We start from the raw sequence: 69482 nt of genomic DNA, 5'->3' as shown, positions 1-69482 counted from the left end.
GTACTCCAAAGCCGTGTTTGCCAAACTTGGGTCTCCAGCTGTTTTGGGACTGCAACTCTCATCATCTCTATCTACCAGGAGTAGTGGTCAGGGATGATGGGAGCTGTAGTCCAAAAACAACTGGAGACCCAAGTTTGTGAACCCCTGGTCTAAATCATGGTTTAGGTATTCAAAGTTCAATGGAGGCTTAACCATGGTTGAGGAAAACAATTCATGGTTATGTATTACGTTAAGCATTATGTATTATGCTAAGTATTGTGTCTGCATGACGCTAAAGTAAACCTATAGATGCCTGGAGCCAGATTCTTTGTCTTCAGGGGATGAGGACCAGGACCCTGAAGCAGAAGTGGAAGGACACATGCAGGAGACCAACCCCAGAAGTGCTTCCACTGGTGGAGCTTGTGATACAAGTGCCCCCTCTGGCCTGAGGATCCTGTGTTGCTATCCTCAGACTCCATCACAGAGGCTGAAACCAGAGTCTCCCCTGCTCTGCCAGAATAGAAGACTAATGGACTGAGCTCAGATGCTGGAACTGAAAAGTGATGTTCAGCAGAGAGTGAAGATGCACTTGCTTCCACTCTATAAGGTCCGGTCTCAATGTGATGCTTGCTGAAGCAGCCTCAGAGTTCTGCTCTCCTATAGCACAGCCTAAGCCCTGCCTGGAACTGCACCAGACATTGCTTTCCCTGAGATCAGTACCTGACCAAAAGCAATAGCCTGCTAATGGATTGAATGACTTTAACATCAAAGTGTGTAACATGTAGCCCAACCACACTACCGTAAGATTGGGTCATCCAGCCCAAACCTCCAGTGGTGGTGGCCTGTCCTCTATGTGTGATGGATCTTATTGGGTTCCAATTGGTCCTTCTTCCCCCCCCCCACTCTGAACAATAATGATTGTTCCATCTCCTGCTGTGACACCGCATCTTGTTGATAAGTTTTCTCTCACATCCATTCAGATTCAGGTGCCTCCTGTGGCATCCTCAGTCTCTGACTATAGCAACCACTAGGGTGATTTGTTACTATGTATGAAGGATGGTCCATGGGGTCACGAAGAGCAGGACACGACTGAACGACTGAACAACAACAATGAAGAAGAGTTTGGATTTGATATCCCGCTTTTCACTACCCGAAGGAGTCTCAAAGCGGCTAACATTCTCCTTTCCCTTCCTCCCCCACAACAAACACTCTGTGAGGTGAGTGGGGCTGAGAGACTTCAAAGAAGTATGACTAGCCCAAGGTCACCCATCAGCTGCATGTGGAGGAGTGGAGACACGAACCCGGTTCCCCAGATTACGAGTCTACCGCTCTTAACCACTACACCACACTGGCTCTCAGGATGCAGACAGGGCCCTTTTCTCTGTGCATCAGGTAATCTGGACCCCAACTAAATACAGTGGTACCTCGGTTTACGAACTTAATCCGTTCCAGAAGTCCGTTCTTAAACCAAATCTGTTCTTAAACCGAGGCACGCTTTCCCTAATGAGGCCTCCTGCCACCAGTGCCCTTCCACCATTTGTACACTGAGGTAAAATTCACTACTTCCGGTTTTGCAGAGTTCATAAACCGAATAGTGTGTTAACAGGGCTGTTCGTAAACCAAGGTACCACTGTATGCTTGTTCTTCCTCCTTACCAACTGCTGGGGAAGGGTCAGACCCCATCTCTTGGCCCACCCAGCACGCCGTTTCCTGAGCCCCTCATATCCATCTGTTGTTCTAGCTGCAGCTACACTTGCCACCAGTCGACCCGGCTTCAGCCAGCTTTGTCGGTTCTAGTTCCATAATCTCTAGAGGAAATATTCCCTGCCACCAGCAGAAACTTGGCCGTTCTTTGTCTTCTGCCTTGCATGTGGTTCTTGAGAGTAAGGGCGGGGGCCCCGGGGGGGGGGCTGGCAATAGCTATGCTAACAAGAGGGGCATTGACATGGCCCGAGATAAACAGCTGGCTCCCCGCCCTCTCCGCAACAACGGCCTTTCTGTTCCATATTGATCGCTAATTTCCAGAGCCGTACAATAGTAAAAGGGAATCTGACGTAAAGGCAGGGATGGAATCCCAGGCTGTTCTTTTTTTTTTCCAGGCCTAGATGCCACACGTTTTTGGCCGTGTGGGTTTAGGAAATCCTTGGTCACTGCGAAGACAAGGGCCTCCTTGCAAGGGCGCTGTCAGAGTTCCCGATGCATCAGCCTCCTTCTGTGCTTTTGCCTTGTTATACAATCCACCCCCGGCTGGCTGGGCCAGAACATGGGTCCCTTTGTTGGGTGGCAGTGTGCGTCTGTGTGCGCGTGCACACTGCGGCGCAAAGGCTGTTAAGTAAGATTCCGTGCCCTCCGCATCATATCTGTGCTTGGGGGAAATGCATGTGAAAATTCAAGGCGCAGGCTCCCCCGCGACAAATGACTTAGCACAAAGCTCTGCCGTATCCCTGTGTGAAGTAACTTCAGCTTGACGTCCAACACGCCTTGTCCAAAAAGTATTCCTTAGCAACTTTTCTGTATCCTGAGTGAAAGCACCCTTATTAAAACAACAACAACAGCAGCACCACAGGTGATCTAAAACATGCAACTGCAAAATACAAACACAACATCCAAATGCAATTGTGTGTAGTTTTGTCATAGACTGCAAACAATGGAAACTAATCTACCAGACATCCTAGCCATCATTAAAAACAGTTAAAAGTCATTTCCTTAATTAAGAATGTATTTGAGAACAGAGATAAGACAGAGTAAGGGGTTGTAAACATTCATATTAAATATCATTTAAGCAAAGGGGTTTGTCAGGAAGTCGGTCCAGAGGATGGGGAATATATGTGAAGATTAAACAGGGGAAACCCTGTCCTTTCCCCCCCCCCTTCTGTCCCTTTTTTTCTTTCTTTCTTTTTTTGTTGTTGGTTTTGTTTTTGTTTTTGTTTTTTTGTTTTTTGTTTTTTTGTTTTGTTTTGTTATGTTTTTCCCCCCTTCTTTTTTCTTTTTCTTTTTCTGCTAATAAAGATGGGTACGGGATATTGTACAATAATCGGTTATAGTACGAAAGTAAGACATAGACAACTTCAATATTACTGTAAATAACTTTATTAGTACTGATAGATTTTCTGTTTATATTTGTTGTTGGATGCATTTGAAATTCTGTGGAAATTTTGATTTATGCAAATAACAATTATCTAAAAAAAAAAACAGTTAAAAGTCATATAACGAACGACTCTGGCTATTGCAGAGAAAATTGCTCAAGAAAGGAAGGCCTGGAACATTTCCGTGTTGTTTGGTAGGATTTTCTTTCTTATGTGTCAAGTTCAGATATGCAAAACTCTCTTCCCATGCCAAATCGCAAAAATTGGCTCTCATGATGTGCTTTGCTGTTTTAATTTTCTTTGAAACAGATTACCTGCTCTGTATTATCTTGAATTTACAACTTTTGCACAGCTCCCACATTTTGCGATTGCGTTTGTACTTTTGACTCTACGTTAGCAACAGAAAAAACCTTGCAAAAAAAACACAAGAGCGTGAGAAGTCTTGCGGCTCCTTAAAGACTAACAGATTGATTGTGGCATCTGCTTTTGAGAGCTAGAGGACACTCCATCAGCTACATTAAGTGTTTTCCTTATTTATATTTCATTTAACTTAAAAAGATTCAAAAGAGTGTCCTGGGAAGTTTACAACAATAACTCCTGTTATTCTCAGCTGGCAGGCATATTGATATATAGGCACAGAAAAATAAAATAGGGCAAAATGACCATGAAATGCAATAAAGCATTGTCTGTGACAAATGCACAATTCATAATAAAGCAGGGGTGGCGAACCTGCTTCCTTCCCGATGTTGTTGGACTACAACTCCCATAATCCCTGACCGTTGGTGATGCTGACTGGAGCTGATGGGAGTTGGGAGTCCAACTATACTGGTGGGCCACTTTTGGATCGTGCAAGGCAATTCTCTGATTTTTCTTTCCTTTTTGCTACAACAGCCTAACAGTTATTCCTCTTTCCCTTTGCAGCAGAAAATGGCGCTGGGTAATGGTACAAGTTCATCTCTAAACCTCGGTTTATTACCCCTTTCAAAACTCCCAAGTTACTTGAACTCCTTAACTTCCTCAGCTCATAGATATGCCTTCATAAAGGCAAGATTCAATACCTTCCCATCCAATGTGTTGGGAAATAGATTTTCCAACGGACAGATATCGCTCTTATGTGACTGTAATTGCAGAGCCCCAGAATCGTTGCATCACATAATCCTCGGATGTGCTTTTCACTCATCGGCCAGGAATATGTTTCTTGCTCCGTATCTAAAGGGAATTGCAGATGATTCGAACGAAGCCAAGCTGAGATACCTGCTGAATGATGAAGACCCTTTAAGATCACTTTCGGTTGCTAGATTTCTGATCAGCGCCCTATCCCTAAAGAAGAAAAACAGACTTCCGTGCGGCTCGGATAACCCTTTTAAATTATGATCCACGATGCAACTAGGGGCGATACCATATTGATGTCCTGTATATATTTCTGAACAGAGGGAATGTTTTATCTCGCAAATTCACTGTATTGTACTGTACTGCATCTTCCCAAGTTTTGGGGTGTTTTAAAGCTGGAATATAAATCAAAAGTGTATTTATATGTTGTCTTGAGAAATTGCTGTATGATGGGCCAATGGCCGTAATCTATCTATCTATCTATCTATCTATCTATCTATCTATCCTCTTTCCCTTTATTTAGGATCTTCTATTATGTTCTCTATTGCGAGACATATAAGCATTCTGCTTCTGGGCACCTCATATTCACTCCGTGACATCTGCAGTTGATTATAAACTGCTCCTGGGCGCAAGCAATACAGCGCTTGCAACCCCCCATCAGCAAATCTGCCAGGTCAAGATGTTCCATGGAAAATCTCATTATATTTATAGAGTGGTGTGTGGCCTTCAAGATCCTTCCAGGATGGGTACGTGGGAGCCAGATGTTTGGAGAACAGGGGTACTTCATGCAGATCCAGAAGAAGAAGAAAAAAGATCTCAGAAAGAAAGGAAGGAAACCTGCTGCCAGCAATCATCAGGACTGTGGGAGTAGGAGATTACTTGCAAGCACAGCTCAGGGATAAAACAATCCAGTCCCGACAGGCTTGAACCATAAAAGTGACATGGGTTCTTTGATGCCTTAAGACTCTGTCTTGGCTATTAAGTTGCTCGCACTGGGTAGAAAAACAGAAAGACAAGCTAGGAGAAAAAGCAGTCTCAACAGTATGTTGGGAGATTGTAACTTATATCATGATAAAGATCTTTTCCTCAATAATAACGTCATGCATTATATACATGTTGTCACAAAGACTGGTGGGGACGTTTATCCTGTTTTAACAATACTTTCAAATTAGGGTTTCTTTTGTATCTGCAGAGGAGGGAACTTAACATCTTACCCAAGAGCTGAATTTGAAAAACTTGACTATAAACTCTGAGAGTATATCCATCATGTTTTATTAAATATTGACTGTAAAGGAACTAAATTTTATATCAAAAATGGGAGAGAGTTATGCGACATTCTGTTCCAGGCATGTGGTATATTTGAGGGGGGGGGGAGAGCCTCTATTTTTCATTCATTTGAACATTAGTTTTTTTAAAAGCCCACTTTGTATATTGTATATTTTCACAGGGGAAATTGCAAAGATGTATAAAATAGATATGAGATGTTGTTAAGTTTTGCTACAAATGCAGGGCTGACTTTTGCATATGTGGTCGCTCTGAAATAAAGCTTTTGTAAAATGAAAGCAGAGACCACATTAGATATATAAAACATTCAACTGCCACCCAATGCAGCAACACATGCTATTAGATAATAGCAGCCTCGTGCCCAGGGCCGGCGCGTCCATTAAGGCGAACTAGGCAATTGCCTAGGGCGCCAAAATGGAGGGGGCGCTGGCCAGGCTTGGGCGGGGGTGGGTGGGTGGGACGGGCTAGCAGCAGCTTCTCCGCTGTAGCGGAGAAACTGCTGCTTGCCTCTCCACCACCCCCACCTCCCGCTAAAGCAGGCTTTGGCGGGGGGCAGGCAGCGGGGGGCGCCAGAAGGTGGTCTGCCTAGGGCGCAAGAAACCCTAGCACCGGTCCTGCTAGTGCCTAGCACTGCTGTGGAATTCCATGAAGCCAAAACAAAATCAGTAGTTTTGAAAGGTTCAGTCTGCCTTCTTGATTCAAAGTAGCATCCAATTGTATCCAAACGTAGATGGCAGCGCGCTCCTTTATCTCCGAAACGGTTGTGCAAAATCTGGTAACAATATCTAAAGAGGTATCCAAATACATTCCAACAAACAACCTTGCAAAATGTATAGTAGATATTAAGTTTTCAATTATAACGAGAAGTAACAATGGGTGGAATTCAGTGGAGCACCAAGGAGATTGTTCTATCCGGCAATGGAATGCTTGTCTGACCCCTTTCCCCCTCCTGTGCTGTGTTCAGGGCGGATCTTCTGACCATCAGAGTGGATTCGGGGGGTGGGGCTTGGAGGGAAGACAAGGGGCGAGAGGGAAACCCCAGTTGAATCTGTTTCATTTCTTGCAAAATGTTATTCCTAAGAAACTGCCGGAATAGGCATTGAACCATTCGTGTAAGATCTGTTATGGTTTGGGTTTGCATTTTTTAAGCTGATACAAAAATTATATGTCCTATTTATTTATATCTTGTTGAAAGTATTACAATGAGTTGAAAGTTAATAGGGGGAGCATTAAAAAAAATAAAGCAGAAGAAAACAACAATAAATACATATACTGTACATGTAAATGGATATACTTATTGTTTCCTTCAAAAATACATTGAATCACGCATCACTATGGTTTTGATACTTTCCATTTGTCTATGCATAATCTTCGTCTAAAAGCAATCCGCTCATGGGTTGCAAGAGATGACGTGTTGTCAATCTATTGATCAAAGGAGACCATATTTTTATCCTTCCAACGTATCAGTATTAACGTTTTTGCCGGCGCAAGGGCAAGGAGAATCCATTTATACTGACGGATTGTCAAGCCCCATATATTAGGTACCAGTATATAGTTTAAGATGACGTTGTCACCTGAAATTCTGAACTCTTTCCCCGCAAAGGTATGTTCCTGAACATGCCCACAAGCTGAAGGCAGCAATGCCTCTGAACACCAGTTGCGAGAAACCACAAGAGGGGAGAAATCTCTTGTGTTCAAATCCTGCTTGCGGGCTTTTCACAGGCATCTGGTTGGTCAGTGTGAGAACAGGGATGCTGGTGGTTTCTTCCAGTAGGTACTTAGTGATTCCCCACTGCTTCCTGCAGCTAGCCCCATTCTAGAGGCTACCTCCCTTGCTTAGTTCTTCGCTCCATCACCAACAACTCTTGCTTAGTGTGCCTTAGTAGCAGTGTTCCAAAGGAAACAACTCTATCTGTCTAAATATTTATTTATCTATATATTGAGAGGGCATGGGGCTGCATGGCCTGAAGACTCTCTGTAGAAGACTCTGCTGAAGGTGCCCTGCACTTCTGAATGTGCCACAACACAACTGGCAGGCACATTGATGCCCGTGAACTGGTGACAACATGTACCCAATCATGGGGAATGCTAGCGAGTCAGGAAAAAATCCTTTCAGCAAGGCAGTCCGAAAAGGCAGAAATACAGCAACTAGAGACGTACCTCAAGGGACAAGGGCCAGAAAACAGGCACTGTTCCTGGTAAACAGAGACAGTTGGTACCTACGCAACCAGTCCACCTGAATGAAGCCATGGCACATAAAGACCTCTTTCTGCAAGATGCTCTTTGAGGCAGGTGATTGGATCAACCTCATTTGCATGATGTTGATCAAATCTCCTTGTAATCCCAGCCTTTTTGGCGATGGTCTAGAAGCAGCTGGGAGTAGCAGTTTTCACTAGGACAGCATGTGCAGGGAAAGGGCACGTCTTCCTCTTCTTACACTCTGGAGAAACAAGCCTCTGAGACTGTCTCTGCCTCTCCTACAGCTGCAGCTTATATTAATTTATAAGCAAGTCAAGGCTAAATTTATCGACAGGAGTGATGATGACATTGATGAGTAACCTTGGGAGAGGAGCCTCAGTTGGCTTCTTTGCTTCCAGGGTAGCTGCAAGTGAAATTCACGCAGCCTCCTGGTTCTGACCTTAGCCTTTGGCAGCAGATGGAGCGAGGACCAAAAACTGTATCTTCCATACATGACTTTTGATGGACTAGATCTCACCTAGATGCAGAGCTTAACTCTGCAGAAGCTGGTGAAAAGCTTAGAGACAGCAGATCCAGCATCAATACCCAAACTAAGCAGGTTCTGACCAGAGAATCCCCTGGAGGAGAGACTATTAGGAAGCACACTGTATGTATATTTTTCTGTCTTTTTTCTGGTTTCTCTAAATGGCAGAGAAACTAGTGTTATAAGAATTTAAGGTCTCAAATATATAAATTAAATGTACAAAGCAAACACGTACATAAATATATAAACCACATGTCTAAAACAGTTACAGGTGGGTAGCCGTGTTGGTCTGCCATAGTCGAAACAAAATAGAAAATTCTTTCCAGTAGCACCTTAGAGACCAACTGAGTTTGTTCTTGGTGAGCTTTTGTGTGCATGCACACTTCTTCAGATACACTGATACAGAAGTCACCAGATCCTTAAATAATGTCTGAAACAGTACAGGAAGACAGTCCTGAAACCATTTTGACTCTCCCAAACTGACCAAATGTTTCTCTGCAAGGAGGGAGGAAATGAAAAACACCTCCCCATTGTCTCTGTGCTCACAAATCCTGCTTTAATAGCACATTTAAGATATGAATAGGGTGAGCATGTGACCTGGATTCAGGAATTAAGTAGTTATTTTAACAAAAGAGTGGCCAAAACCCAGATAATGCAATCAGGCAACCTGGCAGACAGGTGATAAACAACACACTCAGGATTCTACAAAATAAAAAATAAAGAAATTCCTTCCAGTAGCACCTTAGAGACCAACTAAGTTTGTTCTTGGTATGAGCTTTCGTGTGCATGCACACTTCTTCAGATACACTCAGAAGTGTGCATGCACACGAAAGCTCATACCAAGAACAAACTTAGTTGGTCTCTAAGGTGCTACTGGAAGGAATTTTTTTATTTTATTTTGTTTTGACTATGGCAGACCAACACGGCTACCTACCTGTACTCAGGATTCTGTTTTAGACCACCCCCTGTGATGAATTTCTGCTGGAGACCACCTCTTTCTGTGACGTATTTATGATGTATTGGGGTGGATCCTGGGCTACACCCCTTCTGTGATGTATGTATGATGTTTCTGGGGGTGGTCTTGAGTTTGAGGGTGGGCAATTTCAAAAGTCTATATAAGGGCTGACACACCTTTGTTCTGGGTCCTCCTCCTCTCTCCTGCATGTGGGGGGAGAGCACCCTGTTGCAACAGTTTTAATAACGATCAGGCTTACTAGCTGCTTTGCTTCTCAATATACTATGGTTGGCCTATGTTATTTTCTCCTACCGATAGGGAACCCACTTAAGGACTCTATACAGCTCTTGGATAGCCCATAAGGGAAAATAGGGCAGTTTTTGTTTACAACACTAGGAAGCTCCTCTAGACGGTTGGAAAATCTTGGTTTACAGATATTGTCACTCTGCAGTACTTCTGATGATGATGTCCTGAAAACAAGGTTTAAGAAGACTCTATGTGGGAGATCTATAACTATGATATTTTGTTTTCGTTTCACTTCAGGGTAGCCATATGGAGCTGCTAATTTGGACAGGGGCTGTGTTGCAATGGGAAGGGTATTTCACGGTCTCCTCCTTTCGCTTTGTTGTTCAATGTGAATCTCCAAACTCTCAAATCTACAATTACCCATTCAAAGGAGGAGGGGGCAGAACACACCCATTCTTTTTCCTTGGTGGATTGAACAGCAGCTGGGGAAGGGATGCAACTGAGATTGAATAAATGATAAAGGAGGGAAATATTAAAACACTTTCTTCCTCCGCTGCTGCTTTGCTAGTCAAACTAGCAAACTCACACACCTCGTTGGGAGTTTAAGGAAACACAACCGCAAGAAATTCTGATTCATGGGTCTGTCGTGCCACTTTTAGTTGAGCTCTTAGGTTCTTGTGGAGGAAATCTCAGAAAGATGCTCCGTTAATCAGAACAGACTAAGAATCATCAGTGAAATATGGACACAACTCAGCCTGTTAAGCAATTTCAAGGGATGCGGGCATCAGTTAAGGGCTTAACTTTTGTGGGACCACAACAAAGAGGGAGAGGCTCAAAATGTCTGAGTTATTCACTTAGGGACGGACTTGTTTGAAATGGCTTAACACAGCCAAGCCCTCTACCCAGAGAACCCTGGGAACTGAAGTTCAGAGACTAGGATTGCCCACTTATCAAGAAAAGGGAGAGGGGGAACCTGGCCTAGACTGCTCATGCTTGCCAGGAGGAACCTGAGGAAAGAGGCTCTATGGTGGAAACTAACCCCCCTAGCAATCATTCAGTGCTCACCAAAGGATGACAAAAATGAGCCCAGCCCCTGCTCCTCCTCCTGCATAAATCACTCGCAGGAGTTTACTGCTGCTGCGGTACTCAAATGACCCGGAGACTTGTCTGACCTCACACTCAGGTTTAAAAATATGCCTTAATTGCAACAGCCCCAGACACTTAGCTCAGTTGGGCCATATATCAGGGTTAGACATCTCCTAAGTCAGAAGTAACATTGATTTCAGGATGGACGCCTTTGCCGATGAGAGGCAAGAAGGATGGGGGTGAATGGCTATTTCCTATGGCAGCCACCCAATTGGGGACACCTTAGTCAATTCATTGGATGAGCTGTAGCTGATAGAATCTATTGATTATAATTGCACATATTTGCACGTGGGCGAAAACCATAGTTCTGAAGCAAAACACACACATCCTTTTTTGGCGGATGTGCACATGTCATAGCCAGGCATCATTTTTAAAAGAGGCATTGCTTCCTCTGAGAGAGGGGATATGCCTTTTTTAAGATGTTGCCTGCAATTTTGTGTTTGTCTTAAGTGAAATACATTTTCAGAGGGAAATCTGCTGCCTAGTTAATTGGGAACGTATATTGGTGAGGAGGAAACCTGAGTTTGCTATTTGTCACAAGTGAAAAGCGTAACACATACCTTTCTTAAGAGTTGGACTGAGAAACATAAAGGAGAATATGTCTGCAGTACTGAGTTACATGTCCCACTTGTCATTCCCTCTGATAGAAAACTTGGGTGCTGAGTGCTGACAGCACTGGAGCCAAAATGGAGCCACTGAGAACCAAGGAGTTTTCAGCATGTTCCAAGGTGCCCCAGGATTTGTAGAAGCATTTAAAAAAAAAAGAAAAGCCCAATCCCAAAAGCAGCTCGATGCCGACTGAGCACACCCTCTAGCCATTGAATATTAAATGTCAGCTGACAAGTAGAAATTGAAGGGGGTTGGAAATGGAGTATTTGAGAATAGGGCATGGCTGGCTGATGGGCACCCTGGGCAGCAACATCCCATGGAAGAGGGATGTTGAACACACTTCAACATCTTCTTGCAGATCCCACTTGTCACTCCCACTAGTTGTAAATAACGAACAGTCAGGTGATGACTTTCAATGGAGATGGATAGGGTCACTGAGAAACAAGAGGAACGTATCAACATGCTTGGGGAGTAAACTCAAGGTTATAAAAAAAAAATTAAAGTGAGTGGGCCAACCCCTCCAGAAACGGCCCAATGATGCCTGAACATGCTAAGTTGCCATGGAATCTTAAAACTGTAGAGTTGGAAGACACCCCAAGGATCATCTAATCCACCCCCCCCCCCACCGTGATGCAGGAATCACAGCTAAAGCATCCCAAATGTCCATCCAATTTTTGCTTAAAAACCTCCAATGAAGGAAAGTCCGCCACCTTCTGAGGTAGCTTGTTGCACTGCCAAACAGCTCTTACCATCCTGGTGTTTAGGTGGAATCTCTTCTCTTGAAATTTGAACCCATTGGTTCAGGTCCTACCCTCTGGAGTAGCCAAAAACAAGCTTGCTCCATCTTCCATGTGACAGCCCTTCAGATATTTGAAGATGGCTATCAAATTACCTTTCTGTCTTCTCCTCTTCGGGATAAATATACCTAACTCCCTTCAACTGTTCCTCATAAGGCTCGGTTTCCAGACCCTTGATCATTGAGGTCACCCTCCTCTGCACATGTTCCAGCTCATCAATACCCTTTCTTAAACTGCTATTCCCAGGAACAGGCACAGTACTCCACGTGGAAGAATAGAGAAGAATAGAAGGAAGAACAGAGTCGTATTGTTACTTGCCTTGATCTGCTCATCATACTGTAGTTCTGTTGATGCTGCCTGGAATTGCATTAGCATTTTTTGCCGCTGACTGTATAACACTGTTAAGCTTATAGTCTAAAGAGACCCCTAGATCCTTTTCACAAGCTGGCAAGCTGTGTCCCCCATCCTATATTTGCACATCTGGTTATTCCTGCCGAAGTGCAGAACCTTACATTTGCCCCTATTGAAATGCATTTTGTTAGTTTTGTCCCAGTTCTCCCATCTGTTAAGCAATTCTTGAAACCTGATGCTATCTTCCGGTTTGGTGCCATCTGCCAATTTGATTAGCAGCCCCTCTATTCCTTCATCCAAATTTTTGATAGAGGTGTTGAACAACACTGAGCTCAGCACCCCACTTGCCACTTTTTTCCAGGAGGACAAGGAAACATGGGTGAGCATTCTTTGCTACTAATCCACCAAACAGCAACAATGCCTAGCCCACATTTTACCCACTTCTCTGCAAGAATATCATGGGGGACTTTGTTGAAAGCCTTACTGAAGTCAAGATACATTACATCTAGAACATTCCCCTGATCCACCAAACTTGTAAGTCTATATTAAAAAATATATATGGCACTTTTTTAAGAAACCCATGCTGGCTCTTCATAATCACAGCATCCTTTTCTAAGCGCTCACAGACCAACTGTTTAATACCTTGCCTGGTATCGATGTCAAGCTAACCTCTTTGTAGTTGCCTGGGACCTCATTTCCCCCCTTTTTGTAGATGGGGACAATTGCTCGCCTCCATTCTGCAGGATGTTGGGTGCTAGTTGGAAAAGAAAAATTGAAAGGAAAGGATGGAAAGGAATGACAACGAATGAAGAAGACCAATCCTGTCCAAAGGTGGGGGGTTCCAACTTGTTCTCACAAGAGCTGGAATAGATATAAGAAGAAAACCTCCTATAGTTCAAAACATGATATTGGGAAATGATTGATATTGGGAAATGATTGACGCAACATCCCTATTTGAAACTTAGAAAAACCACCACCTTTCCAATTGTTCCATTTCGATTCTCATCAAATTAGTGTCTTTCAACCATTCTCCCTGAAGATTAAGGAACCACCATTTCCCCCCATGTTTTTAAAACAATAGATGTTGGTCCTTCAGAAAAAGGAGGGGGGTTATTGCTGTCTCTAATTCATGCTTCTAAGATATGGGGTGAAATCTCTCTATAGATCCCAAGACACGCTTGCTCCCCGCCCTGGATTGAAGGTGACCTACTAAGGGTGGCACGACAGAAACACCTGATGTTCAAAAGTGATGCAATCAGCAGGTTATTATTTTGGGCCCGACACTCTAATCAATCATGGTGTAGCTTTACCCTGCCAGGCAGGGTGCCGAGCTATGCGCAGAGGTGGTAACAGCTGTAATCCCATGCAAATTATACTGTCAGAAGCCAATACCACCTGAGTCAGCAGAAGCCGGGGGGGGGGGGGAAGCATCCCTGGTGAGATGCCTCAACAGGATTCCATCGATGGCGCCCTGTGAAGAGAGCACTTTTGTGCCCTATGCCTAAAATGGCTAAATGTCTAGCATGCACACATGAATTGCACACAGCGATTCCTACACAAGTGCCATAGAACTCTGGAAGTGGCAATGTTCCCTCTTTCCTCCGCCTTCCCCTGCTCCACTGCCCACTGACTGTACTGTACATGCAGCAAGGGGCACTGCCCAAATCATGCCAAAGGGAGAGAAAGTCTGCCCTCAGCTGGTTGGAATAGTCTGCTTTCCCTGTAGCCCTAGGACATGGCCCTCCCCATGATGCTTATTGGAAGCACTGGATTATTACAAGAGTCCAAGTTTGATGCACATTTTGAAATGCATCCACATTTCCTAGAACGGCTTTTAAAATTATTTAGGCGTTTGGAGAGAAGCAAGAAGACATGGATGTGTTGCGAAGCGGAAGACCTGCCTACGCTGAGCCACAAGGCTTTGCCTCAGACTTGTATCTCCTGCCACCGGTTTCTGAACACATTATAAATAGCCACGGCTCTTCATCTTGGAGCAAACCCTACATTTCAGATATGAGCCAAGGGATGGGTTTCACTTGCTCTAGTCTAGGCCAAAGAATCAGAAGCTGCTTTTTAAAAAAAGCCCCCCCCTACCTCTGCAAATGCTTATACGTAGTGCCTCCAGAAAGGAGGAAGAGTGTGGTATGACACTGCTTGAAATGTATAGTGAAGATGGGGGTCAAAGCCTTGAGGCTCAGTATTGCTGTGTGACAACCCAATCTCCAAGCAGTGCGAGATTCTGGGGGGTTCCAGGCACTTACCCAGGGCTTGTGTTTCCTTTCGGAATGAGGCACAGCAGAGACTGCGGTATCTTTATGATGGATGGCTTATTTACACAGATACTCAACCTAAGATGGAGGGGTTCACAGCATCAACACCCCCCCCCCAACGGGGTCTTGTTTCTCCCATAGCTGCAGCCCTGGATTCAAAGTGAAAGCAAACCTTGCTCTCAAACATTGCTCCGACTCTCTCTCCAGCTTCCTGCTTTTCTTCCAGGTCACATCACTGCAATCCTAGCTCCAAACTCTGGCTTCATTCTTCTAACCAACCAACCAACCATGAGCTGGACAACTGGCCCCACTCACTTTCCTTTGTTTCCCTTAATGGCCTTACCTCAACATAGAAAGCTAGCTTATATTTAACACTTGCTAGATCCAGGGGTTAGAAGGGCCACTGCCTACAGCCTACTCCCCCCCCCCACTAGGGATGCATGATATCTGGTTTTCAACACTGCAATATACAGTATCACCAGCTAAACATTGCAACATACTGACACGATGCCTGAAATAAGGACGGAGCTATGTAGAGGCATTAGCTGGCTTCACGGTTTCCCCCACATTGTGACTTTTGCATTGCACACGCACGCATGCATAATGATTCGCAATATATTGCCAGGTCAAAAATTATCGTGATATGGACTTCAAACCAGTTTTGGACAATATTATATTGCCCAGCCCTACCCCCTTATCCGTAATTCATAACAATGAACAGGTCTTCCTTTTCACAACAGACCATTGCCCTTTCTTTTCCCCCTCGCCAGATAATTTTAAAAGCTATATTTATAATCATAGAGTTGGAAGAGACCACAAGAGCCATCCAGTCCAACCCCCTGCCAAGCAGGAAACACCATCAAAGCATTCCTGACAGATGGCTGTCAAGCCTCCGCTTAAAGACCTCCAAAGAAGGAGACTCCACCACACTCCTTGGCAGCAAATTCCACTGTCGAACAGCTCTTACTGTCAGGAAGTTCTTCCTAATGTTTAGGTGGAATCTTCTTTCTTGTAGTTTGAATCCATTGCCCCGTGTCCGCTTCTCTGGAGCAGCAGAAAACAACCTTTCTCCCTCCTCTATATGATATCCTTTTATATATTTGAACATGGCTATCATATCACCCCTTAACCTTCTCTTCTCCAGGCTAAACATACCCAGCTCCCTAAGCCGTTCCTCATAAGGCATTGTTTCCAGGCCTTTGACCATTTTGGTTGCCCTCTTCTGGAAACGTTCCAGCTTGTCAGTATCCTTCTTGAACTGTGGTGCCCAGAACTGGACACAGTATTCCAGGTGAGGTCTGACCAGAGCAGAATTACTATTACTTCCCTTGATCTAGACGCTATACTCCTATTGATGCAGCCCAGAATTGCATTGGCTTTTTTAGCTGCTGCATCACACTGTTGACTCATGTCAAGTTTGTGGTCTACCAAGACTCCTAGATCCTTTTCACATGTACTGCTCTCAAGCCAGGCGTCACCCATCCTGTATTTGTGCCTTTCATTTTTTTTGCCCAAGTGTAGTACTTTACATTTCTCCTTGTTAAAATTCATCTTGTTTGTTTTGGCCCAGTTGTCTAATCTGTTAAGGTCATTTTGAAGTGTGATCCTGTCCTCTGGGGTATTAGCCACCCCTCCCAATTTGGTGTCATCTGCAAACGTGATCAGGATGCCCTCAAGCCCATCATCCAAGTCATTGACAAAGATGCTGAATAAGACTGGGCCCAAGACAGAACCCTGTGGCACCCCACTAGTCACTTCTCTCCAGGATGAAGAGGAGCCGTTAATGAGTACCCTTTGGGTTCGGTCAGTCAGCCCGTTACAAATCCACTGAATGGTAGCATTGTCTGGCCTGCATTTTACCAGCTTCTTTACAAGAATATCATGGGGCACCTTGTCAAAGGCCTTGCTGAAATCAAGATAGGCTACATCCACAGCGTTCCCTTCATCTACCAGGCTTGTAATTCTGTCAAAAAATGAGATCAGATTAGTCTGACATGACTTATTTTTCAGAAACCCATGCTGACTTTTAGTGATCACAGCGTTCTTTTCTAGGTGCTCACAGACCGTTTGAATTTAGAGAATGCAGCCGTAATGCTATGCCCAAGCATAGGGCTTCACCATAGGCTGAGGGAGGCTGTTTCCTCAAGCAAAGGAATGTAGGGCAATTGTATTGTAAATATTCAGCCAAACTAGTGGCCATTTAAAATATAAATATATAAAAAACCTAAAACCAGCAGCCACCTCTTTCTTGTCTGCCACCATGTTACCAGAGCTGGCACCTGGTTCTCATAGAACTAGGGCAGTATTAGGAAAGCCTCTGGGTTGGATAGAGAGGCCAATGAATGAAGCTAAAATGTTATTAGTGGATCCTCCTCCGTTTAAGAGGTTGAAAATGCCGTCCCCATCCCTCTGATGAGACCAGGCGCCAGCCCTGGCCACATTTTTCTCACTCATTGAGTCTCTGGCAGAGAGCAAGTGAAACCCATCCCTTGGCACATGTTTGAAATCTAGATTCCCAATCTTGCCATGGCTATTTATAATTCGGAATGCCCACAGGGTGTATCAAACTAGCCGCTTCCACATTCAACCTATCTTTCTGAACTATCCGCCCACATATCAAATAAGGTATATATGATCTTGAGACAAACAACAGCTTCAGCTTAGGGCATGTGCCGTAATTGGAATGGGCAGTGATACTGGGCAAGTGGGGCTGTACATGCACCTTCCTTCTTAAGGTGTACGAGAATCTGAAATACATTGGCCCTAATGCAGTGCCACCCTGCCGCCCGCTCATTGACCCCTTGAAAATTGATGAAGATCCTGGTGGACCACATAAGGATTTTTCTGCCTGTAGTAGCAACTGTAACATGCCAAGCTAGATGCTGCGTGGTGTTTTTTTTTAATTGCTTCTTTTATTTCTTATATTGCATTTTAGTGATAGTTTAGATTCCATAGACTACAGTGCAAAAGACAACAATAATAAAATACAATATAAGAAATAAAAGAAGCAATACAATTAAACATCGACACAAATATTTAATGCACTATGCCTGCTGCATTTCATAGACACACCATGGACCACTTGAATGAAGCCTGTGGACCACTGGGGGTCTGTGGAGCAGTTTGGGAGCCCCTGCCTTTGAGCACAGGTGAGAAACCTATGTCCTATATGTAAATAGTAATTATATCACAACCATGGGACTATTTAATACATGCAATTATTAAAATGCATACATTGGGGGAAGTCCGTTTTGACACCAGGGGTGGAATTCAGTGTTGCGCTGATACCATTGTTTTTTCTACCTGAGAACATATGCTGGAAATGCAAACAACAAGCAGGCATTTTTCCAGGTTTCCAGGAAGAGACGGTGTGAATCTAACATTGTAATAAAAGTGCCTCCACTGTTGACAAAGAGGAATAATTCTCTGTTCATAAAAACGCAAAGGAGCATCCGGTGGTGAAGACTGGATTTCATAGAATCATAGAGTTGGAAGAGACCCCAAGGGCCATCCAGTCCAACCCCCTGCCAAGCAGGAAACACCATCAAAGCATTCCTGACAGATGGCTGTCAAGCCTCTGCTTAAAGACCTCCAAAGAAGGAGACTCCACCACACTCCTTGGTAGCAAATTCCACTGTCAAACAGCTCTCACTGTCAGGAAGTTCTTCCTAATGTTTAGGTGGAATTTTCTTTCTTGTAGTTTGAATCCATTGCCCTGTGTCCGCTTCTCTAGAGCAGCAGAAAACAACCTTTCACCCTCCTCTATATGACATCCTTTTATATATTTGAACATGGCTATCATATCACCCCTTAACCTTCTCTTCTCCAGGCTATTTGTCTATTATTATACAAATGCTCACTGTTTTATTATGTTTTTACATATGTTGGCAGCCGCCTAGAGTGGCTGGGGCAACCCAGTCAGATGGTTGGAATACAAATAAATTATTATTATTATTATTATTATTATTATTATTATTATTATTATTATTAATTATTATCTGCACAAGCATTTCTGCTTGCCAGGCAGAACAATCTCCCCCTCTCCTCCCGCTGTATGCTGTTCTAGGAGGTTCTCCCAGAGACAATGGGGGGGGGGGAGGACACAGAGGGAGAGAAGATGAAAAGCGTTTCACTAGCAGGATTTGTGGTGCTGATTCCCGCAAGTGCAACCGTGTGGTTGAATCCGGCCCCAAAGTCTTTTTCGAGTTCGTATAAAAATAAACTTCTGATTTCTCAGGAGAAAAAGTATCGCTCTCAGATTCCAGCTGGAGTTGTGGTTACAAATGATCTGAATCCGACCGGGCAAAGACCATGTGGGTGGGAGGGCTGGCAGGCAAAGCAGAACACCCCCTTCTGGCACGACAAAACAGGAGAGCCTGGAGAAGCTCATCAGATGGCATCGGCCAACTCAAATGTGTTTTTCTTTCCTTGCTTGCCAACTGCAGAGAAGAGGCTTGCCTTTCAGAAGTGCTGGCTCCCCCTGATGGACGAATGCTGGCCACAAGCATTCCCTCCCTCTTCGTTGTCAGAAAGGAAGCACAGGTTGGATGAGGCAGAGGAGCATGGGGTGGGCAGGAGGTCAGTCCGGATTTGCTGCCAGGTCTCTTGGATGATTTGCAAGGGTGCCGACCCCCACATTGTTCAACAGTGGTAAAGATAACAAAAGAGCTTCCCCTCTAAATTGGGCTGGCATGCTCATTAGAAGACACAAATGCTCCCCTTTGTAACACTCTCGTTGGTTTGAACTTGCACAGCATAAAATGTGATTCCGGATTAAACCTACTGTCAGCAAACTTTTTCAGCAGGGGGCCGGTCCACTGTCCCTCAGACCTTGTGGGGGAACAGACTATATGGGGGGGGGGGAATGAATGAATTCCTATGCCCCACAAATAACCCAGAGATGCATTTTAAATAAAAGGACACATTCTATTCATATAAAAACACGCTGATTCCCAGACCATCCACAGGCCAGATATAGAAGGTGATTGGGCCGGATCCAGCCCCCGGACCTTAGTTTGCCTACCCATGGCTTAACACTTAGCTGTGTATTGTAACAGCCTGCAGCTGAATAGTGAATTTCATAGATCTACATAGGGATCACAGAATTGTAGAGTTGGAAGGGATCCTGGGGATCTATTCCAACTCCTGCAATGCAGGAATTAATATGCAGCTCTCCCTTACGAGCATCAAACCTACAACCTTGGTGTTATTAGCACCAAGCTCTAACCGACTGAGCAATTTAACCGCCTGATCCTAAGCATGTCTTAAGTCCCATTGAACTCAGTTAGACTTCCTTTCTGGGAAACATGCTTAGAATTGCACATTTACTTGGAGATAAGCCCCCTTGAATTCATTGGGGTTTACTCCCAAATCAGCTGGGAGACGAACCTTGCAATTTATCGTTGCAATTTACCGTGCAATTTACCGTGCCCAAAGAAATCCGTAAGGATTATCTCAATATCTTATACACAACTATCGTATCAATTATATCCAGCACCCATGCAGTATATCAATTCATTACAAAGACCACTTGAATCCCAGATACACAAAACTGCATAAGTATGTACTCAACAGTATTGCATACACAGATAAATTTGAACTCTGTAGGCAAAGTTGTCATTTTAGCCACATCAGAACTGAATAGGGTTCTCCCCTTATACCGGGGGGGGGGGGTAATGGTGTCCTCCATTTCTCCCAGATCAAAAGGGAACAACAATTTCCCATGGGGATTATTATGGTACCCGAATTTAACTGCTGTGCCCATTGTCTGATGCTGGGAGAGCACAGAGTGCTCTTTAAAGAGTGGTGGACTTTCAGCCTGAAAGCTTGGCTAATTATTTATCAGAACAAGAAAAGGAAAAATAGAAAAGTTTGGAGATCTGGCTACTCTCCGTGCCTTCTTGCCACTCAGCATCTAGGTGTCAAAATTCGCTTGGCTTTCAGTGCACTTTTAATATAATAACAAAGCTTTAGCTATTCAGCAAGCAGACTTGGTTTTGGAGGCACCTTCCTCCCAGGAATTAAAACCCACTTCTATAGTAGCTTTAAACAAATAGATTTCCCCTGCACATTACACAGTCATGGAATCCAGCTCCCTTAAGCAGAAAGGGGGGGGGGGAGAGAAAAGACCTCTAGGGTGCAGCAGAATGCATCCCAAAGCAGCCCAGGAGGTATCTAAGCAACAGAGCGGTCTCCTAGGTGAGAAAAGAAATGAGGCTGTGATGGAGCTAATTTATGTCACAACAGTGGCAGAGCCCTTTTCGTAGGGATGAGTAGCAACCAATGAGGATTTCGCAGCTGTCACTAGGCTGCCTGCAGAGCAGTCTTGCAGGAACATGGCTGTTGGTTCCTGGCCTTGAAGGATGCTTCTGTATCTCTAGCACTTGCGTGGTAGAGCACTTAGCTGATGTGGCTTTTCCGACTGCATGAATACAACTCTGGGGTGACAGAAAGCCCCACCTCTACTTTGTGAAGAAAATGGACCGAAAATTTTCCTACCTCTCCATATTCTTAGAAACAGATCATCCGAGAAGCTGAATGTTGGACAGGCAGAAGGAGGAACTTTTATCCCAGGAATTTGCTCCCAAAAGATATAGTGATGGCTGTCAACTTGGGATGCTTCAAAAGGAAATTAGGCAAATTCATGGAGGTGCAAGAATAGAATATTAGAATAGAATTTTATTTACGGCCATAGGCCCGTACAAGTAAAACACATAGATAACAACTTGTGCAAGTGAGAACAACAGTCGCTAAAACACCACAGTAACAATAAAATACAATAAAATAGAATGGCATACTAAGCCTTAGCTAGCTTGTAGTGCTCCTTGGCGTCGCTTTTGGGTAAGGACAGCGACCAGGAACCTTGCCACTTTCAGGGTCGTATGAGCGTCCTTATCCTGCAAGATTTTTGCGAGGTGGAATTCTGGTGGGGTGCCCTCTAGTTTCTGTATGATTGATCCCAGCAAATTTGCCCGTAGCACGTTGAAGAAGGGGCAAGCGAACATAATGTGCCGGAGAGACTCCAGTGTCTCCTTATCACATTCGCACATGGCGGAGGCCTGGCCCTTTGAGAATCTATGTCTCAGGACGTTAGAGGGAAAAGCATTGAACCTCGCTTTGGTGAAGGCCAGTCTATGGACCACAGTCGAAAGGGAGGAGAGGTATGATGGAACGCAGTAAGTTAAGGTGATACCGATGTTCTGAGGCGAACAAACTCCTCCCCCCAGCATATAATTTCGCTGTAGATCGATGTCATCCAGTCTTTGGCGGATCAGTCTTTGAGCAGTAATTTGATCTAATTTAAGGGAATCTGAAGGAGAGATTCCATAACTCAGGAGTTTAGCATGGATTCTACTAGTCCAAAGGCTAGAGAATTCATCTCGCCATAAGCATTGGACAAGGTAGTGGCTTGGTAATCTATGCCACAATGTTAACCTGGAGGTGCAAGCTGTCAAGGACTTCCAGACAGCTGGGGTAGCTCAGTTGGTAGAGCATGAGGATCTTAATCTCAGGGTTGTGGGTTCGAGTCCCACATTGGGCAGATGATTCCTGCATTGCAGGGGGTTGGACTAGATGACCCTCGTGGTCCCTTCCAACTGTACAGTTCTATAATAGTTGTAATGGCTTTCTACTACCTACAGGACCAGAGGCAGAATGGCAAGAGAGTGAGTGCGAAAGTGCTACTGGGTTTGTATTCCTGCTAGCATGGCCACTGGTCATTTGACAGTGGGAGACACAGTCCAACAACACATCCTGCTGCGTACAGGGTTCCCATAAGGATCTGGCTGGCCAGTGTGTGAAGACAATGAGAGGTCTTGGGTCTAATCTAGCAGGCTCTTCTAATGTTCTTAAGGAGCTCCTTGCTGGGCATTTATTTAGAAGGTAGCCACAGTCTGGGATTTGTTGGAAACTCTGTAGAAGAATTTGGGTTAGGACTTTCTGGAGGACACCAAAGGATGCATGTGATGATGCAGGCAAGAAGCTCAAATCGTTAGCAGCAGTTACTTTAATGCACGGATGGGGAACTTGTAGCCCTCTGGATGTCGATGAACTACACCTCCCATGATCCTTGACTGTCAGTCATGGGGGCTGGGGCTGATGTGAGTTGAGAGTCCAGTGAAATCTGGAGGGCTGGAAGTTCTCCCCACCCCCTGCTGCTTTAATAAATGGCGATGTGCAAGGATGAGATGGGGCTGTAAGGAAGAACGGGGAGTGCTGTGAGGCCAATGGTACCTGCAACCTCCTGCTTGCACCACTGAGTAAGCAAACACCCATTATTTATGACCTGCCAGGGTCAGGTCCTTCTCAGTTCTTGTAATCATCCTCAGCAGCCATCTGCTTCAGCTAGTGTATTTATTCTTATCCGTTCCGTGTGCTTCTTTCTGCCATGCGCCAAAAATGCTCCATCCCTGTAATCAGGAATCAGGAGGGGGGCCCACCACCCCATCCTTGCCCAACCAGCCTTTCCCTCTTGACCTCCGTCTGACCTTAGAGGAAAGGGAATGTTTTGCAATTCACCCACAAAACAGGCCAATCTCGGGAGCTCAAGCAGGAGCCCGTCTGAAGGCTGGGTGCCACATGTGCGCCTGGCAGTCACATCCTGCTCAGGAGACATCCACACACCCTATTCCTTGGCAACGCACCGATATTTATCCATAATTACATGTTACCTGAGCTGGGGAGCCCGAGGCAACTTTGGTGCACGTGAGACAGGGGGACGTTCCCTCGGCACTGTTCTGGCGCACAGCCCAGACGCATGGAAACATCAGAACAGACACGTCTCTGCTGTCACAGCTCAGTGGCACGGCATCCTGGTATCAGGACGGGGCAGCAGTTTGAACTCAAGGGGATTTGAAAAGGGAGTTGCCACCTTTTTAAACTGCCCTTTGCTACTGTTCCTTCAAGATACGCCTGACAAACAAAAGGTGTTCAGCTTTTCCTGCTGCATGTCTCCAGACCGGGGGACGACTTGCCGCTAAATGTATGCGCACATGTGCAGGCTCCTGTCACAGCAGGGAGAGAGGTGAGGCATGCAACAATGCTGGCTACCCTAAGGAAAGACCACGGGCTCCTGCTGGAACCTTTGGAATACAGAAGCAAACAACTCGGTTGCTGCAAACTGCGAGAGAGGCCATAGTTCAGTACTGGGTTTTTTGTTTCGGTTCTTTTAATTTCTCCTGAACATATGGTGTGTTTCTCCCCCACTACTGAATAAACCCAAAGTTACAATGCCGCCAGATGCATGTTTCTTCAGGACTCTGTTCCGCTGTCTTCATTAGGGTTTACGCCCCAAGTAAGTGGGTGTAAGATTGCAGTCATGGTGACACGGATCTGGGGTTATATAGTATAAGGAAACCCTGAGCAAAGCACATTCAGCCACAGCACTTCTCACTTGAATTTGCTAAAGTTTGCACCTTCTTAAGCTGCCTGCACGCCAACTGTTTGAAGCACGTGACTTTCACCAAAGAATCTGGAAACTGTACTTTACCCCCTCACAGAGCTACAGTTCCCAGCACCCTCAACAAATAATGTTCCCCCAGATTCTTTGGGGGAAGTAATTTGCTTTAAATGTAAGTTGAGTGTGCAGCCAAATGCACTATACATTGAAGGCAGTATTGTGCTACTTTAAATAGCCATGGCTTCCCTCAAATAATTTTGGTTTATTAAGAGCGCTGAGAATTCCCTCACAGAGCTACAATTCCCAGGAAGGACTGATTGTTAAACCACTCTGGGGATTGTAGTTCTGTGAAGCGCTAATTTGGATTCCTGCCTTTCCCGTGCAAAAAACTGCATCGGTTTTCTATTTTAAATCCCCAACCTTAGCGGCCTTCTGTGTGCTAAGTCACCTGCTTAGGAGAGGAAAAACAGCTCCATGGAAAAGCCCCATCTAGAAAGAGCCGGGCGTAATGGGAAAGGCATTCAGGGTGAGAAGACACTTCTCCACGCTGTGGGTTTCTTGGGGAAGGACTTGGCAGGCAGGCCAGGCCAATGAAATAGTAACAAGATCCGCATTTAGCAGTGCCCTTGACTGTAAAAAGAACAGGCGAGTAACCCATACCATAAATGTCCAGACACAAAGTCATTTTGGACCACAGACAAGACACATGAGATGCAGTTAGCTCGCTCACACTTAAACGCACCCCAATCTGAACCCTGGTCAAGTTCAGGCTGCGATCAACAGGGCACTTGCCTGCACACCTGTGTCTAGGAGGTGGAGGGGTATTGGTTAACTTGTGACCCATCATTCTACCTTTGACATCAGCTGAAAAGCAACTGCTCTTCTTCCAAAGGTGACATAATTGATCATGAGTTAAATAATCCCCCCCCACCTCTCCACCTCCTAGTTTCTCAGCTGATGTCACTGAGACACCATGAATTATCTCTGAAAATGTGTTGTCTGTGTGTAAGGGAGATCTCCATGGCCGATGGAGTGTGTTCTTGCCTAGTTTATGTAATGGGACAAAAGCAGAGAGCCTCATAGGTTATTTTTAAGAGAGGGGCAGCAGGGAGGGGAACCTCTTTGTTCCCAAACAAGCAGGCCAAGCATGTAAAAAACCTTTAAAAGGGCGGGAGGGCAGAAAAGATACTTGATGGGCTGGAAGAATAAAACAGCAGGGACAGAAAAAAAAGGTTGCACTACAGATGAGTTTAATGGTGACTCCCTCGGCCACAGGAACCCTGGAAATTGCAGTTTCTAGAATGGGGGTGGGAATATATGAACATAGGATTTTCTGCACCTTCACCACATATCCTAGGATTCTTTGGGCAAATTTGTTTTTTTTATAAAGAGCAAAACACTTGAGACAGACACTTATGCCAGATTTGGGTCAGAAGATGTTTACTGCCTCCACTGTCCCTGATGGCTGGGGGTACAAGAGAGACAGTTTGCAGAGACGTGTGTGTTCAGTTTTGTGCACATAAATAGAGGCAAATATTAAACCAGACAGACAGAAAGCATGCCTTATGATCTCTTAATATGCGGGAACATATTTCCCAGGAGGAGGGTCATGTTAAGTGAAGTCATTAGTGAGTAACACAGACTTTGCTCTGTTTTCTAAAAGAAGTAAGTTGTCTATCCATGAGGACCTCTAGCAAGATGTCTAAATGGCCAAACAATTAAAATCTTTGTATATTTGCTCAGAAGCAAGTCCCGAGTTCAACGAGCTTTGTTCTTATGTAAGTTTACATAGCTCTCATGCGAAAACAAGGCAACTCTACTTACGGACTAGGGTTTCCTTTCTAAATAATAAAAAGGGTCACTTGGGTTCTTGGGAATGCTAAATTCAAAGACCAGCACCAGTTCTGCTGCTTGTAATAATGCAGCCAAAGAATGCACAAAGGCCTGAGCATCCTAACCTCTGGGTGTTTCATGTTTAGGCTGCTCACAGCATAAAACTCTATTCTGGCTTCAGTTGCTGGGTGCCCCTGTCTACACAAGTGCCTTTATCTGAGTGTGCTTTTTACCTTACCATCACAACCTCTAATTTATGGTCATAACTAGTTCCAAGTTGGAAATCCCAGCTTATTTTGCTCTGCTTATCACAGCAGCAGATCACAGTGGTTTCATAAAGAGGGAACATTCTGCACCTTCTGAGTTTTCTCTAGCCATTGCTAGCCATTGCTGATCTTTCTGTTCACTTGGACCAGAGGCAGATTAACCAGAGAATGTAGCACTCCATTACGCAAGGGACTAATATAATAATAATACCTTTATTGCCATTGTACAACCTGTGTACAATGAAATTAAACGAGCCTCCCCCCCCCAAAAAAACACTCAATCTCTTATCGAACAACACACCGTTCTCTAAGCTTGGCATGGAGCCTAGTTGCTGGGCCTGGCTTTTGGGCAGGTGCAATGGGGAAGTTCTGTTTTAAAGGTTTCCGATCAGAAGCACACTTTCGAGAAGCTTGCACGGTCCATGTCAGGAACGTTGATCCGGCAAGGAAATCAGGCAGCTGCTGAAAGCAATTGGGAGACAGTAAGGCCCATCCGTCAGGCCAGACGCACTAAATTGGTTCTTCACTTTATGCACATTTTTCTAGGATGCTTTGCTAGACCCAAACAACAATAATACATAGTATTTGGTTCACCCTGCGCTCAGGGATGCCAACAAATGCAGATCCAGACCAGAAATGAGTTTAAATCCTCAGAATTTATTTCAAACACTGGAGCAATACCCCCATTTTTTTAAATGGAAGAAGCATTAAGAGTAACGCCATGTGACCTAGAAAGGCTTCCCCTGAAGCACAGGGGGACACAAGGCTGGCTGAAGCTGATCCATAATGAGCGAAAGGCCATCACTCTGCACAAGCTCAGAGTCATTATTGTTTTATACGCTCCAGAGCAGAGACCCCAGAGTTAAAATCAAAATTCCTTGATTCGTATCAAAGCCTATTTGGGGCTAATTCACATTCCTTTTTGATGGACTCAGGTGATGCTAGGCTTTCAAATTCAAGGCGAGTAGGCTAACTAGCCCTCACCATTAATTTTTGTTCTTCCGTCTATAGCCCTGTTTTGAGGAGTTTCTACTACACTTTACAGTCATGGGTAACAGTCCACAAGTTTGGCTGCCAGTGACTAGAGACATAGGAGAATTCAAAACGAAACCGGAGAGGAAATTGCCAGTTCAACCTATGTCTGGAACAGAAATCAATCCAGCAAAAAGAATCTGTATTCATTGTTGTTTATAGTCTGCAAATTATATATAACTGATTTCTCTTCCCCCACCCGCCACTTGCATTGGAGTTTCCCTTTGCTTTTAAATGAATGCTGTGTGGCATTATACAATTAATTACATAAAGTGGACACCTAAAGAAATAATGTTGGGGTTTTTGGGTTGGAAACTGAACTGCAGCAGAATGTAAACAGCTGCTGCATGCAACTAACACGTCAGCACAGATCAGATGCCTTTTTACATCCTTACCAGTGACCATCTCTCCACGCTAAAAATCATTCCTGCTCTGATCCAGACTTCATGCTGCACTTCGAAAGCTCTCAGACCTTCCGAATCAGAGATTGAAGTCAGAGATAATACTCTACTCCTCCCCAGAAGCTAGAGGTCAGAGGATGCATGGGCATAGCTAGGATTTATGTTGGGGGCGCGCGCAGCAGCAGACACCCACTTGTCATCAACCTCTGTCTGGCTCTGTCTAGCAGATTCGGAATGAAATGTCTCAACAACAGTTGTTTTAAATTACTTGCTTTTGACCCCAAGTGCTCAGAAAAATCTGCCAAAATCTTCAGTCGTTGGAAAACCAGGAAGTTAAATAAAAAATTAACACCAGAGAGTACCTTTCGTGTGGTTAATGAGTAAGCACGCCTTTTTCCAATTTTATTTAAAACAAATCTGAACTAAAAGAATTTTCATTAGATTTGCTGAAAACCTTTTCTCTCCAATTCCTTTTTTCCAATGCAGTTTTTCTGTGCACACTCAGTAAGCACAGCCCATTGAGGTGCTCCCCTGTCTTTGTTGACCTTAGCCAGGTCTTTACTCTCTGCAAGGTACTGAATGACGGCTCTACGGTACAAGTGGTGGATGGCTGAGCAGGAGAGATGAGCAGCACCTTTTTTGTTGTAAAAGATTCCTGCCTCTTTTCCTAGGTCTGCTACGTTCATCTCTTTTAATGAGATGAGTTTCTTCTTCTTCCACACAGAGTACCATGGTTCAGCTTCGGAGTCAAAGTCTTGCAACTTATAAAAACTTGAGAACTGCTTGGCTTTCATCTTGAGGTCTTGAACGCTCATCTCCAACATGACAAGGGGGTGTAGAGCCAAAATTGAAAAGGCAGGTGAAAGTTCTTCTGAGAAATGTTGCTCTAACGAAGACACTAAAGAGTCTAAGTAAGGAATTACTAGGAATCTCTTCCAGTACTCTAAAGGGCTGGACGCTGGAGGGTTGGAGCCATGTTGCTGTCTTCCAACAAATCTTGAAACCGCCAATTCCACTCCAACTTCCTCGGCAATCTTGTAGACATCCTCTATGAGCTCTGTAGCAACTTGCTCCGGATCACTGTGGTGAGTTGTTATTTCTCTAAGCATCAGTTTGATGTGCTCTGAACAATGGAGCATTTGCAGACAATTAGACTGCAGAACATTTGTCACAGTTTCCAAGAAGGCGGAATACTTGGCTATCAGAGCAATGATGAATTGAGCTTTGGAGGCACCAGAACGTAGTTGGAATGCCTGTTTCCTTATATTGCTATTTCCTTCTAGCGATAATCTCTCCAACCCTTCAATGATGCTCACAAAATGCTCTTTGAAAACTGGGATACTTTTGGGACCATCGCGTCTCACAGAGGAGTGGAATGTTTAGAGCAGGGGTCAGCAACCTTTTTCAGCCGTTTGCCAGTCCACCGTTCCTCAGACCTTGTGGGGGGCCGGACTATATTTTGGGGGAAAAAATAATGAACGAATTCCTATGCCCCACAAATAACCCAGAGATGCATTTTAAATAAAAGCACACATTATACTCATGTAAAAACACCAGGCTGGCCCCACAAATAACCCAGAGATGCATTTTAAATAAAAGGACATGTTCTACTGATGTAAAAACACGCTGAATCCCGGACTGTCCGCGGGCCGGAATTAGAAGGCGATTGGGCCGCATCTGCCCCACGGGCATTAGGTTGCCTACCTCTGATTTAGAGCGTAGTGTCCGGGCTGAACAATAGGGGTGGAGACACTCCTTCACGTATACTGGGCCGAGGCCGTTTAGGGCTTTAAAGGTCAGCACCAACACTTTGAATTGTTGGGGTCCCTCTTCCAGGGCTTTGTTTCCAGGCTGAACTCACCAGAACTCAGTTCCAGCACCACCACTCAGGTAGGCACCATTGCCATTATGAGAAAACGTGGGAGGTGTGTTCAAGGTGAGTTCCGGCACCTCGTTTACTAGAAAAAATAGCACTAATCTCTGAAAGTAGAAATTATCAGAATATCTGAAATCACTTGGATGATGTTCTAGCGACTGCGTGCAACTAACACAGCTCAGAACAGAAAATGGTGCTTTTTTTACATCCTCACCAGTGACCGTCTCTCCACCCTAAAGACCATTCCTTCCCCGATCCAGACTTCATGCTGTACTTCGAAAGCCCTCAGACCCTCCCAAGTCAGAGAATGAATTCAGAAATAATACTCCACTCCCGCCCAGAACCTAGAGCTCGGAGGAAGCAGTTCAGAATTCCCGCTCAAACGACTCCCTCACTTACCCGCCTCTCCCTCTCTCTCTCCCCCCCCCATCTTTCTCTTCCTCTATCTGCCCCGCCTCTTCCGGTGACGCCGCGGGCCCTTTGCTGAGCCTGCGCATTATTCGGAGGAAGAACAGTTTCCGCCTGCGTTCCAATGACCGGAAGTGTCCGGCTGAGCAGGCGAGGAACTGGTGGCAATGTTCCGCCGCCGCAAAGACCCCGTTAAGTTTGAATATGTAAGAGTGGACTTGTACTGTTCTTGTGGCGCCGCTAGGCCTGCCTTTTTAGCGCCCCCTCCCCACAGGTTCTTAGCAGGGTGGTGGGCTTCCCTCCGTCCTCCCCGATTCCCAGCTGTTTCTGGGGGCCCTGCAGAAAACGTGCACTGGGAGAGAGAGGTCTAGTAGCCACTAACATGAGAATGGGGGTGGAGAAAGGAAAGGGTTTATATTGCCAGAAACAACGCGGGTGGTGTGTGTTGTGGGAGGGTGTCACCCCCTCCAGCAAGGATGATAGGATGTGTGTAAGAGTCTCCTCTCTCCCCGCAGCCATTTGTTCGGATTCAGCCTCTTTCCCCCCTCTCCCGTGCATGTTACTGGAGAGAGAATTCTGTTCGTTAACTTGCATGACGTGTGTGGAGGTGGGCACGGAAGTGGGTTTTTTTTTTAAAGTAACCTTTCAAGCAACAGGTAGGTAGCCGTGTTGGTCTGCCATAGTCAAAATAAAATAAAATAAAATAATTCCTTCCAGTAGCACCTTAGAGACCAACTAAGTTAGTTCTTGGTATGAACTTTCGTGTGCATGCACACTTCTTCAGATACCAAGCAAGATTCACTTCTCACACTGCGTCATAAAGACAGTGCAGCGAACAAAGACCTTCCCATTTTTAATTCCACTTTACAACTGCATGTGGCGCGGAACGGGCGTTATAAACAAGGGAGATACGGCGTGGTATCATACATTGTACCCCACGCGTGACAATGGCGTTTGAGAAAAGTACCAGCACATTGATGCCTCATAAGCAAAAGCGGTTTCCAGTGTGGATTGCACCCCAAGGTGTGGTTCATCACTGGAAACCTCCCACCCACCACCAATGTCCTGATCCCCAAAAGCATCAATCTACTGGAATATAAGCCTGCGGGCAACGACGGTGGTTTGTCTTTGTACTGAACTTTGTACAGAAGCCTGCCCTCCTTTGGATTGTTACCATCTAGCTTGATGGATTCTGGAAAACTTGAAAGCTTGCACACACTCGTTTGCATTTTTATTTAATAGTTGGCCTAATAAATGCATTGCCCTTATACGGATTTGAAAAACAAAAACAAAACTCTAGGTATTTTTAATGTATACATAAGTGTGTGTTTTTTCAAACCCCAAAGCTTTCAAATGACAGCACGATCCCATAGGAACTATTAGGTGGCAACACAGAGCTCGGTCCGTTCCGCAGGACCAGGAAGTGGCGCCCTTGTGACGTTCCATTCTCGCTGCGCGTCGCTTGTTTTGTTGGAACGTACCACGAGCGACGGGGGGGGGAGCTTGCATTCCTTAAGCCCTAGAAGAGGGAAAGGAGTGAAGCCACGCCTAAAACGAGCTGCATCGGTTACGTAACAACCCCTCTACCATTACACACATCTCAGAGGATGCGGCAGGAAGAATAGCATCGGCTTGCGTTAAGAGGCTAGATTTCTCTCCCCCCCCTCCCGCTTCCCATTCACCTTTAGTTGGGCTGGTCCGATGGTTAAGTTGTTCGGCCTGGGAAGCATCAGCGGTTGCGGCAGGTGAGTCTCCAGTTCATATTCTCAAAGGGGGGGTTGGGGGACAGCTCGCCTCCCTCTTTCCGTACTGTGAGCGGCGCGCGGCCCCTCGGCCTGCTGGTTGCCTTGGTAACCAACCGTCGCCACCCGCTCGTGCCTGTGGCTTCGTGGCCTTTGGGGGCGCCTTGATAAACCACAAAACTGGTAAGGGGCGAGCAGTGCCGGATTTACATGTAAGCTAAACAAGATATAGCTTTTGGGCCTCACTCTCTTGGGGCCCCCTAAAAAAATTGAAAGGGGGAAAAAAACCTGGATGTACATTTCCAAAATATCACTGGTTTGCTCATTACTATATATAGGGTGCCTACATTCTGCTTTTTATAATTATTAGTAGTTTGCATTATATATTTACACCTATTATTATTTCATGTTATAGCAGGTTTCTAGAGACGAGATTATGTGTCTTTGTAAATCGCGTTTCTAAAGGAACTTTGGTTATGCCAATGTGTTTGCATTATTAAGTTTGTTATAAATAAATAAAATAATTTTAAGTTAGAGCTTAATAATTATTTCACTATTAATATACTTCTTCTTAATTGTATTTCACTATTAGTATACAGGGTGAGTCCTTTAAAAGAGGCCCTGTGGATACAGAGTACAGTACACATGTTCCACGGGGCCTCTTTTAAAAGTCTCACCCTGTACTTAATTGTATTTCAGTTGAACATTTGCTTTGATAAAATACATATTTTGTTATGTGCAAATGGCTTTAGATACCTATTAGGTCCATAAATTACCATATGGCATATATTCAACACAAAAAGCAGCGACAATTTGTTGTTGACAAAGGACAGCTGGACATATAAAGGGCCCCATTACCTTCAGTAGCTTAGGGCCTGGTCAAACCTTAGGGCCTCATCAAACAGACCCTGGGCTGGTGGGTCTGTTGCTTTGGTTTAATTATCTTATCTTGTATTTTATTCTGAGGACCGCCCTGAGATCTTTTGAAGAAGGACGGTATATAAATTTAATAAATAAAAAATATTTAAATGAATAAAAAGCCAAGCACTTATTTTTGGACTGGGTTTAACTGCATATTATGCAGCAGCCCCGCTGCCTCACAAGGTTGTTTGTTGTGTGTTGCCTCACAGAAATTGTCAGGGAGCAGACCTGGTGAACCCTTGCTTGTAAATAATAGCTTCTTAAAACAGGACTGGATTAAGACCTTTTGGAGGCTTTAAGCACTGAAAAGTTTATGGTCTCTTTTATACCCTCCAACATTTCTCCCATGAAAATAGGGACACCCTATTCATAGTAATAATAATAATATAATTTTATTATTTATACCCTGCCCATATGCTTCTAACATGTATAACAACTTCCCAAACAGGGCTGCCTTCAGGGCTGTATCTCCTTTGCATCGGGGTCGCGTAACTTTACTTGACCTGCTGACCTGCGAAAGATAAGCACATTAATTTTTTCCTGGCATGCAGATGAAATGATAGGCAGAGCTTCTCCTGCTTGATTTCTCTGCATGCTTGACTGCTTTTAAAGGGCTCAGGCAGCGATGTGGCGTGAAACATTTTCCATAATGGAACATTTGCTGCTCCTGCATTTTCTATAGAAAAATGGTCATTCCTAAAATGCATTGTTACATACCGGTAAATTAGTTACATAGGATTGTATATAACATTGCACAGGCAGTGCTGTGAAGGTAAGAACTGCTGAACTTTCCAAAATTCCCTCTTCTTCGCATCTCTAAAAAGTACAAAAGTTCTGTTCTCTGTTTATCCTAGGGAGCACCTTCCTACAAGACTCCTTCCCTGGGCAACTGTTCTGGGCACCATTCAGGCTAGTTCAGGGAGGATGGTATGCACAAGCACGTTTCACAGGATTAATCTGTGCTTCTTTTAATTCTACTTAGGTTTTTTGTATAAGCTTAGAAATGTTGAGCAAAACTCCGGGGTATTTCTCCCACCCCTTCTGGGAGTCAAGCAATGGTTTCTTATTTAGAAACACTCAATTTTAATATTACCGGTAAATCAGGAACAGACAGCAAGCCTACAGTCTGGCTATATCTGTGTCTTTTCTGATATTTTAAAATTCAGGTTCAAATGAAGCATAGATTAAAGGAATGGAAAGTAAGTTATTTTTCAATGCTGTCTCTGATTATAATAAAACCTCTGAATTGCTAACAAAAATAATCTACGCTTACTAGCAGAAGTATTGCTAAATGATCACTGATGAATCTCTGCAATGAAATTCAGCTTACTGTATTCAGGTGCATTTCCAAACTGAAGCCACACATGAAACCACTAGAGGGCAATCTGGACACTTGCTTGAAGTCAGCTGCTATTTGACATTAAGGTCTACCTTTAAGTCACACTTGAAGTACGTTTCCCCCCTCGAAGAGTTCTGGGCATTGTAATTTGGTCAAGGATTTCTGGGAATTGTAACATTGCGAGGGGTTAACTACAGTGTCCATAAATCTCTTGAGGGAAAGAGAGTTTGGAGTTGGAATTCCATTGTTGATGTGGAAGAAAGAAGACAAAACAAATCTGTGTTGACTAATTTGATTTCCTTGTAGAGGAAGAAAATGAATCAAGTGTTCTTATTTTCCTTCATCGCACACACCCCTCTTCTCCCATTTGCACAATTATTTTATCCCAGGCTTGTTATTTTCGTTTAAAACCAGCTCAGTTTACTTTCATAGCTTGACACTTTGCTGTTGGGTATTCCTACCCTCCATAAATATTGCCATTCTCTGTTTTGGTTGCACTGCTTTTTTAATGGGAGGGCAGCTTATCTATTTTCCTTTGCAAAAGCCAGGATGAACTGCCGTTCAGAGGTACTGGAGATATCAGTGGAGGGGCGCCAGATTGAAGAAGCGATGCTCGCTGTTTTGCATACCATATTGCTCCATCGCAGCACAGGGAAGTTCCACTACAAGAAGGAAGGGACCTACTCCATTGGGACAGTTGGCACGCAAGATGTTGACTGTGACTTCATTGATTTTACCTACGTTAGAGTTACTTCCGATGAGCTTGACCGGGCATTGAGAAAAGCTGTTGGGGAATTCAAGGTAAAGCTTGCTGTTGCTCACTGTTTATTTTTTAAGTACATGAGACTGCCCATGAAGACGGTTCAAAAACTTCACTTTTTCCAAAATGCAATTGAGCTACCAAGGTTTGGGCAGTGACCAGGAGAGTGGAACAAGTGACTAGTCCTTTGCCACCTTCACTGGTGACCTAGTTCTTTCCAGGCTCATTGCCCTAAATAGCCTGCTACTGGATAGTTTGCAGAATCACCTCGTCCTATATAAACCTGCTCAAGAACTCCATTCCTTTTCTATGTCCAGCAAGTCTTTATTGCACTTGTCCCCAGGTCTGCATGGAATCATTCTCCACATATCTTAACAAGTGTTTTGTACAGCATGGCTGGGTGATAGTTGTGACCTTTTTAAATAAGGGGATTTAGGACACCAAGGAGTTCTGTCTCCAGTTTTATAAGCACATTGTTTTGCTCAACTGTTCAGTGGAATTGGGTTAATTTCTATCATATAAATTCCACATACTATCAATTAATGTACATAATTTAGAAGACATATTTTTTAATCTGCATTCTGATAACTATCAGTAGGATGTTCAAATTTGAAATTTGGTAATATATGAGAAAGAAAAATGGATGCCAGGCACAGTGAATGACAATGCCTATATAGGGCTGAAGGGAAAGAATTGGAATGAATGTAGAAAGACAGGGTCTTGTATAGTGTAAAGCCATCTAGCCAATTGATGACTGGAGCCAGAGTTAACTCCTTTTAGCAAATATTGCCTTGAGCAATCCTCAGTCTTGCGAGTCAAGAAAACGTTCTTGATCTTCAGAGTTCTGAAAAGCTTTCTGATCGTATGAAATTTTGGCCATACGACTGTCTATCCACCTTGACTGTGGATGCACAGCATGATTCTTGGTACAGGGAGCAGAGATTTCTATATGTTGTGAAGGTCTTTGAGAATCAGCATTGTAAAATGTTCATTGGTGGTTCTGTATTCCCAGGATGCGCTGCGGAACTCGGGCAATGATGGGATGGGCCAGGTCTCGCTGGAGTTCTACCAGAAGAAGAAATCACGGTGGCCATTCTCTGACGAGTGTATCCCATGGGAAGTGTGGACAGTCAAAGTGAACGTGGTGAGCCTGGCTAATGAGCAGGAGCGGCAGATCTGTCGTGAGAAGGTTGGTGAGAAACTCTGTGAGAAGATCATCAACATTGTAGAAGTGATGAACCGACATGAGTACCTGCCCAAGATGCCCACCCAGTCTGAGGTGGACAATGTCTTTGATACGGGGCTGCGGGATGTCCAGCCCTACCTGTACAAGATTGCCTACCAGATCACTGACTCACTTGGAACCTCTGTCACTACAACCATGCGGCGCCTCATCAAGGATACCCTGGCACTCTGATATCCATGAGACTACAAGACCTGACATTATTGAGAGGCAACATGAGCAACTGGCTTTCTGTCCAAAAGCACCAAATACATATTTTCTCCCAGAAAATCTGGGAGTCTTGATATCCAGGCGCCCTGTTCTAATTTATTAATTTCCATGTATCTCCAGGGCAAAGACAGAACCAGCCTTGGCTCCTGGGTTCAGTACACCAGTTTACCTAGAACACAGCCTCTCACAGCAGAAAAGGAAACCAGGATTCTTCCTTCAGCCCCCTTTTCTGTTAGACTTAGCTCTACAAGCTTAGAAGGCGTGCCTCTTCATGGGAGAAAATAGTGTGTATTTTTTCGTGAGCATTTCCCTAATATAGAACAGATGATAACTCCAAGCTTGGTTCTCTCTGTGACCAGATGCCTTTATTTATTAACCGTAGAGTCTTTTGTTAATGGAAATCTGCCAGAGCTGGGGTTACTTATCTTGGCAAAATGGGTGCCTTTCCTCCTGATAAACCACTCCTCCTCCTTCACCCTCCTCTGACTTTAGGATAATTGAATAAGATTATAAGACTCCCTGTCTTGTGCATGTCTGTTAGGGCAGTAGAGGGCTGCAGACTCATTTTTTCCCTTGTGAGTCCTGGTTGCAAAGAAGAGCTAAGTCCGAAAGACCTGTTCAAAAGGCTGTCTTAACTTGCCAATCTAGTCCTCATCAACCCCACAGTTGCTATTTCTCAGTAGAGTTTGGAAGTCAGGCGCTTGCATTTCTAAAAATAAGGATCTTCAATTACTTGTATTTGTTTTTCCAGTGTAACGTAAATGTATAAGTCTGAGAATTAAAATTAGAAAACTCAAATCTCTGCCTCTGTCATAGTATATACTATACAATAATAGTTTTCAGATGCCGTATACTGAAAAAGTTGGGAAAGTGTCTACCGGTATGGACTTGGGCAGGAGAAACCTAGATTCAAAGTCCAACATTCAGCTAGTAAGTTCACCATTGAGTCTTAGCCAATCATCATCTCATCTTAGTTTGCCTTTGGGGGCTTGCTGTGCAAATAAAATGAAAGAAAGGAAATTGATCTGTGACAACCGGGAAATACACATGTGCAGCCTTAAGGTAAAGGGACCCCTGACCATTAGGTCCAGTCGCAGATGACGGGTTGTGGCGCTCATCTCGCTTTATTTGCTAAGGGAGCCAGCGTACAGCTTCCAGGTCATGTGGCCAGCATGACTAAGCTGCTTCTGGCAAACCAGAGCAGCGCATGTAAACGCCGTTTACCTTCCCGCTGGAGTGGTACTTATTTATGTACTTGCAATGTGTGCTTTTGAACTACTACGTGGGCAGGAGCTCACCCCGTCGCAGGGATTCGAACCGCCAACCTTCTGATTGGCAAGCCCTAGGCTCTGTGGTTTAGCAACTGGGTGGGTGCAGCCATACACGCATTCAAATCAGTGTGCTCAAATAGGATCACAGCCTTTCTTGCAGATACACGTGGATTTATATCAAACTTAATTGGAATCTGAAATTACTGGTTCACTTTTACCGGTGGCCCTCCAGACGTCCCTTCGACCTAATGTTGAAAACTTCCAGTTTAAAGCAAGGACAAATCTGGGACACGTGCTCAATCCAGTCTCTTTGGTATACGCTTAAAAGTTAAACCCGCCTCCCTTTATTTTGACTAATCATATCCGTAAGGTTGGGATCTTCCACAATTTCGGACAATGATCAAGCCGGGTTTCCTTGAAAGGCGTCGGCTCTAACCTATAGCGGAGAGCTATAGTGGGAAAGAGCAGTTCCCTGGCCCAATAGGCTACTTACCAGCTGGGCACATCCCCCCCTATGGCACCTCCCTTTTCGCTTAGCCCTTTCCACCCCGCGATTGCTCCAGCGGGTGAATGACAAGGCAGCTAACCCAATAAGTTTCAGGGAGCCGAACACACCCCGGCCAATAGCCGATTCGGACGCGCCATCCCGCCCTTCAGCAGGAGCTGATCGAGGCTGTCGGCGGCTGTTGCTCTTTCAGTCAGCCGGTGGCCGCCATGTTGGGTTTCGCGGGTCGCTGCTGCGCCTCTTCGGCCGCCTCCCTGCTGCGGGGCGTGCGGAGCGCGCCGAGCCCCCTCCAGGACCTGCTGAAGCTCCGCGGCGGGGTCGCCTCAGCTGCCACCGAGGCCCGTGAGTGAGCGGAGGGCGAGGGAAGGCGCCCGAGGGCGGGGTCACCTTGGGGCCTAGTGGCGGGTGTGAAGCGCTGCGAGGACGGCGTGGGCCTGCGGGGCTGGGGGGGGGAGGGGGAAGACCCGCATCCCACTGACCCAGCAAAACCTTATGCCGAATCTGCTCCTCTGCAGTTTGCAGGGCCTTCTCCGTTGGTTTAAGTGAAATCTCTGCAGTCAGGCTTTTTATTATGTTCTTATATATGGTGTAATCCACCCAAAGTGGCTGGGGAAACCCAGCTAAATGGTCGGGGTCTAAATAATAATATTATTATTATCATTATCAGGGAGGGCAAACATAAGAGGTTCCTCTGGATGAGCCCCACTTAGCCCACGGCCCCGTTCCTTTTTTGTCGTAAATTTTAATTGATTTTCATGCAATTTAACAAATTCAATTCAGTTTCCACGCAATATTCCCTTAGCATTTTGATTTCCCAGTCTTAACGTCCACGGTGTTCGTGTTCAAATCCTTTTTACCTGCTATCTTAAATATTATACGTCTCTGTGACGGGTTCAGTTCCCATTTGGGGCGGGAGGGACGACACGCATCTGTGCCCCCCCTCCCAGCAATCGTCGTTCGGAGGCGTTTCTAACATAGCAATCCTAGCGCTTCGGTTGGGGAAGCGTGCACGCGAAAGCCCCGTGGGCGTGAGAGCGCAAGGCAGCCCTTTCACGCGACGCGTGGCCCCTGGCAAGGATCGTTTTTTTGGAACTGGGAAGCGAAGGGGTCTGTTTTAACAGCGGAGGTTGTTGCAGGGGAGCCAACAAAGATGGCGATGGGAAAAGGCTTCCGCAGTGTGTCGGGATGGCGGTGGTAAAGGCCTGGTCCTTGGTGTGCAAGCGTTTCCAAAGCACGCGGGACTTAGTTCCTCTGTTTTCACCTGCGACAAGGTGTCCGGTATGAAGGGGCCTGGCCTTTAAGGGAAGGTTATGCCAGAAAGTGGGGAGGGGGGTTGCTCCTGTAGTAGTGAGTGGGGGGGTCTGGGTTGCCAGTGCTGGACTCAGCTAGGCTGGCACAGAGAGCTTCCTTGCAGAGTGTCTGCAGTGTACAGGGAGACAGGTAGAAAAGGAATGGATTGCTGGAGTGGAGCATCTCTGTAGCTGGAAACTGGCTCATGGGTGTATAAAGGGAGCAGTCTGTTCTCTACTTAGTCTCACACTGGTAACCTCAAGGAGTTGGAAATGAGGGTTACAAGGTCACAGTCTGAAGTTCTCCTTGATGCAGTGGGTTCTCCAGGCCAAAAGGGTGGGAGTCTTGAGCTAACTTCGGTCACATTTGCTTCCTTTGCAGCCTTGGGGGTGGGGAAATGCTCTGTGATAACTGCTTAATCGTCATGTCTGCCATGGTTGTCCTGTAGGACGGAACTATGCTGCACAGGCGGCTCCTGCAGCTAAAGCTGGAGTTGCCACTGGGCACATTGTGGCAGTCATTGGTGCTGTGGTGGATGTCCAGTTTGATGATGACCTGCCGCCGATCCTCAATGCACTTGAGGTGCAAGGCAGAGATACACGGCTGGTGCTGGAGGTAGCACAGCACTTAGGTAAGCCCCATTTGTATTCCTTGGCTTTTCTCTAGTCATGTTTTAACACTTCCTTCCTTGATGATCAGTAAAATGACTTTCGTTCTTCTGAGCTTGCTGAAGCCATATTTATGATCTGAGAAGGAATCTTAAATTCACTGCTGACCAGAAGGTAACTGGACGTGGGTCATGTTGACTGGTGGTGTTGGTCAGTGTTGTGGCCCAATTTTAATTACTTATCAGTCTCCAACCCAGGAGAATGTAGGAGTTTCTGAGGGCACTGGCATTTTATGGCCCAACACAATAAGGAGCAGATTACCTATTTGAAATTCTCAAACCTAGAGATCCCTTGCCTTTCCATCTTGACCTTGGTATCTGATTGTAATGAGCTTCATGTTCTAATCTTGAAGGAAATCTTTACTGAAGTGCTTTTTCAGTCATAAAACTGTTAACACAATGTACAGTGGTGCCCCGCTAGACGAACGCCTCGCTAGACGAAAAACTCGCTAGACGAAGGCATTCGTCTAGCGGAAGGCTGCCCCGCTAGACGAAAAAGTCTATGGGGCTGCTTCGCAAGACGAAAAATTTTCGTCTTTTTTTTTCCGTTTTGCGGAGCGCGGCTGTCATTGCCGCTCCGCAAGACGAAAAACCCGCTAGACGAAAATTTTCACAGAACGAATTATTTTCGTCTAGCGGGGCACCACTGTACTGAATTTTAGCTCTATTCTCTGTGTATGTTAAATGAAAAGTACATTGTTTCCATGCCCAATGTTTATGTCATTCTCAAACAGAAGTAAAGCTTCCTTTAGTAATTTACCACAGGGGATTAACATAGAGTATTTCCCCCCTGTAAATATTGAAATTTGTTTGCACTCATTGGGCTTAGTGAGAAATGCAACTTAAAGTTTGTTCTCCATTATAGGTGAGAATACGGTTCGTACCATTGCTATGGATGGTACTGAAGGCTTGGTGAGAGGCCAAAAAGTTTTGGACTCTGGTGCACCCATCAGAATTCCTGTAGGACCTGAGACCCTTGGCAGAATCATGAATGTGATTGGAGAGCCAATTGATGAAAGAGGCCCAATAACAACCAAACAGTAAGTGTGAATCTGAAGGTTAAATGATAGGCAACCATTCATAGGCTGGTAGCAAAAGCATGTTAATTAGCATACTTTCAATTTTATAGAACTCTTGCTGTCTTCATGTTCAACTGTTGTTGAGCTTAGATAGCAGAGCACCCCTACAGTTTATGAGGGTCTAGAGAATTTTATGGCAGAAGCAATGTTATTTCTTTCATGATCATTCTTTAATCTCACAGTTCTTAGAAGTTCTGGACAGCATTTCCTGGCCATTAAGAGCTACCCTAAGCAATGCAGTGCTAAATTATAAACCATATTAATAGCAGCATGCTAACTGTACTGCTGCGGAGCAGTTCCTGTATAACATATTACTATAGCTGACACATTAGTTTTAGCACTCCATGTTAGAAAATTAAAATAAACTTAATAAAGTTTTGTTCAAAATACATATTTTAGATATTGCATTTTTTTGTGGACCTAGTGTATAGATTTCAAATCCTGTTTTTTCTGCTCCAACTCTTACTGAACTAAAACTAGACACGTGCAGTTTTTCTATGATTAAAACACCAATGAAACCATGGTGTTGCAGACTTCTTAGGCCTAAAGCAGGCACAGTGTGTGAATACTAAACTGGGGCTTGGATTTAAGAATTATCGGTAAACACTTTGTGATTACCCAATATAAGAGCACAATTTTTCATAATGTGTGGCCAAATGTCTTTTTTTGCAGACTTGCTGCTATTCATGCTGAAGCACCAACGTTTGTTGAGATGAGTGTTGAGCAAGAAATCCTTGTGACTGGCATTAAAGTTGTAGATCTCCTTGCACCATATGCCAAGGGTGGTAAAATTGGTAAGTTACCAGAGGACCCATGTTGAATAGGTTCTATCTGGGGTAGTGTGGTCAATGTCTTGAATGCCCAAATTTCCTGCCCCGACAATTTGTGTTCCTCTTCTATTAGAACCTAAAATCCTGACAACTGCTTTGTTTCCTTCACTGATGAGTAAATTTATGACTTTCGTTCTTCTGAGATTGCTGAAGCCACTCTTATTTCTGAGAAGGAAAAGAAGGAGAATGGTAGAGGGTGCATAATAAAAGGCTGAATACTAAACTGACTTTATTTCCCAGGGCTGTTTGGTGGTGCTGGTGTAGGCAAGACAGTACTGATCATGGAGCTTATCAACAATGTTGCCAAAGCCCATGGCGGCTACTCGGTGTTTGCTGGTGTTGGGGAAAGAACTCGTGAAGGAAATGACTTGTACCATGAAATGATTGAATCTGGAGTCATCAACTTGAAGGATACCACATCCAAGGTGAGCAAGCTATTCAGGTGGGAAGGGACTAATCTAGGCCCCAAGAATTCAGTATTGGTTGACTTTATCTGCCATCTCAAAAGAGAATTTTGCAACTTCCACCAGAAATTGGTCACTGTGTTTGAGACTAGTCTATAGAATTCTGAAAATCTGGTCCGGACCTTGCGCCAAATGCTCAATAGGAAGTACACAGGCTGAAGAGGGTTTCTTGTTAACATTTGTAGTAGCAAGTGCCTGCCTTTGGAGGAAATACTTTCATATGTCATTTGAAGCTACCTTGGTGTGACCTGGGAGGGGCTGATGAGGGGCATAGAAACTTTCTAGCCCGTTAATGAATTTCCTCTTATCCTTCAGGTCGCACTTGTTTACGGACAGATGAATGAGCCACCTGGTGCTCGTGCCAGGGTTGCTCTAACTGGATTGACCGTGGCTGAATATTTCAGAGACCAGGAAGGTCAAGATGTACTGCTCTTCATTGACAACATTTTCCGTTTCACACAAGCTGGATCTGAGGTAAGGCTGGATGTCCTAGGTTACCCTCCATCAGAAGCTTCAATTAAGCTTGCTAGTGAGAAGGCCTGAGTCTTTTTTTAAAAAGTGAGTTTCTGCCTTGAGTGTTGGATGTCTCCAGGTGTATTTAGGATCCTCTACCCCTTGAAGGCAGAAATTTCTAGTTCTTGGCGCCTTCTTCCTGTTAGGACCTCTGTTTTTTGCCTTACTCGTTTCCTGCCTGCTTAGAGCAGGCCACATGAACAAAGCCTGGCTAAAGCATGTGTAGAAAAAAAACTAATTACAGCTCTTGCCAGTTCTGTGTAAGTATCAGGTGTGTAAATAGTTCTGTTTTGCAGACAGGTAGAAGATCTTACATTTGTCAGCCACACCGGTGTTGAATTACTGCACATTCCTTCTCTTCCAGGTGTCTGCCTTGCTGGGCAGAATTCCCTCAGCTGTGGGGTACCAGCCTACTCTAGCAACTGATATGGGTACCATGCAAGAGAGAATCACAACAACTCGGAAGGGATCTATCACATCTGTGCAGGTAACAACTGTTAAAACAAGTCCTCTCTAAGGATGGCAAAACTGCCCACAATGTTCACTGCTTTGTTTAACAACAAACCTGTCCCTTAATTCAATTGCTCTCCCCCTTGAATCCGACACAGCTGTTTTTCTTCCTTCAGGTGGTTAACATTTAAACTGCTTGCATATGCAATATGGCACTCTAATAAGTCTTCTCTCTTCACAGGCCATTTACGTGCCAGCTGATGACTTAACTGATCCAGCCCCTGCGACTACATTTGCCCACTTGGATGCCACCACCGTGTTGTCTCGTGCCATTGCTGAATTGGGCATTTACCCAGCTGTGGACCCTCTAGATTCCACTTCACGTATCATGGATCCCAATATCGTGGGGCAGGAGCATTATGATGTGGCCCGTGGGGTGCAAAAGATTTTGCAGGTGAGGAGGGTGGATTAGGCACACAATTACTTAATATCTCATGCAAAAAAAAATATCTCTGCACAAGTTTATGCCAGTAAACTTTACCCTGGCTGGTAGTACCACTGGAATGTAGATTTGGTGCATGGCCTGTTCACCTTCAGGGTTCCTTTGCTGCTTTTGGTCACATGCATATGTTCTTTCTAGGACTACAAGTCCCTCCAGGACATCATTGCTATTTTGGGTATGGATGAGTTGTCTGAAGAGGATAAGCTTACCGTGGCTCGTGCCCGTAAAATTCAGAGGTTTCTGTCCCAGCCCTTCCAGGTTGCTGAAGTTTTCACTGGCCATGCAGGCAAGCTTGTACCCCTAAAGGAAACCATCAAGGGCTTCAAAGCGATCCTGGCAGGTAAGAAGTTGTCCTGGTATTTTATTTATTAAATTGGTATACCGCTCTTCATCCGAAGATCTCGGGACAGTTCACAGAATAAACACAAAAGTACATAATAAAAGCAAGAACAAAACAATCCTTCCCTTTCCCACAAACACTTTTAAAAGGGTATAGGCGATCAATCAGCCTGGTTGAAGAGGAACATTTTTAACTGGTTCCTAAGGGAGCATAATGAAGGCATAATCCCTGGGGAGAGCATTCCACACCTGCAGCTATACAATGTCAGCAGTTTGCACTTGCACCCAATTTATGGTAATTGAGGTAATCATAAATGGCCCCCTACAATGGGCTTGCAGGTGGCTCCAGGCAGTTCATACTGATTTTCCACTTCTGTCCTCTAGCATGGAAGGAAACCCCCAAAAGGGAACTGGGCGGATTTGCATGGCAGCACTTCATGCTGCCCAGAAACAAGTTTGCCAATCTGCTGCTTTTCCTGAACAGTTTGTTGTCTGACTTGCTGCATATCTTTTCCTTTGCAGGAGAGTATGACCACCTCCCTGAGCAGGCTTTCTACTTGGTGGGGCCTATTGAGGAAGCTGTGGCAAAGGCTGAGAAGCTGGCTGAAGAGCACTAATGAGTCTGTGGCTGAGGGGGAAATTGTTCTGCATCAAACTCCCATTGTTTCATATTGTCCAGGTTCCCAGCTGGGAAGTCATGTAACATGTCTGCAAAGTATTTAAAGTTTTCAATAAAACTTCTGGTGAGATCGTAGAAGTGGCATGTCATGTTGCAAGTGCTGACGTGGGAGGTAATAGCACATCTGCTGTAGCTTGCTGGCTCTCTCTGCCCCTTAACTGCTGCTTGTCATTTCCCCAACAGTAGACCTGCTCATTCCTAAGATTAATGTGCTGGCATGCAGCCAGTTACTCATCTGCAAGCTCAGATTCCTTGGAGACTAGGCCTAAAATGCCTCTTCAGTCTTAGCTGTTTTCTGAGTGTCTTTATTACTAGATAAACATGATGGATAAATCATTGCAGCTTCCAGAATGTGCAATGGACTTTATTCTATCCCGTTTATCCTGAGTGGTACAACTTTTATTGGATGTGCACTTATCTCATGATCAGTAGCAGCAGAAAAATCCAGATAAAGTATCCTTAGTAGGCTTCATCTTGCCTTGACATCCAGTAGGTGGTAGATGATCTGGCCGGATGAAGGGGAAAGTGTAACTCCTCACATACTTGTTTTTAAAACTTGATTAGATATATAGTAAGCCTAGTTGATCTAAAAAGAACTACTGGCCTCACTAGGAATAGAAGAGCTAGCGTATTTTGCCTGTTGCAAAAGCAGCATCAAGTCCAGCACGTATACAAAAGAAATCTCAACGGGCTGAGAGTAGGGTGGGTGCAGGTTTAAGTGCTCCCTAACTTCCCTCGCAAGTTACAAACTTGGAGGACACATGGTGGTTTCTAGACACTTCTTTCAGACCTAAGGTCAGTGGTAACTGGATGAAACAAGCTGTCTACATTCTTAAGTAGAATCTCATGTTATCTTTATGTTAATGGATGGCTGTTCCTCTAAAAAACATGGTGCACTACAGCCTTGTACATAAGCTTGCTGCAGTTTCTATGCTACAGTAGTATGTGTGCGCTGAGACTTTTCCATGTGGTCTTGTCCTCCCTCCCCACTATTAACATTTTTCATTCTTAAACCACAGCTAATGATACCGTATCGGAAAGGAGCTGTACTTTGCAGAGCAGCTAGTACCCACTGCGTTCCTGAAAAATCAAGTGGCATACTATCAAATGTTCAAGCATTAAAAGGTTCTTGCAACACTTCAGTAGCAAGAATGGAGAACCACATCGGCCAGCAGTCTCCATGTATCTTCCAGCCCTTGCTCCACCATTTTTCCCTGGCTGCCTCTTTTAATAAAAACCTAAAACACTCAAGTTAAGTTACACCAGTGATCCAGCTAGTAAGTGGTTTATACAGCTTTTTAAAAGAGAAAGGAAAAGAGTAGGAAGGAGGCTAAAGAGAAGACATATTTTTTATTCTAAAAGATCAGACTACGGGGTTAGTGCCTGTTTCAAAGCAGCTTTTTAACCTCTTGTTGATGCATTCATCTTGCCCCAACTGCAACAAAACATGCCTCTCCTGTGTCGGTCCCTACTGTCACAGCAGGCGCTGCAGCCTTCCTGCAGCTCGGCTTCACACCCAAAGGTGCACTTTTGTCTACTGAGACGAGACAGATGCCAGTTACAAAAGTGAATGGTATTCATCTTGTCTTGAAAGCTGGTAACCCTACATCTTGGTAGTGCAGCTGTTACCAGGAGCTCACTGTATAGATGTTGAAATGTATTACTAAGCTTTGTTGCACTGGAAAGAGTAGGAGTCATGATAGCTGTGGTGTGCAAGTAATGTGTGATTAATTCAGATGAAGCCCTTGGGATCTGTAATCGCTCTGTTGCCAATTTCACCATCTTACTGCTCCATTTCAGTCTGCCGGTAGGAGTGAGAGCACAGGTTGCAGGTTGCCTCTGGTCACAATTTTAAAAACAACCATTGTTTGTGTGGTTGAGCTTATCTTTATCATAACTTGCTCTTGAGTAGACAGGGCTTACATTTGCAATGGGCCTGTTTCAAAGTGCCCCCTTGTGGCTGCAATGAGACATCACTACAATAACTTTGGGTGCTTGCTTAGGCCTGCACTGGGGCATGCATAGCTGGATTCTATCGAGGCTATTTCTAGACTGAATTATGAACACCCATGGGCAGGTTTTCTCATTTGCAATTTACAGTCTGCTTTAAAGCATCTGTACTGAAACGAAAGTATTGCTTCAAAGTAAATATGCGTAGGATTGGAGCAGCCTTCTAAGTATATTTTGCACGGCGACTAAATCCCTTAAGCCTGAAAAGACAGACCTGAAAGCATGTGGCTAATATTTGTGGAAATCTCAAAGGAGAGGTTTAAGAGTATTTCCAGTACTCTGAGCTTCAGGGCCAAGCTTTTCCTCTTTATTCCTCCCCATGAGCAGTCGAAGCAGAATACATTAGGCAAAACTAGCTAACATAACCATGTTGGGACCATTTATGCAAAGTGGTTTTGTTCATTTAAATCAGCCTTCCCCAGTGTGGTGTCCTCCAGATGTTTTGTTTCTGTATATCTAAACATTCCAAGCAGCACAGCACTGGCTGAGGCAGACAGGAGTAATGGTTTAAAACATATGGAAAGCACCAGGTTGGGGGAAGCCTGATTTAAAACATCTGTATCTTGTGTTTCCTCTGAAGTTCAATGCTACTAACAAGGAATATGCAGAGGCAATATTACAGCTACCCAGTCAAACACTAAAAGCACCACTCTAAAGGAAGGAAGCACAAACAAACACCCCCGTAATAATAGGCTTGTGCAGAACTTAAGGATTTACTTCCTGGATCAGACCAGATGCCTCTGGAAAGCAGAAGACCATGGGTTGGGGGCAACAGTCCTCTCCCATTGGATTGTTCCCAGGATTTGGTTCCATTTATACCATGGCCCATTAGTGTGCATAGCCTTATCTTTCATGAATCTCCCTAATGCTTTTTCGGAACCATCCCTACATTAATGGTCACCACCGCTTAACAATAACCAGTTCCACAAGTTTATTATGTGGCCTGTGAAGAAGCGTTTCTGTTTCTCTGTTCTTGAACCTGTTGCAAATCAACTTGATTGGCATAATCCTGGGCTCTTGTATAATCACAGTGGGAGTGCAACAAAATTATCGAACCTCTCCGTTTGCAATTTTCATCAGCCTCCCTCTTTTACACACATCTTTTATTCTTTTTGTAAACTAAAAATAAAAACGTTTTAACCGTACCTAGTAACACCTGCACTTGCTTGGATTGCCAAAGGTGGAAAGTTCAACCCCTGGCATTCTCAGTTAAAAAAATGATCGGGTTGCGAGTGGTGTAAAAGCCTGAGATCCGCCAGCCAGAAAAAAACAAATAGTATGCCGTGGCAGGAGGTAGCTTCCTATGTGTGCAATCAGGCTTTCTAGTATGTTATTTACAGGACTGACGCTCCACCCTTCAGCCAAAAAAGCTTACGAAAAATCAGTGCTAAGGCCGATCCTGTCCTCAGGCTTATAATTTAAAAAGGCATGATGCAGGAGAAAAAGGGGAATAGGAGTGGAGAAAGCAACCCAGGCAAAAGTTCCTAAAGTCATGGCTCATGCCAGTAGTGGTTCCAGCTGCCTCGTCCTTTAATTTAGTTGCTCCCCCCTGTACCACTGCCGCTATTGTCAGGTTGATGCAGATTCGGTTCATGTTGGCGCAGAATGTTGAATTCGCTTTTTCTTTCACCCTGCGTAGAACCTGCATGCAACCAAACGCCCTGCTGCTGCTGTTGCTGCTGTTCTTTGCCTCTGGCGCCGTTGGTGTACAGGTGAAACTCGAAAAATTAGAATATCGTGGAAAGGTTCATTTCTTTCAGTAATTCAACTTAAAAGGTGAAACTAATATATGAGATGGACACATGACACGCAAAGCGAGATATGTCAAGCCTTTATTTGTTATCAGTGTGATGATTATGGCGTACAGCTGATGAGAACCCCAAATTAACAATCTCAACTTTGGGGTTTTCAGCAGCTGTACGCCATAATCGTCACAATTATAACAAACGAAGGCTTGACATATCTTGCTTTGCATGTCATGAGTCTATCTCATATATTAAACTCCAGTAGCTAATGAAAACAATTGCTTACATAAATGGACTTTTCCACAATATTCTAATTTTTCGAGTTCCGCCTGTATATGGGTTTCCCCCCTTCCCAAGAGCCAGCCAAGGAGATGCAGAAGCTTGCATTGGTTCAAGGAGGCCTTTTTTTCCTTTTTTTCTTTTTCTCCCTGCTAAAAGGATTGGAAGCTTTGCGCATATCTTAAAAAACAAAAAACACAACCTCTTCCTGCGTGGGAAGCCGCTCCCTTGGGAAGCTGCTAACCACCAGGGCAGGCAGCAAAAAATCAAAAAAAATAAGAAGAAAAGCAACCTCCAGCCCTGCCTGCTTTGTCACTGGGAAATGCCTGGTCTATTACTGCAGGAGAGCCTTGCCACGTGGTGCTATCCTGCCTCCACTCCCCTTTAATTAGCCAGATGATGAGGCCTGTGTGAGGCCGATCAATGGGAAGAGGTCAGAGTGCTCTGTCTCCAGTGCGGCTAAACAGAAAAGAGGAAAAGCGACGTCTGGGCTTTTCCTTTCGAGCGCAAGCTTCCGAAGTCCTCATCTAGAGGCGGGGAGGGTGGAATAGAAAGCTGTCCTCTGCTAATTGCTCTCTTTCTTGTCATGCAGGAGATGGCATGGAAAATTGCATTTGGCTGTGAGCAACATGTTTCTGTCTACTGGGGCTGGCACAAGCTATTTAATTGTTTGCAGTAGGTGAAAATAGATGTTGTCTTTCCCCCACCCCACCCCTTGACACACATATGCACAGCACACACCCTTGTGGGGACATTTGTTCAGCAGGGTCTTTACTCTTTCCCCTAGGTTTTTTTTAGTTGTGCGGCGAAAGGGAATACGAGAGAAGTGTCTAAGACAGCCTTTCTCAACCTTGGGGTCCCAGATGTTGTTGGACTACCATTCCCATCATCCATGACTGTTGCCCCTTCCGCCTATGGATGATGGGAGTTGTAGTCCAGCAACAATCTAGGAACCCAAGGTTGAGAAAGGCTAGTCTAAGATTATGCACTGGGTATACAGAGCAGTGGATACGGAGAAACTTTACTTTTTCATCATTCTAGGGCTCGGGGACATGTTCTGAAGGTGAATGTTCAGGACAGGCAAAAGGAGGTCTTTCTTCACAAACTAAGCACAGTTAAATGACAGAATTTGGCCACCAATATGGATGAATTTAACTACACCTGGAGGTCTCAGGGCGGTTCACAGAAAAAAAATCACACAATATAAAATCAAAATAAGAACAATAACCCTATAACACCCCCCCCAAAAAGAGCCACATTTTAAAAGGGTATAGGATGTCAATCAGGTCAACCAAAGGCCTGGTTAAAAAGAAACATTTTTGCTTGGTGCCTAAAGGTGTATAATGAAGGCGCCAGGCGAACTTCCCTGGGGGGAGCATTCCAAGATGGGGAGCTACTGCAGAGAAGGCCCTGTTCTCGTGTTGCCACCCTCCAGACCTCAAGGAGGAGGCACACGAAGACGGGCCTCAGAAGATGATCTCAGGATCTGCGTAGGTTACAGACCCCCTGCCTGAAGCCCTGGGTACTTGTGGACAATACGGAGCTAAATGGGACATTGGTCTAACTCAGCATAATGCAGGTTCATCTGCTGCAAGTTTGTGTCGACAATACCGAGTTTGGCAGTCCGACTTTATATAAGGCCTCTTCCTATGTTCCTTTTGGGGGTTTTCCTGATTAAGCCAAAGGCCACAGCATGCTGCTATCGCAAGCAAAAGCTTTTACCACCTTAGTTTAAGAGGGGAAACTCCTAATTCCTTTCACCCCAAAGATGGCCAGCTTTCATCAGTTGCGATCTGGCCAGAGTTTTGCAATAATAATAATAATAATAATAATAATAATAATAATAATAATAATAATAATAATAATAAATTGCAGCTTCAAAATCTGAAGACTGATTTTGATTCTAGGACCTGGGATGGCTGGCTTCCTGCTGGTTGCTTTCTGGTTGCTTGCGCAGTAATCTCCCCATGTTAAGTGTGGGATCCAGTCCCTGTTTCTTGTGAAGAAGGCCAGTATTCAGGACCACAGCCTATTCTCCCAGCTCAATCTACAGCAGCTGGAAGAGAGGAAAATGTGTGGGGGGGGGGCAGATGGAGAGAGGGAAAAGCAGAGGTGTACCCAGGGGTTGGCGAAACCAGCCCCTCCCCAGGGCGCAGGGCTACGGTGGTGGTGCAAAAATCACCTGTCAGACTATGGAGTGTATGACCGTACAGAAGCCGCTGTTGCAGCGAGATCAAACTCAGGAGAAGCTTCTTGGCCTCCTCACTCAACATCTCAAAGGTGTGCAGTAAAGTGCTTTGTGTCGGGAGGGGAGCGATCGTCGATGCAGCTCCTTGCACAAGAGACCCTAGGTACACCTCTGGAGGAAAGTTATAAAAGCGGGCGGGTCTCCGGAAGAATAAAAGGCGAGACTAATTAATATAACAAAGGAAAATGCATTGCATAACTGCCAGGATCTCGTGATCCATCACAAAGTCCAAAGGTGTCCAAACGTACTGTACTCTTCCACAACAAGCCCTCTAGAAATAAGGCACTGCTGATTTGCAGTCTTATATATGCCCAAGAATAAAAATAAATGAATGAATTGTTAACCCTTGCTTGACCGTCTTTTCATGTCTTTTCCCTCCCTCCCCCCCCACCCCGCCCAGTTAAATCTCTTTGCCATCTTCCCCATACTAGAAAGACACTTCTTCCACCCCAGAACCGTTCCACAAAGCACATTTTTCAGAAGTGTAACAGACCTTTATGATTGTTGTTTGGTAACCAGGTTAGGGCAGAAGGGGAAGTGGCAGACTTCAGCCCTACTGGAAAATTAAGCAGCGGAACCCAGTTTGTTGTGCAATCTGACTATAACCTGGATGGGTTATGCCAGTGGTTTTCAACCAGTGTGCTGTGGCACCCTGGGGCGCCTTGAATGATGGTCAGGAGTGCCGCGGGCAACACTGGCCTCTGTCCCTCTTTCCTTCCCTCCCTCCTCTGATGTGTCTCTGCCTCCCAAAGGCATGCACAGCTGTTCGTTGCAGCAGCCCTGGCTACAATCTTCCCAGCCGAATGGTGCCTCTGGGGTTGGCCAGGGGGTGCTTCTCAGGCCCCTGTGGGGCAGTGGGAGGAGGCACATTTTGGGGGGGCAGCTCAGAGACCAGGGGCAGCAGCTGCAGCTGCCCAGAGGACTCCCAAGGAGTGGGGAGAAGAGAGGAGGCCGAAGGAACCCTCCACAAGGGAGGGGTGAGGGGCTGCCAGCTCTGCAGGCAAGGGGTGACACAACTGGGCTCCTGAGCCCCGCAGGTGCCGCAGAAAATGAAGTTGGTCAAGGGAGCCGTGGACCCCAAAAGGTTGAAAACCTTTGGGTTACAGATTCAGAGATCAAGAGAAAGGTTGAGAATGTTACTATTGTATGGGATAACGGCAGCCAGAGTTCTAATAGCCAGAAACTGGAAAAATAAGATACTACCTAACATTACAGATTGGCAGACTCTAATGATAGAATATCTACAGCTAGCGAAAGCTTCTGGAAGGGTAAGAGAACAATCAAAACAAAAAGTCCATAAAGAATGGAAATTGTTTAAGGAGTATATGGAGAATAATGGTATAGGAAAATTCCTATTAGCAGAATTAGACTGAACCAAGTAAGATATTAAATTAGAGTAAGTAAAGAGATAAAAAGAAGGGAATAAAAAAAATGTATAACTGTGCGAAAACTTGGGTAAAGAATAACATATACAGCGATACTAATTGGGAGTCTTTATTTAAAAACAAGAATGTTTTAAATTTTGGAAAATATGTAAAAAAAAATGTTTTGTGTTGTTTTGTTTTTTGAATAGTTTGTATAGTTTGTTTAGTTTTTCATCCTTTTTGTTGTGTTTATTAAGTGTGTGAATTGTATGAATGTTTTTAAAATAATAAAGTTTATTAAAAGAGAGAGAGAGAGAAAGGTTGAGATTCACGGTGGATAAGGTGTCACTTAAGGTTGTGCCTTACTCCCAGTATCGGAGGTGGTATGCTTCTCAATACCAGTTAGGAACATAGGAAGCTGCTGTCAGACAATTGGTTCACCTGAGTACAGTACTATAATAACAGTCTATTATTTATACCCAACTCACCTGGCTGGGTTTCCCCAGTCACTCTGGGAGGCTCCCAACAGAATATTAGTAATAATAATAAAGCAACAAAACATCAGACATTGAAAACTTCCCTAAACAGGGCTATCTACACCAGGGTTCCCCAAACTAAGGCCCGGGGGCTGGATGCGGACCAGTCGCCTTCTAAATCCGGCCCGCAGACAGTCCAGGAATCAGCGTGTTTTTACATGAGTAGAATGTGTGCTTTTATTTAAAATGCATCTCTGGGTTATTTGTGGGGCATAGGAATTGGTTCATATTTTTTTCCAAAATATAGTCCGGCCCCCCACAAGGTCTGAGGGACAGTGGACTGGCCCCCTGCTGGAAAAGTTTGCTGACCCCTGATCTACACTGACTGGCAGGGTTTCAGGCAGGAGTCTCTCCCAGTCCTGGGTCTGAATGTCCTCCTTCCAAGCAAGATGCGCTACCACTGAGCTACTGCCTTCCCACAGTTGCTTTGCAGAGCTCAGATAGAGAGGGTGCCAATTGCATTCAGGTCCTGATGGTGAGCTTCCCGAAACAGGATGCAGACCTAGATGATGAGTTTTTGGCCTGACCCAGGCAGGATTCTTCTCACGTTCTTCGGGGAGGGTTCTGTTATTTTTGCAGTTTGGCAGACCCTGAGCAGCTTCCCCTGACGATACGATATATTTGACGTGGATTGCCAAATGGCTTTGCAAACTAGCACACCCAAGAGCCTGCAGCTTAGAGCCTGCCCTATAGAAATCTGCCTGGCATTTTCACAATTGCCCCTGCTGTCCTATTTTGCTTCCTCTGGGACTCGCCATTCCTGCTGAAAAACCGGCAGTTTCAATCATTCTTAGCATATGATGTTACATGCTCACCAAGCAACTAATTGCCCTGCCCTGGAGAGCTGTATATCACCCCAGGAGCAGGCGCGTGGCACAGTTTCTGGATTCCCTTGGAAATAGGAGGGAAATGTAGAGAATGGGATGTTTTTAACCCCCAAGCACTTTAGACATCCTGGTTTAGAACTTCATGTAAACCTAACTCTAGTCCCACAATTGTTTGCAATGCCAGAGCTCAGCAACAGAATTTATGAAATAAATAATATGGCCTACAGTATAACAATCCCAACCAGGACTGGCAGCTCAGGGCATAAGATGCCACTGACCTGGAATGGCTGTTTGGCAGGATTATAAACCAGTTTGGATCGTCAGCTGGCAGGAGCCCTATTTAATGTTTAATGGGTCGCTGCCAGGGAAGCGACTCCATTAGGACAAGCAGGGGCGCTACCCCACCAGCCTCTGCCCTCAAGCCAGTCTGCACCTCCCTGCCTTTTTCCTTGTAACCAATCATGGGGTGGTGTAACTCTGCCTGCCATTTGGCTCTGGCTTCACCACCTGTGCGTCTGCCTGCCTCCTGCCCTACCGGTCTTGATGGGCACCAACCAGAGCCAGATTTACATATAAGCTAAACAAGCTATAGCTTAGGGCCCCACTCTCTTGGGCCCTCCCAAAAAAGTTTAAAGGAAAAAACAAACAACTGGAGGTACATTTCCAAAATATAAGATAAAAAAAATCAATTAAACCTGCATTCAGCAACAGCGTTTTGTGTTGTGTAGGCTCCTATGAGGAGACTCTTGAGAGTCCCATGGACTGCAAGAAGATCAAACCTATCCATTCTCAAAGAAATCAGCCCTGAGTGCTCACTAGAAGGACAGATCCTGAAGTTGAGGCTCCAGTACTTTGGCCACCTCATGAGAAGAGAAGACTCCCTGGAAAAGACCCTGATGTTGGGAAAGATGGAGGGCACAAGGAGAAGGGGACGACAGAGGATGAGATGGTTGGACATTGTTCTCGAAGCAACTAACATGAGTTTGGCCAAACTGCGAGAGGCAGTGAAGGATAGGCGTGCCTGGCGTGCTCTGGTCCATGGGGTCACGAAGAGTCGGACACGACTGAACGACTGAACAACAACAACAAGGCTCCTATGATGTAAGTAATAGGCCCCGCCTGCTAGCCTGCTCCCTAAAATTTCACTGGTTTGCCCATTTCTATATATAGGGTGCCTACATTCTGCACGGACCGGTTGCATGGCAACATGTGCAAATGGCTTTAGATACCTATTGGGTCCATAAATTACCATATAGCATATATTCAACACAAAAAAACTGTGACAATTTGTTGTTGACAAAGGACAGCTGGACATATAAAGGGCCCCATTACTTTCAGTAGCTTAGGGCCTCATGAAACCTAAATCCGGCCCTGCTCAGGATCCTACCTATCTTGTTTGTGTTTGGTATCTTCTGTTGTTGTTGTTTAAATCTGCTGCTTGTCAGCCTTTGTCCTGAGTGTCTGACCTCCATTTTTGACATCTTGATTCTCCTGCTTTGAGACTGTCCGGCCCATCTGGCTTTAACCTCATTCTGCCTTTGGCTCCCTTCTTTGGCCTTGATGCAGCTGTATCGATCAGCTCTCTTGACTCTTTGCTTGGCAGCCTGACTTGCTCATGGGTATTGATCCGGCGCAGATTGATCTCCTAGGCTCTGATCCTGCGAAGGCTGCTCACGATCCACCCTCGGTTTGATACCAAGATCGGACTCTCCTGACAGCAGTGTGGAACTAACAGGGTCCTAAATAGTTGCTCGGGTAGGTGCTTAAAATTAACTCATAGCTGAGAATGGGTTACTTTTTCTTAAATGCAAATAAAGCATCTACCAAAGAACATGATCCAAATGAGAATTTCTACAAATTATATCCCCCCCCCCCCAAAAAAAAATCATTGTAACAAGCAGGGTGCTTCTTGAGCTTGCTTTCCTGTGATCAGTTACAGAACAATCCTATATGTGTACTGGAGGGTGCAGCACCAAACACTAATAATAATAATGATAATGATAATAATAATAATAATAATAATAATAATAATAATAATTTATTGTTTATACCCACTCTGGGCAGCTCCCAACAGAATATTAAAAACACAACAAAACATTAAAAAAACCCACTTCCAATACCTTTTTGGCCTGCAAAAGTTTTGGATTGGAAATAATTCTGCTTTGTTTCCAACCAGTGCATGCCCGACAACTTCCTGCTGAGACCCTGTATGAAACTCTTCATACCACAAAGGTGCCGGGATTGTTGGGCTTCGGTTGTGGGGTTTTTTTTTGTCCTGCTTTCATTGTGCTGTAGCACAAGAGTGTCCCTCCATTCAGCAAAAACGCAGTAACACTGGGGAAGTATCGCAGAAGAACTAATGAAGCAGAATGATGTGTGGACAGCCGGGTATAAATCCAGCACAAATGCATTGTGAGTCAATGACATATTGCAGACAGAATATATCTATATAGGCAGACAGACAGACAGAGACGGTCTGGATAGAAGACAGACAGACAGACAGACAGACAGACAGACAGAGGTGGGTAGCCGTGTTGGTCTGCCATAGTCGAAACAAAATAGAAAATTCTTTCCAGTAGCACCTTAGAGACCAACTGAGTTTGTTCTTGGTATGAGCTATGAAGAAGTGTGCATGCACACGAAAGCTCATACCAAGAACAAACTCAGTTGGTCTCTAAGGTGCTACTGGAAAGAATTTTCTATTTTGTTTAGACAGAGACAGACAGACAGAGACAGAAGTCTGCCCCATTGAATTCTGTGGGGCTTTCTCCTAGTTATGTGTGTACACAACAAGTATTTGAGGGCTCTTCCTGTTACTTGGTTGGGCGGGGGGCGGACTGCCTGTGCAGATTTACGGCCCCACATTGCCGCATGGGGGCAGACCCTCCAAGTGCCCCTATTTTCCAGGAACAGCATTTACAGAAGCCATCCCGGTTTCTGACTTCATCCCAGAAAGTCCCGCTTTTTCCTTAGGACGTCCCTATTTTCATTGGAGAAACGTTGGGAGGGCAGCGACCCCCAAGTCAGGGAGCTTTCAGAAGGCATCTGACGGCAGCCCTGTAGGGAACTTTCCTAATGCTTAATTATGTTTTTATTTGTGTTGGAAGCCGCCCAGAGTGGCTGGGGCCACCCAGTCAGATAGGTGGGGTATAAATAGTATAAGAACAACAACAACAACAACAACAACAACAACAACAACAATAATAATGGAATAGGATACCCCTGTTTTCATCGGAGAGATGTTGGGTGGGTATGATGGGGTAGCCTGCCTAGGTTACAACTTCCGTGAGGTTTCAAGGCTAGGTTTTCCCCTCACACTCCAGGTTGGTACAAAAACTATGCCACCCAGGAGGACTGGCTGTGTTTGGCAGGATTTACTTCCAGCCAGGAAAGTGTGCAGTGAGGATTGTTGCCTTAGTTTCCCAGATGGTTGTGTTTGTGTGTGACCCTTATTTCGGCTAGGGGCCTAATAACAGGGCCTCTTTGGCCCCTCGCCCTCCATGCCTTGCCTTGAGGGGCCACGGCCACACATGCCTACTTGCAACAGACCATTAGAGGAGGCATAGGAACCTCTTCCTAGGGACCAAGGTCCCTTCCTCCCCTTCCCCCACAAAAGGGGGGCACCCCCCAAGTTGATAGGCATTTCCAATCAATAAAGTGCCAGTCCACAGTGTCATGTGACTGATTTTTGCAGGGTAGGAGGTAAAACTGTTAGCAGGAGGACTGGACTAACACTTAGAGTTTAATGGTGAATTTTGGACATAACATGCATGTAAAAGATTCGGATTATTAAATAAAAGATGCAGGAGGAAATGATTAGCAATAGGACCTACAGCAGGGCTGGGTTTAGGTTTCATGAGGCCTTAAGCTACTGAAGGTAATGGGGCCCTTTATATCTCCAGCTGTCCTTTGTCAACAACAAATTGTCGCTGTTTTTTGTTGTTGTTGTTGAATATATGCTATATGGTAATTTATGGACCTAACAGGTATCTAAAGCCATTTGCACATAACCAATTATGTATTTTATCAATGTAATTGTTCAACTGAAATACAATTAAGTAGTATATTAATAGTGATTTTTTGGGGGGAGCCCCCCCCAAAGTGGGGGGCCTTAAGCTATAGCTTGTTTAGCTTATACGCAAATCCGGCACTGGCGAGGAGGGAAGTCCAGAAGATTCTTTGGAATCTTGTTTTTATGTTATATATTGGGATATGTGATTGTAAAACTCGTGATTTGAAAACCAAATAAACAAATTTACATACATCAAGATTCTGCAGGGTAGGGCTTATTTGGACACCCCATTGTATTATATTCAAGTTGGCACCCCTTAAAGGAGTGCCGGGGCGGGGAGTCCCTTCTTGGCGGGCATCTTCCCCCTCCGTTCACTGCAAGGATTCTCCTCGACGTGCGTGTCCCGCATTTCGGAAGTCAGAAACGGCGGCGCGGATTGCGCCCCCGCGCGCGCGCCTATTTCTTTATTTTTATTTTTATTTTGCAATCTCCCTCGCTGCTTTCCCTTCCGCCTGCAAATGGCTTCTGCACCTTTAAATAATTCATAGCCCTGTCTTTTTTTTTTTTTTGCCTCTGCCTCCTGCATGGGGCTGGCTGGGGAGGAGGCAGCAGCAACAGCAGCCGCCCGAGCCTGGTGACATCAGCGCCAGGGCTTCAGCAGCCACCTGCTCCCAGCCAGAGAGAGGAAGAGAGAGGAAACTGCTGGGAACCCCCGAGGATCCTCCTCCTGCTGCTCCTTCCAGCCCAGATCTCCCCTCCACCCATCCCATCCCTTCGGGGACCCCTCGCCCTGCAGGTAAGGGGCGCCGATTGCATGGGCCACCGGGGTTGGGAGGGCTGGCTTTCTGCGTGCAGGGAACCCCAGATGATCCCACCGAGCCAGGCGGAGCCTGGGAGTTTTCTCTTCACCATCAGAAAGCTCTTCTTCTTCTTTTTTTAATTTTTTTTGCCTCCTCCTCTTCTGCCTGCAGCAGCTGCAGATTGGAGCCTCCCGGGTCCCAAAGGCAGATGCGTTCTGGGCGGTTTCTGTCTTCCATGACTCTTTTTTAAAAAAGTCAGGAGAGAGTAAGCGGGGAGATCGGGCGGTGGGGTAAGCCCCCACCCCACCCCGGTGCAAGTTGCAGAAAGGAAACAAAAGTTGGCCGGCGCTGCTGCTGCGTAAAGCCAGGAGGTCTTGGTTTGCTGGGAGCGGAACTTGCACTCTGGAACCCCAGCTGCAAGCATGCTGGCCTGCTGGAAATAAGTAAAATTAACCTTGGATCCCGAAAAGGGCTTTGGAAACAAGAGTAGTACGTAGTACTAGGTTGGAGGAAGTTGTCTGGGAATTCGGGGTTCTGGGGTTTCTCAAGAGTGGGGAGGTACCTCTGCAGAGGACATGTGGCCTTGTGGTTAGAGCAAGGGCACCTTATCGTCCATTGTTCAGGAAGTAGCAGTGGGGTGAGAAGGGGACAGACAGCTCTGCAGAGCTGGAGCAGAACCCTGAATTTCAGGTGGGCATCATGGGTAAGAATGGGCGCAGCAATAGAACTGCTGGCATGTTTGCAAAGCTAAGCAGGGTCCGGTATGGTTTCAGATTGGATGGGCAACCTTGTATTGAGACTCCTGCGTTGCAGGGGGTTGGACTAGATGACCATTGGGGTCCCTTCCAATTCTAGAATTCTGTGATTCTTCTGTCATGAGCTGAGTGTGACTGGATGACTATTCCGCTTCAGCTCGGGGTGGGGTGGGGGATATATGTGTATTTATTTTGCACGCTGAGCATTGTCGCTATTCTCTCCCCCCTCCCCTTTCGTTTCTTGCTGAAAAACTGGGGTGCCATTTCTGCACCCCATGCAGGAAATGAATGAGCTTGCAGAGCTCTTGAATGAAGGAGCATTCTGGCTTGGGTGGCCTTAGTTGCAAGATAAGTTCAGACGACAACGCGTGCGCCCCCCGCCCTCCATTTCTGGCCTGGAAGAGGTGGGGAATTCCAACTGAGAATTATCCCGCATACCCTTGTGGGTGCTCTGTTTATAGTGAAAATAGGGGGAGTGGTGTTGGGCAGCAAGCAGTTTGCATTTGGGCACCAGTAAATGCCTGACTTTTCCGTCTGCTGGCAGTGCGGCAGAGCATTCTCTTCTTTGAACGGCTTCCTGTCTCTGGCACCACTCCTGGCTTTCCTGAATTTGTGCAGTTGGCTCGTAGTTCACGACCAGGGGGCTATTCATTCAGTGTGGCTTGATTGAGGCAGGAAATCCCATAAGCGACTCTTCCTCTGCCCTGGCAGTAAAAATAAAAATAAAAATAAAATTTAAATCATGCTAATAAATTAAATAACGAAACCACCTGCCGCCCTTTCAGGACACTCCAAATCAATACCTGCCATCATGGGCATATAATAACTCTGCAATCTTGACCATAGCATTCTCTGAATTAAATTGGATTGTGGGTGTGCAGCTACCCACCGAGGCGCCACTTCTTGGCATGACTAAGAGAGACAGGCTGGCAGTGTTGGGGTTCCTGAGTTTCCTATCTGCCCAAGGCTGTTGGCTCAGCAATCAAATGATTGGTTAATAAAGGAATCTCGGGGAAGGGGTAGCCCAAGTCATTTTGCTGCCTGAGGCGGAAAGACAAGAAGGCAAAGTCTTGTTCTGAAGCTGACCTGATTGACAGCCGACCCTCACGTCAATACTAGCAAAAGGAGGGACAGTGTGGCCTTAGGGGTCGTAGGGCAGGGCAGGTGGCACACACAGCTCTGCTTCCCAACACCTCATTGTCACCCATTAGTTATTGCTTCATGAAGCAGCTGACTCACTCTGTCTAATGGTAGGGCCAAACATGACCTTGGGAGCTTCATGAAGCCAGTTCCCTTGAATCTCGGATTTGTTTGTGCGCTTCTGGACTTGTATATTTATTCTACCCATCGCTGGTGTTAGGAAGAGTGAAATTACTTGAACTATAAACAAGGCTGTATATGATTTGTGCTTTCCCCTCCCCGCAAAGAAAACTGCAGCAAGAGAAGCTGGGTTCTGTATGCCTCTGTATTGAAAAAAAAGCACGAAACCCCAACACACATAATAAGAGAAATGTGCATATATATATATTTTTTTAAAAAAACCCAACAATTCTGCATTTTAGTATTTTGCATGACTTCTTTTGGTTTTGCTAATCATGAGTAGGGGTAATGAAGCAGCTGGGCATTAAAAGCCTCTCCTCTAACCCACTGGAAATCGTATTTAGCCACCTCTTTTGGCAAGCATTGCCTACACATTTTCAAACACATCTTTGCGTCATGCAGAGAGGGGGGGGGGTGAAATTAGCAGGAGGCTGTATTCTCTTCCGAATACCACAGTCTTGTGTTCTGGCAGAATCACATCCCTTCTTATAAATGAGGGTCAGGCCCCCTTTTGAATGAAACCGCTCTATTAAAATGGTAAAGGAAGTATTATTTGTATGGCATATTGTGCAAAACAGGCCTGTCTTTTGCAAGAGCGTCGATTTCACAATAGCTGATAACTGTTCATGGAGGTTTAAGGAACTAGGGAGATACCAAGGTGTGGAACAACATTTACCCAAATAATGCCGTTCAGGCATGATGATGATGATAATTTATTTCTTTATACCCCGCCCATCTGGCTGGGTTTCCCCAGCCACTCTGGGCGGCTCCCAACAGAATATTAAAAACACGATAAAACATCAAACATTAAAATCTTCCCTAAACAGGGCTGCTTTCCTATGTCTTCTTAAAGTCAGATAGTAGCTTATTTCCCTGACATCTGATGGGAGGGCGTTCCACAGGGCGGGCGCCACTACCGAGAAGGCCCTATACCTGGTTCTCTGTAACCTCACTTCTCGCAGGGTGGGAACTGCCAGAAGGCCCTCAGAACTGGACCTCAATGTCCGGGCTGAACAATCGGGGTGGAAGACTAATTGATTATTGGCAAATTGATAAGTAGTAGCTGTTGTTTTCCTTTCCATCAGGTCAGCTATGCACTGTGGAAGTGGTTTGGAAACCTGGTGCCCTGTGATATTGTTGGACTACAACACCGGTTGGCCTCAGCTACCGGTAGCATGGCCAGTGGTTGGGGTGATGGGAATTGAAATCCAGCAAATATCTGGAGGACCAGAGGACCACTGCCCTGTGCAACTGGACGTTCAGTCTTTGAATACCTCAGCATATTCCTTGCCACATCCTTTGGTTCAGTTTAGACATCCTGCTAAACAATAGTTAAGGAAGTAAAGCATGGCCTGGCGTGGAGTCTGAATTGACAAATCATGGTTTGCCATCAGTCGGCAAATCAGACCTGGAAGCCATGGTTTTAAGTGGGTTGGTTTGCAATCTTCACCTCCAGATTACTGCACTTAGATATGAGAATGCACTTAGATCATATGAGATATGAGATTTGCCTGTACATCGGGGTGCTCAAACCATAATTTGAGTTCTGAACAGTGGAGTGGTTCAGCTATAACATAACATTATAATTTGCTAATTCTTGGGTATGGAAGACAGGCCTAAGCTTGGACCTGACAGCCAAACCTCAGTTAAGATGAAGTCCAAACCAGCTCTGCAGTTAGCAAAAAAACATAATTTAGAATTATATCTGAATGGTAGATGGCACCCAGCCTTCAAAATTACCGTGAATGATGGGATGTTTCACATACTTACAGAACAGCCATAGTCTGAAATATTTTTTGGTCCATAAACATTCAGTGTTTTCCAAAACCTAGGGTGATTCGCTGAAAGAGTCCTCTAGGACCAGTTAACCACAGCCTGGGGGCAAAGTGATAAGGAGAGAAAAGGTGAGCAAGATTCTGGAGTCTGAATTCTGGATTCTGGAGTCTGGGGTGGAGGGATAGGTGTATGTTTATCTGGGATGGAGAGCCTGTGGCCCTCTGGACATTGCTGGTAGTGCAACTCCCATCAGCTCCAGCCTGCATGGTCATTGGCCAAGGATGATGGGAGCTGTTATCCAGCAATATCTGGAAGGATACCCGTTCCCCATCTCTGGCAGGTTTGGGTGGTGGTGTGTTGATAAGTTGCATGAGTGAAGTGCACAAATACTCGATTGCGTTTTTCTCGGTTGGGAGGCGGATAATAAACTTGGGCAATCTGTTTCGGAGGACAGACAGAGCGAGGAGAGATAATGCTTTCATGTATTTTGTTTGGGGGACGCTGCCTCCGAACAGATCACTCCTCCAAGGCCACTTTCCCACTGGAAAGTAGCTCAGTACAGCAAGCATCTGTGTGTGGGCAGCAGCCTGTGCCCACGTGGGAGATATCGCTTTCTGTGTCTCTGGTAGCGTCGGGAGGAGAATATCTCACAAAAGCCTCTCCTCGCACACTCGAGATCACAAACTGGGTAGCGCTCCTTAGCCTGCTTTCCACTGCAGCCCTGTGCATTTTTATGCAGAAGCAAATCCTCTGCCGGCAGCAGGGCTTACTCCCAGGGAAGCTTTTCTAGAATCGCAGCCTCTCAAACGAGCACACGGTGCTGCTGACAACCAAGTGTGGGCCAGGGAGACCACCACCCTTTTGCAAGCATCCTTGCGCCTTGATAGCTCAGCTGGTTAGAGCAGGGGTCCCCAAACTAAGGCCCGGGGGCCGGATGCGGCCCAATCGCCTTCTAAATGCGGCCCGCGGACGGTCCAGGAATCAGCATGTTTTTACGAGTAGAATGCGTCCTTTTATTTAAAATGCATCTCTGGGTTGTTTGTGGGGCCTGCCTGGTGTTTTTACATGAGTAGAATGTGTGCTTTTATTTAAAATGCATCTCTGGGTTATTTGTGGGGCATAGGAATTCGTTCATTTATTTATTTTTCTTCAAAATATAGTCCGACCCCCCACAAGGTCTGAGGGGCAGGGGACCGGCCCCCTGCTGAAAAGGTTTGCTGACCCCTGGGTTAGAGCGTGGTGCTGATCATGCCAAGGTTGCAGGTTCGATCCCTGTATGGGACAGCTGCATATTCCTGCATTGCAGAGGGTTGGACTAGAATGATCCTCATCCAACTCTACAATCATATGTCAGTAGGGGTGCTAACCCGATCCACTTATTTCGGATGCATGGGTGGTTTCTGTTTCTTTCTTTTTTTAAGCGTCCTTGTGCGTAGGGCAACCTCTTTCTCAATCAGACGGTGTCGCTCGGGGCGGGGATGCTTGTCGCGAGTGTCTCTCTTTCTCTCTCCCCCTGCGTGTGACTCACAAGCAGGCAAGAGGAGAGACGACTGCTCTGGCTGAAGGCCTGGAGGAGAAAAGTGTGTGCGCGCCCGCCCGCCCGCCCTCCTGCTTGCTTGCTTGCTTGCTTGCTTGCTGCTGCTACTTCTTGGCTGCTTGGAAAAGGAAGTGTTTGGCTCCAGCAGCTGGGGAAGAGGAGGGGCTCCCTTTACAAAAAGCCCCAACCATCTGTCTCTCCTCGCCCGCCCGCCTGCACCTTGCAGCAGTGCCGCACCGTGCAGGGCGCGCAGCCTCCAATGGCCTCCGGGGGTTGTTTGTTTGCATGCGCGGGTGTGGGCGGCTGCTTTTTCACCAGATCCTGTGACACACAAAAGCGGAGTGGGGGGGGGGGGAGAGAGGGAGAGGGAGGAGTTTCCAAGCCTCCAGGGAGAGAAGCAATCTAGATCTGTCCAGCCCACCTTCGTCCTTAGCGACCACCACCGACCACCCACCCAGGAGCAGCGCTGGGCGCATTTCGCAGGACATGGGGAAGCGCATGTTGATTCTCGCTGATCCCCAGCCATCTTCCCAAGCCTACACCCCCCACCCCCCCTTATGCTTTGCTTTCTCTCCTCGGCCCCGCCTCTCTCTCTCTCTCTCTCTCTCTCTCTCTCTCTCTCGATCCTCCGAGGGAGCGAGGAAATAGATGGCGAGGCAGCGGCGTGCCCCGAGGAGGAGGCCGGTCGGCTTGTTGTCTGCAGAAGCTGCGAAGCGGGTGGCTGAATGATGCGGCGTGGGCGGATGGCGAAGAAAGCTCTCTCTCTCTCTCTCTCTCTCTCAGGGAGAGGAAGGGGGGGAACCCCACTTGCAGGAGGAGTGCACCTCGAAACTGCTCGCCTGTGCCTCAGATTGCCTCATTCCTTTTATCCAGAGACATTCACTTCTCAACTTGGGTTCTCTTCTGCACTACTTGCCCGGCCTCTTTCTTCCACACAGACCCTCCAAGGGTCCCTATTTTCCAGGATTTTCAGAAGCCGCCCCGGTTTCTGATTGGATCCCGGAATGTCCCGCTTTTCCTTGGGGAAAGCCCCTATTTTCATTGGAGAAATGTTGGAGGGTGTGATGTCACACTGGGGCTGACTTCCCCATCTGCTAAATGGGCATAACACTCGGCCCTAGGTTTCTAGAACTAGTGACACAAGAAACCTCCCTGGCATTTTTGCCCTCGGCCTTAAACTTTTGGAATTAGCCTGGTTATAAGCCTTTCTCCAAAGCTTTAACTTTTCGAGTACATGGAGGTGATATACACAGACACGATCCCAGTAATCCTTAGCAACAGCCCAGGAGGCTAGGTCATTACTATCACTCCTGCATTTCAAATGGAGGAAAGCTGAGGTACAGCGACTCCTATAAAGCCATCTGGCAAGGTCATAGCTGAATTTGAACCAAGGACTCCCCGCAGACAAAGAATGCCTTTGGTCTCCGGAAGGACCAAGACTAGCAGTTTTCTTCCATTTGGTTCCCTTGCGTACATTTTGGACCACAACTCCCATCAGTGCTGGTTGGGAGTGATGGGAGTTGTAGTCTAAAACATCTGGTGGGCACCTAGTGGGGAAAGACTCAACAAGAGGGTCTCGGAACTGAATCCAGCTTTCTGCTTTAGATCAGCCTGACCCTAGAAGGGTGAGGAACCTCAGGCTTGGGAGCCTCTCTATATCTGACCTTTGGAAATCTTCCCAAGGACACAACCCTCACCGGCCCTAGTTTGCATAAAAACACAAAACCCCCAGTGTTTTTGCGTGGCTGTATTGTGTCCTTGAACTCCGACAATGCCTCCTGCTTGTAGAAGCAAGCCCACTGTCCAAAGTTTAACATTTACATTTGTTTCTCCATCCCACTGGTCTCGCCCACCTCTAGCATGTGGGGAAGGTCGCCCAGAAGGGAGTACTGTCCGCAGGCTGGGGCAAAAAACAAAACAACAAAAAAACGATTCCCCTTCTGTAGAAGGTCCCTCCTTCTCACTTGGCGACCTGCAGTCAACAAGGCCACAGGTCAGAAGGGGACAGACAAGGGCAGGCCTTGCAAAGAGTATAAAAATGCAGCTCCTCTGCTCTCTCAGCAGACAGAGGAAGAAGCATGCTGTGTCTTGTCTAGGGTTGCCATATTTCAAGCAGTGAAAATTCAGACAGAAAAGTTGGGCAAAAGCACTTTAAAAATGCCGTTTTTGAGCTATTTTTATGGGAAAACGGCACTGCCGACTTGGACTGCCGTACACCCGGATTTCCCAAATTGTTTTGTGTTGCAACGAGGAGGGGAGGAGATCTGAGCAGCTGTCAGATTCAGTGTTTGCGTGCCCCCCCTTTCTCCACCGTTACAAGAGATTGCAGTCTGCCCCAGCAGATTATTGTGGGGAGGGAGGCTGGTTCACACATGCATGCAACGTTGCTTGATTTCTCATCGCTTGATGACTTAATATACTGACCTCCTTCGAGCATAGAATGAAGCTGCAGAGCCATCCTGCCCTGCAGGGACCTGCACCCACTCAGCACCCGCATATCAGCTGCGGATGCCATGGAAAAGCACAGAAAGCAAAGCCTACACACATAGACACTTAGGTTTTCATGCGTTCTGGATTTCATGCTGGGTTCCAGAATGCATGGTAAGTCTGTATGTTTTACAGGTTTATGCAAGTGGACTTTCCTTTGCAGGTGTCCGCAGTTAAAGTGTGGACGTTGGGGTCAGGAGTAACGACACCATACAACATTGGGAGCAGGGCCTGTAGTGCAGCCCTGCAGCTCAGTTCTACATAGAATCATAGAACTGTAGAGTTGGAAGGGACCACGAGGATCATCTAGTCCAGTGTTTTTCAACCTTTTTTGGGCAAAGGCACACTTGTTTCATGAAAAAAACCACGAGGCACACCACCATTAGAAAATGTTAAAATTTTAACTCTGTGCCTATATTGACTATATATAAAGTAATTCTCTTGAATAGGAATCAAATAAACAAATTTTTCCCACGGCACACCAGGCAACATCTCGCGGCACACTAGTGTGCCACGGAACAGTGGTTGAAAAACACTGATCTAGTCCAACCCCCTGCAATGCAGGAATCTCTTGCTCAACGTGGGGTTCGAACCCACAACTCTGAGATTAAGAGTCCCATGCACTAACAACTGAGCTATGTGATACCCCATCCTCTGATGTATGCCCAACAGAGGGCTTTGATGTCTCAAAGCTGAACGGAGTATTTTGTTAGAGGTGCAGTGAGTTCTGCAATGGCTCGTTCAGTTTCACACTCTCATCTCACCCCTTGAGGAACATGTGTACCAGGTAGGAATTGTTTTATGTCCGGAAGGTGGTTGATCTGTGCTTTTCCTCCAGATGATCTTGGATTCCAGCTTCCATCAGCCCCAGTTGGAATGGCCAATGGTTTGAGAGGATGGAAGTTGTTGTCCCACAGCAGCCGTAGGTTAGCCATCCGTGATCCATGTGACCTGAGTGTCTTTTTCAGCCATGATGGCACTGAACACATAGGACTAACCACATGAGGACAAGCCACAATTTGCCCCGTGGAAGAAGCCTTCCCAGTTTTTATGAAGGTTGTTGTTGTTGTTCAGTTGTTCAGTCGTGTCCGACTCTTCGTGACCCCATGGACCAGAGCACGCCAGGCACGCCTATCCTTCACTACCTCTCGCAGTTTGGCCAAACTCATGTTAGTAGCTTCGAGAACACTGTCCAACCATCTCATCCTCTGTCGTCCCCTTCTCCTTGTGCCCTCCATCTTTCCCAACATCAGGGTCTTTTCTAGGGAGTCTTCTCTTCTCATGAAGTGGCCAAAGTACTGGAGCCTCAACTTCAGGATCTGTCCTTCTAGTGAGCACTCAGGGCTGATTTCTTTGAGAATGGATAGGTTTGATCTTCTTGCAGTCCATGGGACTCTCAAGAGTCTCCTCCAGCACCATAATTCAAAAGCATCAATTCTTCGGCGATCAGCCTTCTTGATGGTCCAGCTCTCACTTCCATACATTACTACTGGGAATACCATAGCTTTAACTATACGGACCTTTGTCGGACCTTTATGAAGGAGCATGCAAAATCTGCCTCCACAATGGAGCTCAAGGCCACTAGGACACAGACCACACAGCTCAGGCTTGCTTAGCTTCAGTGAAGTTGCTTTGCCTTTTTAGTACCACGTCATGGCATAATGGTGATTATGAATTATTCAGGGGCCCGGTTTACAATGTACGCTGCGGACAGGAAAAGCAAAGGCTGGCCCTGGTGAAAAGGGCTCTTGTCTCTCAATGCTTAGAAACAGGTGTGCAGCTCTGTGTGTGATAGAAAAGATGGAGGCAGAAAAAAGATGAGGGCAACCTGTTATGTTACCCATGTTAGAAATACTGAGCCTCTTGGTGTCCAAAATCTGGAGCTTCCAGGAAGGACTCGGCGGTTAGGGGCCTGGTTTGCACAAGTTTCTTCTGGCGTGAATTCCCAGCTTGGATTTTGATCCATTGTCTCAAAACTTTGCGTTTTTCCTTATTCCTCTTCATTGCTCCTTCCCATCACCTTTGTTCCACTTCCTCTATAGGTTGTGTTCATATAGAAGGATGGGTTGGTTTCATCTTGTCTGGGTATAATGTATAAGTTGACCCTTTGGAGGATTCGCACTGCAGCCCATCATAATCACTGGTACGGTGGCTGCTTTAGGGTCTGCACTGGCAATATTTGGCTGTCCTGCACTGTCTCTGCATTTCCAGGTAGGGAAAAAAACAACAACCCTGAGCCCTTCCTTCACATCCTGCTCTTTAGCAGAGGAAAGTAGACACACAGCTTTTAGCCTGTGGACCTTCTCTGTGCAAGGACCATGTCTTTGCCATATTCTGTACCACATGGAAAGGTATGTGGTGAACCAGGTGTTTTTTCTTGCGATCAGGTATTCCAGAGAGTGATTGCAAATAAGTTTAGGATTCTTGGATACGGATATGATGGAATCTAGAGTGGCAACGAAATAAAGCAAAGCGAGGAGATTAAGTCCTGTCTGCTTTACAACTCCAAGTATCCTTTCTGGAGAAGAAACGATCTATCCTCAGTGTTTTATTTCGGCTTCAATTTATCTCATTTGCATCCTGCCTTCCCTCTAAAATGCTGTGGTATTGTGCATGCAGGTAACACAATTTTGCACAACAACCATGTAAGGTCAGTTAGATAGAAACTTAGCCCAAGTTTAGCCAACGAACTTGATGGCTCAGGATTTGAACCCAGGGTTCAGTACTCTTACCTAGTGCATATATTGCCTGATTCTCAGCAATCCTTAAAACAGTCCTGCATGGTAGGCCGGTATTCTTATCCCCATAGGGGCACTGGGAAAGAATGGCTTGCGAGTTCCGAAGCAATGGTTCACTTGCTTAATTCTTTCTGGAACTGGCAACCTGCAAGTCGATCTCTTGAATCTAGCAGGAAAAGGTAAGATAAACACCATTCTTGTACAGATCTAAATATGTTGTCACATACAAGTGTTGGCAAACAGGCATCTCCTCTCCATCCAAACACTGTCACACTTTTGAGTCACAGCATGGACAGGCATATATTTGTGTATGGGGAAAGGGGGGGGGGGAGAGAGAGAAGCAATGGGATTTTCTCCTGCATCTGTTTTATGTTTCCCTCTGCCAGCCAGCAGCCAGCCAGCCTTTCAAAGCTGTTCCATCCCCCACCCTACGCTAGAGAACACAGGAAGATTTCTGCAACTCACTCCATAACCTA

At 45.5% G+C, this 69482-nt stretch overlaps 2 protein-coding genes and 2 non-coding genes across 8 annotated transcripts; all 4 read left to right on the top strand.

The window, feature by feature from the left end:
- The first annotated feature begins 29950 nt into the window (after positions 1 to 29950).
- Positions 29951 to 36089, top strand: ATG101 (autophagy related 101). 5 transcript variants are annotated; one of them, XM_033138659.1, is made up of 4 exons: positions 31487 to 31564; positions 31595 to 31693; positions 34315 to 34571; positions 35543 to 36089. In XM_033138659.1, exons 3-4 carry the CDS (start codon positions 34320 to 34322, stop codon positions 35945 to 35947), a joined length of 657 nt encoding a protein of 218 aa, XP_032994550.1. In that variant the 5' UTR covers positions 31487 to 31564; positions 31595 to 31693; positions 34315 to 34319; the 3' UTR covers positions 35948 to 36089. The 5 variants fall into 5 exon arrangements, with proteins under 5 accessions (XP_032994547.1, XP_032994548.1, XP_032994546.1 ...); XM_033138656.1 differs by lacking the exons at positions 31487 to 31564; positions 31595 to 31693 and adding an exon at positions 29951 to 29974 and having other exon boundaries at positions 34319 to 34571; XM_033138657.1 differs by lacking the exon at positions 31595 to 31693 and having other exon boundaries at positions 31417 to 31513.
- A 1854-nt stretch (positions 36090 to 37943) lies between these two features.
- On the top strand, positions 37944 to 44647 carry LOC117040707 (ATP synthase subunit beta, mitochondrial). Its single transcript, XM_033138654.1, has 10 exons — positions 37944 to 38101; positions 39498 to 39680; positions 40582 to 40756; positions 41468 to 41589; positions 41866 to 42050; positions 42405 to 42563; positions 42967 to 43089; positions 43294 to 43506; positions 43693 to 43894; positions 44416 to 44647. Exons 1-10 carry the CDS (start codon positions 37969 to 37971, stop codon positions 44508 to 44510), a joined length of 1590 nt encoding a protein of 529 aa, XP_032994545.1. The 5' UTR covers positions 37944 to 37968; the 3' UTR covers positions 44511 to 44647.
- On the top strand, positions 39732 to 39804 carry LOC117043061. Its single transcript, XR_004426141.1, has one exon. It is a non-coding gene; the product is annotated as a small nucleolar RNA SNORD59 (small nucleolar RNA).
- Positions 41728 to 41799, top strand: LOC117043063. Its single transcript, XR_004426143.1, has one exon. It is a non-coding gene; the product is annotated as a small nucleolar RNA SNORD59 (small nucleolar RNA).
- Positions 44648 to 69482: the final 24835 nt, after the last annotated feature.

Source organism: Lacerta agilis, chromosome 2 (genome assembly GCF_009819535.1).
Source record: "Lacerta agilis isolate rLacAgi1 chromosome 2, rLacAgi1.pri, whole genome shotgun sequence".
Classification (NCBI taxonomy): Eukaryota; Metazoa; Chordata; class Lepidosauria; order Squamata; family Lacertidae; genus Lacerta; species Lacerta agilis.
This window is presented reverse-complemented; position numbering and strand designations above follow the sequence as displayed.

Coding starts and splice junctions, on each gene's coding strand:
- ATG101 (XM_033138655.1), top strand. CDS start 31,470: ATGGTTAAGTTGTTCGGCCTGGGAAGCATCAGCGGTTGCGGCAG. Junction 31,514..34,318: donor AGCATCAGCGGTTGCGGCAG/GTGAGTCTCCAG, acceptor TGCAAAAGCCAG/GATGAACTGCCGTTCAGAGG. Junction 34,572..35,542: donor AAGCTGTTGGGGAATTCAAG/GTAAAGCTTGCT, acceptor CTGTATTCCCAG/GATGCGCTGCGGAACTCGGG.
- LOC117040707 (XM_033138654.1), top strand. CDS start 37,969: ATGTTGGGTTTCGCGGGTCGCTGCTGCGCCTCTTCGGCCGCCTCCCTG. Junction 38,102..39,497: donor CTCAGCTGCCACCGAGGCCC/GTGAGTGAGCGG, acceptor GTTGTCCTGTAG/GACGGAACTATGCTGCACAG. Junction 39,681..40,581: donor GGAGGTAGCACAGCACTTAG/GTAAGCCCCATT, acceptor TCTCCATTATAG/GTGAGAATACGGTTCGTACC.